Raw genomic sequence first — 72089 nt, 5'->3', positions numbered from 1 at the left:
CCGTAAATTCAACTAAATACCTAGGTATTACAATTACGAACAACTTAAATTGGAAAGAACACATGGAAATGTTGTGGGGAAGGCTAACCCAACACTGCGTTTTATTGGCTGGACACTTAGAAAATGTAACAGACCTACTAAGGAGACTGCCTACACTACGCTTCTCCGTCCTCTTTTAGAATACTGCTGCGCGGTGTGGGATGCTTACCAGATAGGACTGACGGAGTACATCGAAAAAGATCAAAGAAAGGCAGCACGTTTTGTATTATCGCGCAATATGAGAGAGAAGGTCTCAGAAATGATACAGGATTTGGGCTGGAAATCATTGAAAGAAAGGCGTTTTTCGTTGCAACGGAATCTTCTCACGAAATTCTAATCACCAACTTTCTCCTCAGAATGCGAAAACATTTTGTTGACACCGACCTACATATGGAGGAACGATCACCACGATAAAATAAGGGAAATCAGAGCTCGTACGGAAATATATAGGTGTTAATTCCTTCTGCGCGTTATACGAGACTGGAATAATAGAGAATTGTGAAGGTGGTTCGATGAACCCTCTGCCAGGCACTTACAAGTGATTTACAGAGTATCCATTTAGATGTAGATGAATAGTCTAATGACTGGTTTCTGATGTTTTACCTTTAATTTATATGATTCGTGACCTTAAATTAGCTTTGCTGTCTCTCTTAGGACCACTTTGTTTCAGCTGTAACCTAGCTGTACCACAACTGTTCCCTAACTAAAACGTACTCGATATGTGAGCTACAATATTGAAATGGGATTGTGGCCTATAAACTATTCCAGCACAAATGCAAATAATGCACTAATAAAAGTCGGAGAATCTATGAACGTAAACCCCAAGAATTTATCACTTGCGTCTTCAGGTGGATTTAGTGACGTGCCGGAGCTCCACTATCAGAAGTCTAGTTTTATATCTCTCCCGAATAGGCTGATATTGTCTTAATTCGATTTCTTGGTGGTACTGCTATAACTTGAAGCTCATGGTATAGTATGTAAGATTTTAGCTCTTAATACTTTTCCCACACGACTTTTCTAACTCGGCTTGTTGGTGCTGAAGCACTTTCATTGAAATGGTAGTGTCGTATTAAGTCTTTTCTCTTATATTTTTCCAACAATATTTCCAAACTTTTTCAAAATGTAATTCATAAATCTATAATTTGTTTCCCATGATAGTGTTAATTTCAATAGTGAGACAAACTTTACACACTGAAGTTAAGATCAGATTATGACGTGGCCAAGAAAGATGTGAATAAACCAATGGAGGTGCTTAACGTACAAAGGTACACGTGGCATTTCACACAAAATTATCTAAAGGTACAGTACAAAAGCTGAAGTGTGATTCTCTTTTGAGTAAAAGAGCAATAACGTGCGACACTCTGTGATGACGAAATTTAAGCTATAAGCAAATGCCTAAGCTGCGTTTATTATGCAAATGGAATAAGTGGAATGGTGGCCAGAAGGACAACTGATGCTGTCTGTATTGGAAGTTGAAGTATGTACTTTTTGAATGTACGGCAATAACCCAATGTGCATCCTTTTAAGAGCATTTATAGCGTTATACAATGCACGTTCAAAAAAGCGTCTCTTTCAAATACCGTTTGTATATCTTGAGGCAAATCAGCCTATTTACGAAATAGCTCGTACAGTCCTTAGCCTTGGCCTTACAAATGTGGTACGTGTTAAAGTTTTGGTCACTCTGAAAAGGAAAAGAAACACACAAACATATATCTGCTGACCAAGGCGGGGCGGAAACAGTAGAGCAGGTCCGCAGATAGTTTTATCTAGTGGAAATGAAAACCGAAAACTTTTTCTGCGTGAAGTGGAAAACACACAGAAGTAACAAGGTGTAAGGTAGGAATAGCAGGTGGATCTCAACAGCATAGAAAATCGTCTAAGAATGCAATTGAAGTATTCACTATATTGTGATCTTAATTGTACAGAGGCCTAGTTTAGGAAGCACAATACTCGTCTCCCATTATTCCTATTCCGCAGCCTCTGCATCAAGATGAATTTGAAATAAACTCTCATAAATCGAAAAATCTTCAGGAGATGAAGAACTACGTCCCAGCAATTTATCATGAGAATTGTAACAATATGTAGAGTTTCCAGACAGAAGTTACCATGGGTGTGAGAAGAAGACGTGGAGAAAGAAGAGGATGCCGCCAGTGACAGCAATGAGGAGCTTGGAAATGTACAATACAATGACACAGCATCATGGGTCTTGCCAATGAAGCACATTCTTCAAGAGAAACACAGAAGGAAATGATTATGTTTCTATACACACTAATTGTGAGGGAATTATAGAAAGTTGCTATGAACAAACTCCCACGTGTTTTGCAACCACACCAATATACTCTCCTGGAAATGGAAAAAAGAACACATTGACACCGGTGTGTCAGACCCACCATACTTGCTCCGGACACTGCGAGAGGGCTGTACAAGCAATGATCACACGCACGGCACAGCGGACACACCAGGAACCGCGGTTTGGCCGTCGAATGGCGCTAGCTGCGCAGCATTTGTGCACCGCCGCCGTCAGTGTCAGCCAGTTTGCCGTGGCATACGGAGCTCCATCGCAGTCTTTAACACTGGTAGCATGCCGCGACAGCGTGGACGTGAACCGTATGTGCAGTTGACGGACTTTGAGCGAGGGCGTATAGTGGGCATGCAGGAGGCCGGGTGGACGTACCGCCGAATTGCTCAACACGTGGGGCGTGAGGTCTCCACAGTACATCGATGTTGTCGCCAGTGGTCGGCGGAAGGTGCACGTGCCCGTCGACCTGGGACTGGACCGCAGCGACGCACGGATGCACGCCAAGACCGTAGGATCCTACGCAGTGCCGTAGGGGACCGCACCGCCATTTCCCAGCAAATTAGGGACACTGTTGCTCCTGGGGTATCGGCGAGGACCATTCGCAACCGTCTCCCTGAAGCCGGGCTACGGTCCCGCACACCGTTAGGCCGTCTTCCGCTCACGCCCCAACATCGTGCAGCCCGCCTCCAGTGGTGTCGCGACAGGCGTGAATGGAGGGACGAATGGAGACGTGCCGTCTTCAGCGATGAGAGTCGCTTCTGCCTTGGTGCCAATGATGGTCGTATGCGTGTTTGGCGCCGTGCAGGTGAGCGCCACAATCAGGACTGCATACGACCGAGGCACACAGGGCCAACACCCGGCATCATGGTGTGGGGAGCGATCTCCTACACTGGCCGTACACCACTGGTGATCGTCGAGGGGACACTGAATAGTGCACGGTACATCCAAACCGTCATCGAACCCATCGTTCTACCATTCCTAGACCGGCAAGGGAACTTGCTGTTCCAACAGGACAATGCACGTCCGCATGTATCCCGTGCCACCCAACGTGCTCTAGAAGGTGTAAATCAACTACCCTGGTCAGCAAGATCTCCGGATCTGTCCCCCATTGAGCATGTTTGGGACTGGATGAAGCGTCGTCTCACGCGGTCTGCACGTCCAGCACGAACGCTGGTCCAACTGAGGCGCCAGGTGGAAATGGCATGGCAAGCCGTTCCACAGGACTACATCCAGCATCTCTACGATCGTCTCCATGGGAGAATAGCAGCCTGCATTGCTGCGAAAGGTGGATATACACTGTACTAGTGCCGACATTGTGCATGCTCTGTTGCCTGTGTCTATGTGCCTGTGGTTCTGTCAGTGTGATCATGTGATGTATCTGACCCCAGGAATGTGTCAATAAAGTTTCCCCTTCCTGGGACAATGAATTCACGGTGTTCTTATTTCAATTTCCAGGACTGTATTTCGATTCTCATATTTTATTTTTATTTTCTACAGACCTGTTCTGTTTCAGCTTATTGTATTAGTTTCGCTTTAATTACTCATGTACCTTTCTTTTATTGTGGAATTGTATTGTACCATGTATATCATACGTGTTGCACCAAAAAATTTACAAATTGTAGCACACTAAATAAAAAGTACTCGTATATATTAGTAAGGTACTAGACGTCATAGTCTCACTTGAAGTACTAACGTATACAGACGTCCAGTTCATCTTTGGTTCAACAGCTAAGTAATAATCTGCTGTGTGGTCGGAATACGCCTAATGCCTTTGTTTGTAATGTTAATGTTGATTTCGATCACAGCGCCTACCACAGGTTTTTTCCAATCGATGTATACCTGCCCTGTGTCTTTTAGTGTTGTAACTGTTTGTGATTAGGACATGACAGCAAACTATGCAGTAGTAACTTAAGATGTGCGCGATGTGCAGGTCCACACGGAGGCGATGTCTGTGGAAAGGCCAACCAACCGTCATGTATGCAGTGTGTGGTGATCACAACGACCTATGTCGAACCTACTAAATGTATCTAAAACAAAATAAATTTTACGATATTATGTGTCTCAATAATAAATAAGTAATATCACTTTTCAGGAGTCAGCAGATGTGTTTGAAACTGGGCTTTGAGGGAAATCAGTGACTTCTCACCCAAACATTCCGAGACAGGGTAAAGAAATTCCGACTCAACAGCTGCTCAATGCCATTATCAGCATCACCATTTACTAACTATTGAAACCAGCCCTTACTATGACCACACTTCCACAGACGCTAGGAACGGTGGAGTGGATTCTCTGCCGATAACACTGCCCCCTCATCTATTACAACATGACCCACTACACCGCCAGCAACGGGCAAATTCTATACTACACAGAGGTCACCAACGAACCGCCGTACCCAAAATGCGTGAAAATGTAATCACATGTCAGTTCCAGTATAATGTATTTCTCCAATGAATACCCGTGAATCATCTGCATTTCTTCTTGTTGTAGCAATTTTAATGACCATTGCTGGAGGATGGAATCAGAAATGATCCCGGCTGTTGTTCTGCATATTGCGCTGCGTTCCACGCATACTTGATCAAATTCGTAAAGCGTGGCGAAGAAAACTGGTAATGTACAAATAACTGGAGCTTAAGAATACTGTTCTGCTGACAAACCTGAAATTAGAGAAAGGTACCTGAAATTATGATGGCCGCATCTCGTTGTCGTGCGGTAGCGTTCTCGCTTCCCACGCCCGAGTTCCCGGGTTCGATTCCCGGCGGGGTCAGGGATTTTCTCTGCCTCGTGATGGCTGGGTGTTGTGTGATGTCCTTAGATTAGTTACGTTTAAGTAGTTCTAAGTTCTAGGGGACTGATGACCATAGATGTTAAGTTCCATAGTGCTCAGAGCCATTTTGAAAGCAGGCCAAGTAGCAGCTTACTATTACTCAGTACTGATGCAGTCGAGGTCTGCGACATAAACGGGCCGACCAGAGATGGGTGGCTGGTTAAGTCAGCTTTGACTGTGGGATGCTAAACTCTCTCTGCCTGCCTGAAAGTGTGGTGCGGCCCGCTCTTTCCATTAGCGAACAGATCAGCGCCTTCTCGTGGTGCTGCGCTGGTCGGTGTGCAGTCATTGCTGTAGGACTGCAAATTATGGAAATGATACGGGATACGTTAGATTCGGATCACCTGCCGCATGAATTCATAATAAATGCAGAGCCTAGGAAGAGTAAGAGACATGCTCTCAGCTGGAAACGCAACATGAAAACCACCAACTGAAACTTACACGAAATGCCACTGGCAGAAAAACTGGAATGGATCATCAAAAACTGAGGATCCCGAAAGAGACTAGTTGTCGTTTTATTGCTTATCAACGAAGCAGCAGAAAGCTCAATACCTAAAAAAAAGGACATAAGTGGGCTGATCATAGGCCATCACCCTGTTTTTGGATTTCATAATCTCACAGAATCCTCAAGGAACGAAATGAAGTATTATTCTGAAAATAGAAAACACTGTCTAATGGTACAATCATTATGGCGGTCAAGAAAGCAGAAGCTACGGTCAAGAAAATATTCAAGTACAAATAAAGACAATCGTGGGAATGTGTTCATAATTCCGTCTGTAAGGAATCACAACTAACCAGGGTCCGAAGTATAATAAGCAACATAAATAACGGTCTGACAAATGGACAAGCCGACAGCCTCCACCATCAGACGTACTCCAAGCATCTTTCTTGCGTATGATAGCTCTGATGTAGTGGACAAGGAAGACGGTGCAGAATATGGAAACACTGTAATTACACAACAACTACCGCTGGAAGACCTGCAGATTGCGCTTTCCGAAGCGAAGGGTAATGCGTCGGTACAGATTATACTGATTAGTCCCATGCTAAGGCACATCCTGCACACAGGGAAACTACTGCTGCTGCTCAGTGTTTACGATAGCATGTGGACTCTGAAGATGAAGAAAAGAACGTGTCGTATCGTCCCCATCCACATACTGGGAAAAAGGTGTGATTAATCCGACTTCACTACCGCGTTCGGAGAAGGTAATGGAAAGGATTATTAACCTGTGCCTTAAATGGTGGTGTGAAAAAAAGAAAATAATGAGGGCAAAACAAATGGGTTTCAAAAAGGAAAACAGGTAACTGATATTTTTCTAAAGTTATGGGTAACGACTGACAGCATTTTCTCGTAGTAATTATGTCATACATGCGTTGATATTGACTAAAGATTTGGACACTGTCGTCTTGTAAGTCTTTGGGAAAAAAACTGGAGGAACTTGAGAGTCCCAAATTACTCGTCCCTAACGTTGTAATCTTCCTGAGCAAGAAGAATACAGTCATTTTGCAGCACAGAACTACACTTGGACGGATAAAACCTAACAGAGGACTCAAACGGATTGTTGTTGGCTCCCTTCTTAATCAATCTCTATAGTAAAGATTGAGATTACAGGGATATCAGTGATAAGATTCACTGATGACCCTAGTATCCTAAGGAATTACATGGATTTCTAGGGAGCAAATAAAAAAAAAAATTTAGAATTAGCAGATGTGGCATTTCATTTAGCGCAAAAATATTTTGATAGTGAGTTTCTTCGTGATATTAATAAAACTGATGTTTTAATTACAAGCAAAAGACGAATACACATACATATCTGGTCATCGATGTTCAAAGCAACCAGATAGAGAAGGATAAGTGTTTGCTCAGTGAAAGTGAAGAAGAATTACAGGTTCTGCTAAATGAAATAAGAAATCTAATGAGTGTAGAGTATGGATGGTGAGTAAAACCAAGAAAGATGGAAGTATTAAGAAGTAGTGAGAAACAGGATTTGTGATCACGAAGTAAATGAAGTTAAGGATTTCTGCTGCCTAGGTAGAAAAATAGCCCATTATGGATGGAAAAATGAGGACATAACAAGCAGCTTAGCACTGGAAAAAGGGCATTCCTGGCCAAGAGATTTCTGCCAGCGTCAAATACAGGCCATAATTTAAGGAAGGAATTTCTGAGTATGTTTGCAGTGCTGCATTGCATGCTAGTGAAGCATGAACGGTGGGAAAACAGGCAAGAAAGAGAATCGAAGCATTTGAGAAGAGGTGTTACACAAGAATGTTGAAAATTATGTGGTCTGATAAGGTAGAGAATAAGGAGGTCCTCTGGAGAATCGACGAGGAAGGAAATATGTTGAAACAAGTCTGACAAGAAGAAGGGAAAGTGTGGTAGCACATATTTTAAGACAACATGGAGTAACTTGCATGGTGCTAGACGGAGCAGTAGAGGACGAAAACAGTAGAAGGTAACTGAGGTCGTAGATTGAGAGAGCTACTTTGAGATGAAGAGGTTGGCATAGGAGAAGAATTCGTGGCAGGCCGAATCAAACCATTCAGAAAACTGATGACGTAAAGAAAACGTACTTCTGATCTTCACAATCTCTTTGCCACTGTTTGTCAATGATATACATATCTTACAATACTCAGACGACGAATTCACATATTAGAAAGATAGTACTTTTAAGTCCTGCCATATGAAAATTCATACCCCTCTTCAACATTTGAATGAATGATGTAGAATAAGTGGCATCGCTATCTCTTACAGCAAGTCTACTCTAACGATCTTTGCTTGCCAAAGTATTTCACTACTCTTTAACAATGCAGCTGTGACTAAATAATTTTACAATTGCGAAAGAAAAACACAATATCTGGCGTTCATTATCGATGATAAACTGTGATGCTTTCATCACACTGATCATATCATTAGTAGGTCCTGCAACGAACCTGTAAGGGAAGAAAGGCTGGAAATGTAGTTGTGCAAACTTATCGCATCTTCCTTTGATTTACCTGGAAAATATTCTATTTTCTTTCTTGTACGTCAGCTGTCTTTGTCGACATATTTCACACCTTAACAATTTTCTGCTATGAATAGAACATTTTACCGGGTTTGGTATACGTATACCTCTGCTTCCAAGTGCCCTTGAGTTAGGTAACGAGAAAGCTTCTCTCGACTTCGTTGTAACACAGCAATACCTGGAAAAGAAGCTTGTAATCACTTCATAAATTATTTGCTTGTTAGCATATTATCTACTCTGGACACCCTGCATATCAAATGAATCGCTAACGTCAGACGCGGCTCTTATCCCGCGACGGTGAGACCGCCAACCATAGACCAATGGCGGAGAGTGGTATTGTGAACTTACACGCAGATCAGATTAGGTTACATTAGATTAATACTTGTTCCATAGATCATGAGTACGACACTTCGTAATGATGTGGAACGTGTCAGATTAATAAAAGATGTCTGTCCAAGATATTACATTACACAAAATATTGCATGACACTAATGTTTAAGTTTTTTTCCCTTAATTTATATCTAAAACTTCAGCCAATGAGTAGAAGGAGTTGTCATCTAGAAATTCTTTTAATTTATTTTTAAATGTTAGTTGGCTATCTGTCAGGCTTTTGATGCTGTTTGGTAGGTGACCAAAGACTTCTGTGGCAGCATAATTTACCCCTTCTTACATCATACGAAACACCACAGGTATAACGAATACATAACATTATGAAACCGGAGTGAATAAAAGGTTCAGTAGTGCTCTCTATGAACAACAGAGACATTACCGCACATAGTAGTAAGGAAATCATCGGCTCTTGTAGTGGTACAAGAAAGTAACGAAACAGCTAGTGTTTCACACCAAAACTTCCATTGACTAAGAGCTTAAATGGCACCATTGGTACATTCAAAAGAGAAGTTCCCGTGAACTATCATCAGTACGACCAATTTTGTCATACAGTATCGGGCCAAATATGTGGCTCTCAAGTTACACCTCCTGAACGGTCACACTGACAAATACGCCGATGATTTTACTGACCCCACCTTCCTTGTACAAGGACTGAATATGGTAGTTACAGAACTCTTGATTATATCAGTAGCAAAGCCTGTTCTGACCACCGCGACGACGGAAGAGACATATTACAGCAAAAAATACATAGATACAAATAACAGGAGGCATTGATGTATGCCACTAATTTTCAGTTGGCGGAACGAACACAAGAAGAAGACTCATGGAGGTTCGCTGAAGCTCCCTCCACCTAAACCTCAATCTATCTCGTAACCTCCTTAGCTCGTAGGAACTTCATTATTACGGGAATCCGCCGGCCTGGGTGGCCGAGCGGTTCTAGGCGCTACAGTCTGGAACCGCGCGACCGCTATGGTCACAGGTTCGAATCCTGCCTCGGACATGGATGTGTGTGATGTCCTTAGATTAGTTAGGTTTAAGTAGTTCTAAGTTCTAGAGGACTGATGACCTCAGAAGTTAAGTCCCATAGTGGTCAGAAACATTAGAACCATTACGGGAATCCTCTACAAAAATAGCAGTACGTTAACGCCATTGTGAAAATGACATGCAAGGCGTCATGACTTCAATTTCGTCGTCCCATTTAATTTACATGCCCTTAGATTTTTATGACGAGCAACTAGATACTTACTACACCACTTGTACGTCTGATAATTAATACACGAAGCACACAACATGCTACAACATACCATAATAACAATAGAAATATATCCCAACCACAAATATAACACTTATGGTTTATTGTTGAAATTCTGATACAAGTTGTTAATTCCATTTTGGAACGGCTTTTCTAAGGGGACGAAAGAGTAGAAGAAATTTAATGGCTACCTCTTTCATACCGTGTTGTAATGTTCCCTGAAACAGTGGATAACACTAATCAACAGTGGTTTTGCTACAGACACATAAAATTTAATTCTGTATTGTAATGTGACATAAAAGGTGAAGTCAGGCAGTGTCCACCACGTCAGGACTAAAAGTTATGACCCGCAAGTTATATAACATAGTTTAATTTACTGTATGATTTTTAAGTGATTTGCGTTTGAAAGGAGTGTGATAAAAGTTAGTGCAGTGACCTTTTTTTGCTCTTAGCTTTAATGTGAACTACTTTTTAAATGTAATATGTAACATTAGTGTATTTTCAATTTATTTAAACCCTCCAGTCACATACATTTGCTGACTCTTCCTTCTATCCTCCTATATTATCTCATGTCTTTGAATTTTTCCTTTTCTTTCTCAGCAAGTGATCTGGCTAAGTTCAGTGGATAGAGAAGTGTTTTGTAAGCATTGTAAATACAAAATGAAAAACTCAAAACGTGGATCTGTAATCCATCCCGATTCATTTTGTTGTATATGTAGTGATTTTACAGTAAGGAAACAAAGACGATCACTTTCTAACCTACTGAAGACGTCGTATCATTTATACTTCAAATGCCAACTGGGAGATCAGGGTAAAAAATGGGCACCCCACATAACTTGCACTAGATGCAATTCTAAACTAACACAATGGCTGAAAGGAAATAGAGAGCACATACCATTTGGAATGCTAATGATCTGGCGAGTGCCTCAAAATCATGTTGATAATATCTACGTCTGTTTCACTAATGTAACTGGTTTTTCATCAAAGAATAAGAAGAATATTAAAGACCCCAACCTGCCTTCAGCAATTAGGCCTGATCCCAAGGTGAAGACCTGGCAGTTCCAACTCCCCCACTAGTGGGGGAAGAAGTTCTTAATTCTGATCATGAATCTACAAACACTGTGGAAGCACAATATCAATCAAGTGAAGAGAAGCACTTTCCAGAACAAAGACCACATTTAATTACACAAGATGACTTGAATGACCTAGTCCGTGATTTATACTTATATAAGGGGCATGCAGAAATTTTATCCTCACGTCTTATGGAATGGAACTTACTTCATGAAGAAACTAGAATTACTTACTTTAGGCAACGTAATAAAGATGTGATGACATATTACCGTATGGTGGGATACGTTAGTGCTTGTAGTGCTGTAGCAGGATTAATGAAACAGTTAAACATACCATACGATGCTGCTGAGTGGCACTGGTTTGTTGACGCTTCCCAGACAAGGGTGAAGCCTGTACTATTGAATAATGGTAATATGTTTCCATCTGTACCTGTAGGTTACTCTGTGACTATTAAAGAGAACTATGTAAATCTGTCAGAGATACTGGAAGCTATTAAGTGTAAGGAAGAAAATTGGAAAATAAGTGGTGATCGTAAGGTGACTGGTTTACTAACTGGTCTCCAAAGTGGTTTCACAAAGTATTGCTGTTTTCTTTATCTCTGGGACAGCCGTGCAAAAGATAAACATTATACAGTTAAACAGAAGCCGCCACGAGGGAAATTGGCTCCAGAGAGAGATAATGTGTAATATGTACCTTTGGTGGATTCTCAAAATGTATTCCTTCCCCAATGCATATTAACCTCGGCCTTATGAAGAATTTTGTCAAGGGAATGGACAAAAATGCTGATAGTTTCATGCATCACGCACGGTAAGACAAGGAAAAGTAAAAGTGTGGTGCAAAACGGACAAAGATTTGTGGTCCGACGTATAACGATCAAATTCAACTCCAGCAAAATAGCCCTCAGGGGCTCAGCATTAGTTTATTGAGTACGGGCATGGCAACTCCAGGGTTCCTGAGCTGGGGACTGTTAGGTGCCGCTAGTCCTCTGTCGCTATAAGCTCTGGGCATGCTTCAGAGACCACCGTTCGGCGCGGCGGTGGAGCGTTGTGTGTCACAGGGGACGGGGATCTTGGCTTGACCGCCCAGATCGCGAGGATGGTAAAAACCTTAAGATGTGCTTCGCACTTATGGGATACTTGACTGGTGAGGCAGAACAGTTATAAGGGGCGACCTCTGGGACACCTGCTGCACCCCAGTTGCAAAGACTTAGCCAACCAAGTGCGTCTCTGTCTGGGTGGAAATCTGTTCCCTAGCTGCTATCTGGACGACCATGGGGCCTCTTAATTCTTTAAAAAATGCTCCCAATCGATCGGGTGGGCCTCTGGTGAGCAGTGTTACCCATCCCAGAAAGAGAAGCCGTGAGGGTACGTCTCCAGAGCATACTCCTAAGAAATGCAGAATCAGTATAGGGCACAGGTGTGTCAGAAAGTTTTGCTAAGGTGTCCCCATTCTGCATCCAGCAAGGTTTAGATGGTATTACGAGTTGTCTGAAAGTTAAACGACTTCGTAATGGTGCATTGTTGATTCATCTGGCCACTTCTGGGCAAGTCCAGAGACTTCTAAAAGTAACTGCACTGAGTGAATATCCTATTACTGTAGAACTGCTTAAAATCTTAAATACCAGCCGTGGAATGATAACGTGTGAAGACCCCCTGGAAGAGGACATCAGTGTCTTACAACTGGAAAGGGCAGACGACAGTGTTGTGGAAGTCCAAGATGTGAAGAAGAGAGTGAATAGGCAGCTTGAACCAACACCTACATTCATTCTAACTTGTATATACACAAAAACTACCCAGCCACATTGTGGCACGTCTCTAATACTTACCGGTTCGCCATTTTTTTCTGAATTCCAACCGATGTTTCAGATGTCAACGTTTTGGTCACACAAACTTTGCATTTAATGTTCGTGCTACCTGTGGGAACTGTAGTGAAGCGGCTCATGAACAAGATGTGGAATTTTCATCTCCATCAGCGTGTGTTAATTCCTCTAACTCACATCTAGTCAGGACTAGAGAATGCCTCATCAATAGGGACGAAAAGAAATTTCAAGAACTTAAAGTTACACGTCGCGTATCTTACGTCGAAAAAAAGAAAATTTTAAAATCAATGCAACTCCCATCACTCGCTACCTCATTTGCATCAACTGTGAATCAACCCATTGTTATGTTTTCACAAACCGAAGTGCCGATTGCTACTAACAAGGCGTGCTCCTGTTGCTGCACATGCCAACAGACAGCTCTGGTAACACTGGGCTTGCCAGAGACTCAGTTACACAAACTACTTAGACTGACAATGTGGAGCCAGTGCCCCCAACAGCAACCATCGCCCCCAGCAACAACTGTCCCACCGGCGCCGACTGGTACACTCATTCAGGGGTCTTCCCTTATTTCAGCTCAACAAGGGAAAGCCGCCACAGAGGCTAAATCCAACTCAAGTGCAACAGTTCCTAAAGCACCGGTAGTGAAACCGACTGCTGCTGCTGCTACTGACGATTTGGCAATGGATGTGGCTCCAATCGGCGAACCACCTTGTCCTACTAGTCCAGCACCTCTGACCTGGCGTTCCCCACCAAGGTGCAAAGAGAAAGGATAGACAGATTTTCCCAATAGATAATGGACATCCTGCAGTAGAATTTAAATAGCTTCAGAGCTCGCGTGGATGAACTAAAGTTCCCCAGCCAGATCAGACCAGTGTGTATGTGTCTTCAGCACACACATTTCCAGCAATCCGACGATACTGTGTTTAGGAGCTACCATCTATATCACAAAGATGATCTTCGTGGCGACAGAGATTATGGAGGGGTGGCAATGTTCTCAGGTGACACACTTTACTCCTCTCCTGTAACCCTACAACCACACTACAGGCAGATGTTGTCACTGTGCACGTTGTGTCCTTTCAGGTAACCATCTGTTCTCCTTAACATCCGCCACACGCGCCACTGGATGGCGAAGCACTTCTCCGAGCTGATCGACTGTTTGTGCTCTTAGGGGATTTTAATGTGCATAATATTCTCTGGGGTAATCTCTCCACCTGCCCTAGGGGACGAGTGGTTGAAGGTGTTTTACGGCCTCACACCATGTGTTTCCTGAATACGTGCTCCATGACACATTTATAACCGCGCGAGGTAGCCGCGCGATCTAAAGCGTCTTGTCAGGGTCCACGCGGCTCCCCCAGTTGGGGGTTCGATTTCTCCCTCGGTCATGGGTGTATGTGTCATCCTTAGCATAAGTAAGTTAGATTAAACAGTGTGTAAGCTTAGGGACCGATGGCCTCAGCAGTTTGGTCCGACAAGACCTTACCGTGAACTTCCACACATTTTTACCCAGCAACAGGAACATTCTGTGCCATTGATTTGATGGTTTTCTCCCCTGCTCTAGCAGACTCTATCGAATGGGAGGTGGCACACCCCATCCACTCCTGTGACCACTTTCCTATTACTGTCCGGCTTTTACAACAAATGGAGCCAGAGGGAACACCACCCAAGTGGCTGTTATCCAAGGCGAACTGAACGCTATATAGCCAGCTGGCTGTGCTCGAGCACAGGCTCAGCATCCACATTACCAATGTAACTCATGCTGCCGCTGATACATCTATACTTAAATCTTCAGTCTGTCACAAAGGGCCACCTCTTCCTTGGTGGAACGTTCAGTGTCGTTGCGCTATATGGCACAGGCGGGCAGCGCTGCGCAGGTTCTGGCATAGTCTAGCTGCAGAAAACCTGCGAGCCTTTCGGTTAGCGAGAGGCAAAGCCGGACGGACAGTGATGGGGAGCAAGAAGAAATCCCTGGCACAGTTTCTGAAGTTATTAATCTATCAGCTTCCGCCACTGCAGTACGGGAATCCGTAAAGAAGATATCTGGGAAAAGGATGTCATATCCATTAGGTGCCATAAAGGCATTGGGGTCCTGCAAGTAACGGCCGCGACATCGCTAACACCATGGCGCGGTACTTTTACGATGTAGCATCGTGTATGAGCTCAGTTCTGGTTTCCACGCCTGTCGCGAAGTTCGTGAGAGGAGACGTCCGGCTTTCACCTCCAACAATGACGAGACCTTTAATCTCCCGATCTCTATGTGGGAACTAGACACAGCGTTAGCTGTAGCTCGCGAGATCATTCCCAGGCAATATACATTATGGTATGCTATGGCAACTTATCGCTTCCTCTTTAATAAACTATGGAGAGATTGGGAATATCCTGTCCCTTGGAGAGAATCCACAATGGTCCGCGTTCTTAAACTAGGGAGGGACCACACACACCGGGGCAGCTATCGCAGTGTCGCTCTTGCCAGCTGAGTAGGAAAGACGCTAGAGCGTGTGATCATGATCAACTCTCATCTAGTGTGGGGCTATGGAATCTAGAAATCTCCTCATTCATTTCCAGATTGGATTTAGAAGGCATAGTTCCACTCTTGATAACCTCATCCTCCTTCTGGAGGCGGCTATACAGGAGGCATTCCTACGGAAACAGCATTTAATATCCATCTTTTTTGACACTGAAAAGGCATACAACATTACTTGGAGACACAACATTCTTGATCAGCTACATGAACGAGGCATTCGTGGCTACCCCCCCCCCCCCATTTTTCTGCGCTCCCTTTTCGCTGAATTTTACTTTGGAATATTTTTTTCCGATAGATTTCCTGAAGTTCATGGTATCCCACGGGGGAGCATTTTAATCGTGACTTTGTTCGCAGTTGTTATCAATGGCATACAGTCCGCAGTGAGGACTCCTGTGCAGTGCTCCTTGTTTGTGAATGATATTTCTATTTTCTGTGCCACTTATAGTCCCGTATCTTCGTCTCGTCAGTCACGGTTGACACTTAAGCTACTGGAAGAATGGTCTCCTCGGATTGGATTTAATTTCTCCCCAGAAAAAACAGTATGTATTGACATTAATCATTTACACTTTCCGACTTAATACTATGGGATACTGTTTTACATTTTAAGGAGGCGGTTAGGTTTCTAGGTCTCTTATTTGACAGCAGACTTACTTGACTGCCACATCTCAAGATCTCAAGGAGCTCAAACACGAGCCCTTAAAGCGCTGGATATCATGAAGTGCTTGAATGGAAAGAACTGGGGGTTCGATAGATCCTGCTTGCTGCTATAAGGGTTCCGTGCGATTCCATCTTGATTGTGGTTGTATGGTCTATGGCTCAGCATGACCAACACATTTAAAGGCGCTGCACTCAGCCCAGCACTAGGGCTTCAGATTGGCCACGGGAGCCTATCGGACGAGCCCTATACCGAGCTTGTGTGCAGAGGCAGGGGATCGGCCACTAGCTGCTCGGACGCGTTTCCTTGTGGCTTAACAGGCGCACCAGTTCCGGTCGTTTCCGACTTCACTGGCTTTCCCTAGAGCTATTAATAATCCACATCCTTAGGAAAACTCTATCGCACTCCTCCACGAGGGACGAAACCATTCGCTGCAAGGGAAAAGCTGTTGTTCTAGGATCTGGGAGTGTCTCCGCCAATACTCATCGGGAGGGTTGGTGCAAACCTCCGCCCTGGTTGTTATGAAACCTGGAATGATTTCAGATTTGACAGAGGGCAACAAACTGTTCACTCCAGACTACGTTTTAAAGCTTCAATTTCTTGCTATTTTAAATGAGCAGCAGGACTGTAACGTGCTATACACAGATGGGTCCAAAGAGGGGTATGCTGTCGCTTGTTATGTCATTTTCTCGCATCTGTCTTTAGGTACAGTCTGCCTTGTGTGTTTACTGTCTTTGACGCCCAACTTCATGCGATTTTTAAAGCTGTGGACCAAATGAAACGTGAAAAAAAATGATTCAAATGGCTCTGAGCACTTTGGGACTTAACGTCTGAGGTCATCAGTCCCCTACAACTTAGAACTACTTAACCCTAACTAACCTAAGAACAACACCAACATCCATGCCCGAGGGAGGATTCGAACCTGCTACCATAGCGGTCGCCCGGTACCAGACTGAGGCGCCTAGAACCCTTCGGCCACACCGGCCGGCTGAAACGTGAACGTGGATCTCAATTCCTCATCTCCTCTGACTCGCTTAGTGCGCAGCACACAGTTCAGTCTATGTACCCAGCAGCAGAACTGCCCAGAACATACACGACGCTACCACTTGCAACGGCAAGGAAAGGATGTCTCATTCTGTTGGGTTCCAGGAAACATGGGTATCTGTGGAAACTATCTGGCCGATACTGCGGCTAAGGAGGCATGTATCTTTCTCCATGTAACTGACTGCACTATCCCTCTGCGCGCTGCGCTCTGTCATTGATGCGAAGGTCTGTCATGCCTCTATGGGAACTAGAGTGGCTGGGCGCTATAGAAAATAAGTTGTGAGCAATAAAAGCGACTTTGAGGCCATGATGCACCTCCTTCCGGCCAGTTCACGTTCATGAAGTCTGTTTACCGCGACTTCGGATAGGACACAGCCCTCTGACCCATTGCTTCCTTCTCAGACGTGAGGAACATCCTACATGTAGTGCATGGGGTATGCTACTTACGGTTCGCCACATTTTAACCGACTGTATTTTGTATCATAACGAGAGGTTTCAAGCTTGTTTACCGACAGAACTGCCTTCAATTTTAGGTGATAATGAACTGAATATGGCACGTGTTCTACGATTCTATGATTGGTCATCACTTCTACCTAAGCTGTTAGGACGCCGCTTTTAGTATGTTACGGGAAGAATTGCTCATCCGGTTGCTCGTATTTTTATGACCCACCAGACTTCTTTCCTCGACTTGTCTCTTACAAGGAGACGGCACGACTATGGAGTTGGGGATTTGTCCGAAATTTTGTGTGGTGAAAGAGGACCTCTAACTCCTCACGTGGTTAAAGTATTAGGACGCACTACTCGGAAAATCCCGAGAATAATCGATCCAAAGTTTCTTAGGTGCCATATGAGTATAAAATGTTCGTCAACTGCCAAGCCGCCGTCTGTCCTAGATGTTTAGGGCTCGAACTATTACGCCAGAGGTCTCGAGTTCGATTCCTCCTTTGGCACCTTTTTTTTTCTTCTGTTTCATTTTCTTTTGTTATTCCTCCAATTATTCAGAAAGTTTCCAAAACCTACATTATCTTTAACAAATTAGTCACACTATTGAATAAAAATTATTTTCTTTATGTCCAACAACACAATTCATGGCGGTGGGGTTTCCATTTTTCATTGTAAAGTATATGAGGAAAACACATTGGGTTTTTAATCAGAATAACAAAGTCGATTGGGAAACATTCAAATTTTATACATATAATAATTATAAACAAGAACTGCAGTGGGAATCATCGTAAAAACAAACAAAGCAACAATTTTTGCGACATCTTGCGCAACATATAAAAGCGGATTTTTTACCATCACAGGGCGTTTGCTATAAATCTGTGCAAAAACATGCCCCATTAACATTTACGAAAATGTTTTCAGTTTCTGATAATTTTGAGGCAAACCAGGAATATTGAATCATGTTTCGGAATGTTAGTGACGGTAATTGATGGTGAATTATAGAATGAATTTTTATAGAGTCTTCCCGGGAATTAATTTCACGATTCTCCTGTAACAATGCGCTGCAATTTTGCAAGCAACAGAACAAAAACAAAGTGCGGGAGGAGAAATCGAACCCGAGACCTCTGGCGTAAGGAGCGCTAACCATGTAGACCAAACGGCGACTCGGGAATGGACAAACATTTTACACTCATAGGGCGTCTTTGATTCATAATCGAAACGTCTTCGGTCCCGGGTTCGATCCCCGTCACTGCCTAAATTTTGATAAATGATCAGCATTGGCGGCCGAAGACTTCCGGCGTAAGAAGTCAGCCTCATTCTGCCAACGGCCTTGTCAAAGAAGGCGGAGGAGCGGATAGAGGTTCAGGGCACTCTCTTGTCCTAGGGGTGGGAAATAGCCCCTAAAGGCGGAAGAATCAGCAATGATCAACGACATGAGGATGCAGAAGGCAATGGAAACCACTGCATTAAAGACACGTAACGTGTATCCACAGGACATGTGGCCTGTAATTGAAGAAGTGTCACGATGATCTCTCCATTGGCAAAAGATTCCGGAATAGTCCCCCATTCGGATCTCCGGGAGGGGACTGCCAAGGGGGAGGTTACCATGAGAAAAAGACTGAATAATCAACGAAAGGATAACGTTCTACGAGTCGGGGCATGGAATGTCAGAAGCTTGAACGTGGTAGGGAAACTAGAGAATCTAAAAAGGGAAATGCAAAGGCTCAATCTAGATATAGTGGGGGTCAGTGAAGTGAAGTGGAAGGAAGACAAGGATTTCTGGTCAAATGAGTATCGGGTAATATCAACAGCAGCAGAAAATGGTATAACAGGTGTAGGATTCGTTATGAATAGGAAGGTAGGGCAGAGGGTGTGTTACTGTGAACAGTTCAGTGACCGGGTTGTTCTAATCAGAATCGACAGCAGACCAACACTGACAACGATGATTCAGGTATACATGCCGACGTCGCAAGCTGAAGATGAACAGATAGAGAAAGTGTATGAGGATATTGAAAGGGTAATGCAGTATGTAAAGGAGGACGAAAATCTAATAGTCATTGGCGACTGGAATGCAGTTGTAGGGGAAGAAGTAGAAGAAAAGGTTACAGGAGAATATGGGCTTGGGACCAGGAATGAAAGAGGAGAAAGACTAATTGAGTTCTGTAACAAGTCTCAGCTAGTAATAGCGAATCCCCTGTTCAAGATTCACAAGAGGAGGAGGTATACTTGGAAAAGGCCGGGAGATATGGGAAGATTTCAATTAGATTACATCATGGTCAGACAGAGATTCCGAAATCAGATACTGGATTGTAAGGCGTACCCAGGAGCAGATATAGACTCAGATCAGAATATACTAGTGATGAAGAGTAGGCTGAAGTTCAAGACATTAGCGGAAAAATGCGTGGATTTCGTCCTCCTCTTGGACGTGGTTGAAGCAGCAGACTCGTGTCGGCGTGTCCTGGCTAGTCGCTGTACTGCGTTATCCTCCAAAATAACTCATACCGATTTAACCGCAGTATTTACGGTTTCGTCATAAGCTGATCACAGTCAATATATAATACTAAAGTATGTGTATAGTGTGAGTGCATCTAAAACTCCGAAACGAGTCCCGGTACAATCAAGAGCGTTTTATGATGTGGTAGCCCTCGATCCCCATCCAATAAGAACGTTCTGGTTTTTACCTGAAGGGCGTGCACCTGTCGATAAAAGGGCTAGGAAGTTTCGCCCTCTAAAAATTTCTAGAATATTCCAGAACATTCGAGAGAATTCGAGAACATTTCAGAACATGAGAGAGTATTCGAGAGCATTTCATAACATTTGACAAACCTTCCGCAATTTTCCACAACGACCCGGGATTTTCTGGAATGTTCGGGAATAGTCTGAAACATTCAGGAAGGTTCCACAATGTTGGGGAACGTCCCGGAACATCCCAGATCTTTGTGGAACATACCAGAACTCTCTAGAATGTTTTGGAATGTTATGGAACATTTTGGTATGTTTGACTATTCACCACTATCGGTGGTACCAATTGGTAGGGTATACAGTGTGTTTCACAAGTGATGGTCAATATACAAGGATATTTCAAGAATAATCATTGGAAACATAAAAGCCAAGTAAACATACCTTAAGAGCTATGAGCAATTCTTGATCTTCAATACTGTGAAACCAATCTCTTCTACTGCAAGCTCTTTGCTTTCCATATTGTGGGAAGTGGTAGCATGGAGTAAAAGAAGAAAGAAAAGACAAAAAAATGGGCCTTAAAACGCATAACTTAATAGCTGTGAGCACTTGTTCATCTTCGCTATTTTGAAACACAACTCTTCTAATGAACAAGTGCTCATAACTTTTAAGGCATGCATTTTCGAACACATGTTTACTGGGCATTTTTCCTTCGTTTGCTCCATACTACCACTTCCCAAAATATGGAAAGCAACGAGCTTGAAGTAGAAGAGATTTGTTTCAGAGTATCGAAAATCAAGAATTGATCATAGCGCTTAAGGTATGCGTTTTATACCCCGTATGTACTTGACTTTTTTTGTTTCGAATGATCATACCTATTATATCCCTGAATATTGACCACCACTTCTGATACATCCTGTATAAAGCAAGATCCGTCGTGAGTTATGTGTCGGAAGGAGGAACCAAAAAACCAGAGCAGTGCGTAAATAAAAACAAACAGTGAAATGTGAGAAGTTAAAGTGTTACTGTGAACGAATATAAATCCAAAATAAAGGTTTGAGAATGGGACTTGGAAGCTTAGAAGTAATAGAGAAGTGTATGACAAAATTGAGAAAGTGGGAGATACTATGAGGAAGAGAAGAGTAAGCTTTTACGCCCATTTGAAAAGAATGAATGATGAAAGGTTGACAAAGAAAATATTCATGTTTTTTGACAAGAACCCCAGAACCCAAATTACCTGGTTCAAAGAAGTCATAGCAGACTTAGAGGAGATGGGTATAGGAGAAGATGATATAACCAACAGAGACTTAATGAGAGACAAAATTCAACATTTTGAAGGATTTGAAGTGAAGAAGAGAAGAACTGGAGGAACAGTGTGGACAGAAGACCGAAGGGAGCAGCACAGAGAGAGGATGAAGACATATTGGCAGAAGAGAAAAGAGGAGGAGCGCAATAGGAGAAATGTACATTGAAAAATAGTTGTTTAACGCGGTCCCTAGACGGCCAAAATCGGAAATGAAAAAAAAAGTGTGAAATGTGTGTAAACTGTATTTGTTAATAGAAACTTGATTCCATTTATATATTACACAATGTCCAAATGTAAGTGAGACGAAGATCTTGCCATTTCTGAATGAAAAAGGCGTAAAAAGACGAAAAAGGTAAAAAAAAAAACGGACGAAGAGCGCGAAGCACGTTTAACTTCTCAATGAAGTATAGTGACCACCGTGAGAACGAAGAACAACGAAATGAACGGATTGAAGAACACAAAATTGTGCCCTAACCTTATTATAAAAGACGATAAACTCAAGACAGGAGAATGCGGACGAGGAGAAGTAAACAGTACAACCTAACAAATGAAGCATTCCACGATGACCTGACGAAACAATATAATCAACAAAAACACGTCGTGATCGGAAGAATGGATAACATCTGCCAATTTAGCAACGTGAAACTATTGAGTAGAGAAACGCCAGGATTCTGTTGCATGAATTGAAAAATTCGATTACCACCACTGGAATCACCTCCGCAGGAATTCTTACATCACATGACTGGCGAAACTCCGTAAGCAAAACAGTTTCTTCAAAATATAAAAGAGTATAACGCCTGGTTCCACATGACTTCTTTCCGTGTCACTTCGACCAACACCAACAGAAATTAAATCGACTCTGTTTTTCCCATCCACGGGCAGATCTATCACAACATTGGATCATTACTACCACCACCCAACGAAGACCGTAAGTTTGTGCAAGTAGATTTTATCAAAAATAAGAATAATAAATTTATCAACATCACACAGATATCACTGGATTAAGACTAGAAGTTCTCCGAGATATACTGAGGATATTAGACAAATACAGTCAACTGGTTCGCATATTCAAAACAGCACTAGACCGAAAGATTTCTGATGACCATAAAGTGATAATTCAAGCCAAGGAAATATCACCTCGAGAACACGAACGTCGTTTTAATGCACCTCAGATAGACGACGTCGCCATCCTAATTGTAGACATGAAACCAAGTGGTCACATAATTGTTCAACGAGGAAGAGAAGGACTCCAACGCACTGCGGAGAGAGACAGTTCAAATGATGCCCTTCGGCATCCATGGATATTTTTGCACTCAGAGGACGGATATCATTTGAATGTGAAACAAATCGAGCCTGAACCAGGCGTAGAAAGAAAACAACAAAAAATCGCTTCAAAATAGTTCTATGCTTATCGGTTAACACAATGAAACGTACACTCACATTCTCAAGACCGGCCTTTTATTCCAACAGTTCCTCGTGGACATGTATTCAAAGATAGAAGTGGAACTGATCTTTGCGTAAGACTGAATCAGAAGAAAGTATGCACGGAAGAATACATCTACCTTCGGGACCCAATCGGAAACATTGACCATATTGGAACAGTGATAATTTCGCCCCCGTAAGTCATAGGAAGTCCGGTACTCATGCACAAATACACTCAAGCTGCCTTGAACTACATAAGAAAACATGGACGACCTGCCCTCTTCACGATATTCACATATGCAACTCGTCGTGGCCGGAAATCAAAGAACAACTAAGATAGAGACAAGCCCCCGTGCATCGATATGACACAATAGTTTGAGTTTCCCGACCAAAACAAATGAGATTTACCGATGTCATCACAAAATATCACATTTTAGCAACCGTTAGGTGCTGGATGTAAACAGCCGAATGCGAAAAATGAGGACAGCCTCACACACACAATCTTACGTGATAGCTACACTCCATAATTCATTCCTCGGATAACGACAAAATCATCTAAACTTAATTTCCCAAACCACAAGAAGATCCAGAACTCTAAGACATAGTAATGAAAAACATGATTCACTGACCATGCGGGTCACTGAACCGGAATTCGCCATGTATGAGTGATGTAAGACTCTCAAAACAATACATAACGAAACACAAATCTGAATAGATGACTATTCCAAATACAGAAGACGATAACCATAAAAGATTGCTTCGGTGCAAACATGCGAATATGACGCAGTGGCGAACCGGAAATCAGTGGTTAGTACCACATAACACAATACTTTACAAAATGTTTCAAGCACAAATGTACGTAGAAGACTTTAATTCAGTGAAATACGTAAAATATGCCTGTAAGTATGTGAACAAAGGCAGTGACCCGGCAGCATTTCTAACATGAAGGACAGAAAACAATAAAACGGAAACGACTCGATCCTCATGTATCAAATGGCAAGGTACAGCAACAGTAACGAAGCAGTGTGGCGGATTTTTGGTTTTCCCATACACGGACGTGAATCAACAGTGCAATATTTAGCGGTACATTTGGAGAATTGACATAGAGTTTACTTCGCGGAAGACAGCGTCAGAAAAATAGCAAGCGAACCACCTGAGGAACACACCATTAACAGCTTTTTACTAACTATGCCTAACAGATCCATTTATGATATGTAGCGTGTTCAGAAACATTCTTAAATGGTTGTGAGAGTGTTGCAGGTGAGGGTGTGCGAAGAAACAATTTCGATACCTTGCTCAATTTACTGTTTTTAAATCTGTTCTTATTTTAGTTGGGCGATTGTTAGTGGGCAGTAAGTGGTCAGGAAATGTGCAACGAAATATTTATTCTTTAGCGCTCTGAGAAGTACTAAATATCCAGTTTCAAGTTCCTACAGGTTTGCCCTATGCATAGTGACTGACATCTTTCGGATGTAATCCGTATATACGTGATCTGCTGAACTTGTCTGTGAGAGCTTCTTCCTGCATTCTCTGTTTTCCTTCGTTGTTGTGTCTATTATTCATTTTGTTTATCGTCTCTGCTCATTCAACGTGTTGCCTGTTACGTGAGCTGTTTTTCTGTTGTACGCGACTACTATTACGTGTACAGGAAGTTCTCAGAAAAATTTATGGTGTTTGCGTCATCATTTCCAGAACAGATAAGCAGGCGGAAGAGAACGGATATTTTGAAACGAACTGTGTGTAACCGCAAAATATAGTTGCGAGATATTTCCGCGCAACGAATGTATGTTACAGATAACTCCTTAACACGTCAACAGAGCTCATGGTAGCATCATTTATATGCAGACGACAAATTATCAACGTAGAACACAGCTAAGATAATTCCTCATTAACTAAATATGTAGAGAAACAAGGTAATTACCGCAACAGACATTAACTATTGTAAGTGTATTGTTGTCAGAATAATTATTTCTTATACTATGTTCACTTTTTAGAGAGCTGAATATAATTACCCTTTGATGATCATACAAAGGTGCTGAAAAACGTTTGCGCATTTGTTAACAACATCTGTCTGCATAAACGGTGTAGCTGAATTCTCATAATGAATAAGAAAAGCAAATTGTCATCCAAGTATCACATCTTGAATTTCGTAATAAAACAAACAAGAGTATTTTTACTCATTAGTGAAAGTGTTTCAGTTACCTAAATCCACTTCATTGTTTAGAAAGCAAATAATGATAATAATAATAATAATAATAATAATAAAAATAGTAAGAATATCTACGACGTCAGATTGCAAGTTCTGCCCAGTGTGAAAAATTTAGTATTTATATATAAATAATGACTGAGTAGTAAGAAAGCACCAAGGGAAAAGCCTTAACTCTGGGAATGTTCATGTACATCTTAGTGTTACCTGAAAAAAATTTGAATTCCACTTTTGTTTTGTTTATCAGACGTTAAAAACTTATGATTTCGCAGTATATCGCATTTAGTAATTGAAATTTGTTAATATATGTGACAGCTACGAATAGAAAGAAAAAATGACTCGCTGTATTTCGTATGTTACTGTACCAGTTATACTTAGTTACTTTCGTAGTACACAGTAAAAGAGAGGAACTCTGGCAGTCCGACTCGCAATTCACGATCATACATTTATCCAGAGTTTACTTCAGCCTCAATGTCTGATGTTGACTAGAATTCTGAAATCGAAAACTACCCTCCGGGATAAAGGAAGGACGTTCCTTGAGATATTGATGCATGAAACATCATATGAGTCTCAAACGAGCAATTGATATTGCAATAGAAAGCTTTGTAGAAGGGGATTTGGCGATATGATGTTTCGTGTCACTATTTAAGTAAGCGAGTTTCTGTCCAGAAAATAAACATCATAGCATTCTGGTTCAAATGAAATCCATTGAAGACGTAGGACTGGTACGTTCACTATGTTTAAGAAATTATATATTTATATCTCAGCGTATCAGAACTTAATGGGAAAATTGTCCGAAATATTTATTTCTGCGTTAACTACAAAAGAAACTTCTGTGCGATATTATATATGTTGGTGGTGTCTCAGGAACGAGCAACATCAATGGTCCGAATATGTTTTGGGTACTCCGTGTCAGTACTGAAATTTGATGTAGCTCTACAGCTTATCAGGTACTAGTTGTTTGTCTCATTTATATTTTATAGGACGTTTACACGTTATTTGTTAGCGGTAGGAATTTGCAATAGAACGTAACGAGAGGAAAAGTTATTTGTTCATGCCAATCTAATGATTCTGATTTAAAAATATGAAACGTATCTGTTCCTATTTCGATGCCTAAACCTTCAACGCTCTTTTCCAAAACCTTAAAACCCCATTCGACACGCTATACATTGGACATGCTGCGGGCTGGTGGGCATGTAGGGCGCAGACCATGGAGTTATTTCTGGACTGCTTCCCTTCATCATTATCCAACGACGACGATGTTCCATTCCGTTTTCTCATCTTCGGTTGCAGTATTAACATTTCGTTTCATCTAGTGACAACACATGCACACATTTTTATAGTTTCCACATCCTTGCAAAATCGTGTGACAAAGTCGTGATCGGCATGAAGTGTATCAATTTGTGAATTACAAACCATGTCTTATCGAGAGGCTAACTGCACCAAACTATAACCATAAACCAGGTGTACCTGACGCGTTAGTCGCCTGCAGTCCTTATTAAAATCCATTTCTTTCTTAAAACGGTCGAATCAACTGTTTTCTTGATGTGTTCTGCTTGTATTTGCGCACAATACATCAAGTAACTGTACAATAAGATAGACATGTCAGTTCTTTTTAGTTCTACTTTAATGTGAACAAAACACTCGGGTGAACAATAGAAAATGATTAACATACCAGCACGGTGACATTATTTCGCTTTCACAACACACATAATATTGAGCATTATTAATTACAAGATGTTTAAAGGTTTATGAAGGCCTTTGTGTGGAAAAAAATATTGAGTTGAGTCACTTTAGAGATTTTGTCAGAGAAAATGCCACTATTTCCGAGCGGGAACTAGAACAGAGAGCATGTCTCGAAATACGAAAGTACAGAAAGCAAAGTAGTATACTAAAAATAAAGTACGACAAATATGCTTACTTTAAGCGTTCGTGGCGGTTTAATGTCGAAGAGCTAAATCAGGCATACAAAACTGTCTCTCAGAAATCTACGTTGCAAGTAGAAACGTGATTATGGGAAACGACATTTGTTTTGAGCTTTTGCACCGCGAACAGTATCAAACGCAATTAGAAGTAATGTGGTGGCCCAGAAGAAATTGATACACAAATAAGCAACTCTTTAGGTCCTTCATTTTCCGGATGCTCATTAGAATCAGCCACAACTCTGATGATTTCTGGAAAAATTTGTTTAGATTAATTTCCTCATTTCTTCATCACTGAATTGCGTCTTGTAAAATACTGTTAATGAACTTCCTGGCAGATTAAAACTATGTGCAGGACCGAGACTCGAACTAGGGATCTTTGCTTTTCGCGGGCAAGTGCTCTACAAACTGAGCTACCCAAGCGCGACTCACGCCCCGTCCTCACAGTTTGGAAGATAGGAGCCGAGGTACTGGCGGAATTAAAGCTGTGAAGGCGGGGCGTGAGTCATGGTTGGGTAGCTCAGTTGGTAGAGCACTTGCCCGCGAAAGGCAAAGGTTCCGAGCTCGAGTCTCGGTCCTGCACATAGTTTTAATCTGCCAGGAAGTTTTATATCAGCGCACGCTCCGCTGTAGAGTGAGAATTTCATTCTACTGCTAATGCTGTTGATAATGTACCTGTAGTCCTCAGAAGGACTTAAGTGGTCCTTCTATGATGCCTTCGGCTAGGTAAATGTCCAGATCACTTCCATTACATTTTCATTACGGTCAAATAACGTCATCCATTTGGGTGTCTTTCATTATTCATATATTTGTCCCTTTCTCTCCTAGTGATGCTCATTATGTGATACCTACTTTTATGCCAAGTCACATTAAGTTTGCTAACTGGTTTTGCTTCAGAAATACATCGTTCGCTACCGTGAATCAATATACTTAACACACAGTTGATGTAATGTTTTATTTATTTATTTATTTTTTACCGGAAGCACCGGGAACGTAGTTTTCCTCACCTTATTTATTGCGCCGTAACAACACACTGCATTATCACTTAAATGTTTATTTAGTCTGCCGCCCACGCAGCAGTTCTTTCAAATGACCCGTGTACAAAGATTCATTAGTAATTTGTGTGATTTTATATGTGATATCTTACTTTTGCGTTACCTGAGTACTGCATTATTTGGTTTTTTGACCTGATTTCAATCGGGCAATGTTACGTTTTTCTACTACTTAAAGTAGTTCGGCAGCAGTAGATGCTGTTAATAGTACAGTTTCCTTAGCAAAACTAAGCTGCATAAGATATGTCCCAGCAACACTCCCTTCGTGTTTCCAATTTCAGAATGCAAAAATTGCTAAGAACTGGTTTCTTCTTACGTGTAATAGTTAAAAATTTTTCACTGTAATCAGGGGTACGAAGTAAGGTGTTCAAGATACCAGTTTTTCCTGGCTGTACTAAAGCTGATTCGATCTATTACCTGTTAATCAAGAATTGATAGAGTACCTTTTTCTCAACCTCAGTCCAAAGATTTGTTTCTGTGAATCCCAGACTAATCTCAGTTTCGTGCTGATTTCTTTCTTTTTTTGCTCTCATACACGTATTACAAATTGTCCATAGATCTATAAACATTTCTACACCCTGTTCAGTCGTTTTCATTACTGTACTATAATGTTTTCCCTCTGTATTTCTGGGGCTGTTTTCATGAACAGCTTATCCAAAATAGAGAGAAGGCAGAGAGGTTTACAGTCATGTGTGTGTGTACTTTCTTGTGAAGTACAAAGACTAAACGTTGGGTTACAATTACCATCTCTAAAAACTGAAACATTCATTTCTATGTATGTCTGGTGACCTGGTAGACATAACCCCGCCACCCCGCTGTAGTATTGTAGCCTTCTGACATAAGATAATGGCACAACGCATTGATAAAGTGAACTATCGTTCGTAAATTCGTTTTCAGCTGTAGAAGAAAAGTGGTGACCGTGTCAGACCAATTCAAATGACACCATGAGCCGCCAGGAGTCGACTGACGCAGTTGCAATATTTACGCTGCTGCTGGAAAAGAGTTACAGGGTGCTGCGCCTTTTCATGAATGGCATGCGACATTTTATTTCGGTTTCACTTGTTGCGTGCAAGGGTACAGTGGCCAACATATGCCAGTGCGCTGCAGGACTGCAGTAATGAGCTTAGAGACAAACGAAAAATTATTTGCGTGACTTTGTTGTCGAAAGACGATAATAAAAACATTATGACTAAATCTCGTAGAATGTTTTAGGCACGATTCCACTTTCCGACAAAGTCCTTCCCAAGCAGATACTTTGTAAACTATGTTCCAAGGTCCTTTTGAGTTTTATCTCCTAGCCCTACTAACATTGTTGTTTAAATTTCACTCTCGTTAACTTTACTTTTACCACAACTAGTACGATTTTGTACACCACTAATCGACTTACAAGGTTACCAGTATTTAAGTTAGTTGTTTGCGTTACCAGTTCATCTCTTGGACGAAAAACGTGTAGCGAAATAGCAAATACTGAAATACATGTTACTGATTTTGCACAGTTCCATTTATTTTAGATGTCTTGGTAAAGCGGTGTCCGGATTTCTAGGCCCATTTCAGACAACTTAAGACGTAAGAAACAGTTTACACAACATCACTGCACGTTTATAGCTGTACTGTACAAAGATTAAAGATATGTGACCATTTTAGGAGGTTGTACCGATTCAAAGAAACCCAATTATATTGAACTACACAGAGAAACTGTGAACAAATGAACCTCATAGCACATTATACTCTCCCCACCTATCTGCTTTTAATCACATATATCATTTATACAGTCCACACAACATAGTGCTCTATGCGAGTACTCGCTAGTGTACCAGCGTTTCCCCTTTGCATTCTTTTATGAGTATTATGTAGTATCAGGTTTATTTATTCATGGAGTTTTCGTCTGTTTCAGTAAGCTTGTGCTTCTCATAGATTGTGCACTTATATAGCTACATAAAACGATCTAATATCTGGAAAAACTGGCGTTGTACTGCCACAAACTCTCACTGGCATTGCGTGGGGGTGGAGAGTGTAGCAGAAAGCGGTTCACAACTAAATCTAAGACAAATATTATTGTGGAACATGAATACTGCGTCTTTCAGATTTTAATATACCCTGTTGTCCGAGAACCGGAAATACACCGTAAATGCGATTTAAAAAGTTCTTGAATAAGATTTTCACTCTGCAGCGGAGTGTGCGCTTATATGAAACTTCCTTGCAGATTAAAACTGTGTCCGTCCGAGACTCTAACTCGAGACCTTTGCCTTTCGTGGGCTAGTGCTCTACCAACTTTTTTTTTAATCTCATTTTGATCTAGATTGTTCGCTGAATTTGTTCGTGGCGGACGTCCGATGACGCCTGTTCAGGTTGATCGTTGGTTCGTTCACTCAGTTTTTTTTTTGTTTTTTTTTTTGTTACAGAGAGTAGCTAATACCATCTGACGGAACACGCTGAGCTACCGTGCCGGCTGCCAACTGAGCTACCGGAGCACGACTCACGCTCGGTCCTCACAGCTTTACTTCTGCCAGTGTCTCGTCTCCTACTTTCCAAACTTTATAGAAGCTCTCCTGCGAACCTTGCAGAACTAGCACTCCTGAAAGAAAGGATACTGCGGAGACGTGGCTTAGCCACAGGAGTGCTAGTTCTGCAAGATTCGCAGGAGAGCGTCTGTAAAGTTTGGAAGGTAGGAGACGAGATACTGGCAGAAGTACAACTGTGAGGACCGAGCGTGAGTCGTGCTTCGGTGGCTCAGTTGGTACAGCACTTGCCCGCGAAAGGAAAAGGTCCCGAGTTCGAGTTGCGGTCGGGCACACAGTTTTAATCTGCCAGGAAGTTTTAAAAAGTTCTTGTTGCTATTGTCCAACATGCTGTCTACTGTTAGTTGCCACGTTAACTGTTGCTATATTTGTTTCTCATAAACAGAACTTTATATATTCCATCCTGCCCTACCTCGAGGATACTGTATTCGGCAAAAAGTAACCAGCCTACCCAAGGCTGAGATGCAAGAAGGGTTCATCACGTTGAATTAACTGATTGATGTCTCTAACCAGTGCATCAGGACTATTACGCAGTGGTGGTCATGTCGCGGCAGCAGTTTTATAGATAGAGGTAACCTTCCTATAGTGGAACACCATTTTCTTACTTTCTACCTCTTTCTGGAGAACTCATTTCAAACTTGCGAGAAGTGAAATCGACTGCCTAAACCGTGTTTACGCCAAGTGTGTGCCACACACCATTCACCGAATTCCGAAGACAGCTACATTCATTTCTCTTTACCTTTCTTCCAGTAGGCAATTAGATCAGAATATCTCTGGACATGTGTCATATCACATACATTTCAACAAAAATGGTGGGATATCAACGACCAGCTGTGACTATGGTGAAATTGGTGTACCGGATCATGTGTCGTGGGACTATCCCTTAGTATCAGAAATAACACATATCGTGCACCTGATGTTGGGAGGGAAAAGAATATGCCATAATTATGGCAAGACATATAACTCTCTGATAAAGCTAGGCGTAACTGTAGTTAACAGTCGCTAGACTGAAATGCGGAGAGCCTGAATCTGAGCTCGGGGAAAGTGAAATAATACTAAGTTCGCTTGTCTCGATAAAGAATTAGTTAATGAGAACAGATTTAATGAAACTGAGAGGAGTATATTACACCAGCTGAAACTGTCATATGTAGTCTGGAAGCTAAGAAACGCCAACAACATCACATACTTGATATAAGAAATCCATAATGGACTTCGTAATAGTTACCGACGTACGAAGTTCAAAGTGGTAAGAGTTGTACTATTAAGAGAACATCTATAGCTTTAATTGCTGTCATGGAAGAATAATAATAGATATAAAATGATTATAAAAGAGTAGATAGAGAGACCTTCAACTTTTAAATAAATATAGTTCATCTCGATTACTTCCATTCTTGATCTGTTTCCGTTTACCTCTGAAAGTTTCATCATTATTCACTTTCGACGCTATTTTACGCATTTGGTACTTTTTTTTCCAGCTCATGCGTTTGATTGCTTATATTTTTCAATTTTTAATTAATCTTCATTTTTTCTGTGCTACAAACTTGTTAAAATTCTCTGTATCTGATCACTCTGCCTTGCTTGTTACATTAAAGTGCGTCCTCCTCTGGTTACTTGAGCGTTCTAAGGTGATAGTAGGCCGCATTTTGTATAACACGTATGAAGTAATGTCTTGCGTATGGTTACCAGATCATGAAAAGATACAGTAACAGTAAGAGATGAAATTTGATATTTGAGTAGCAAAACAAACGACAAGGAATATCATAAATCATAGAGAGAAGACTTGAAGTTACACGACAGTAGAAGCTAAAAACTTTCCGAGACCCATGGGTCTACATACGACCCTTTTGTGAGGTCATTGCAAATATTTGTTCACGAGTAGCCACTGACTCCAATATCAATTATTGTATCAGTTTGAATAAACGAATTTGAAATATAAACTTTCCTATTAAGTGCCCATCTAACTATGCTCAAATATGAACAATGACCTACCTTAACATATGTTAGTACTACAGAATTTTACATATTGCAATTTACTGTACACTCGTATTAAAGATGGGCTTCATGTGTCGTCACTGCGATTGAATGTAATGTAGTGTACGTCTGTGCAGTGAGTTACGAATTCTTTCAAAAGCCCTTGAATCGTATAGTAAATCTTCGCAAGACTGTTCAGTCACCACTTCTTCAGGCAGTGAAGAGATATCCACTTCACTTAGGAGATGAACACTGCCATAAATATTCAGAGTATTCAAGACAGGTGATTCGGACGGCAAGGTACTGCACCTGCTTGATCTATCTTGGACCATATTGGCATTTTATATGTCATTTGACATCAAAAACCGTTACACATGTATAACATTCCCGTGTGTTATGGGTGAAATTTCAGCTAACTTAGATGGACAATTAATCAAAAAGTATACGTGTCCTACACGGTTGCACTAACTATGGGAATAATGCAAACTGACGTGAACAGCAGCTGGTAACCACAAATTTGCAAGTATCTCACAAACTGAGGTATATGAACAAACTCTTACACGAAAGATTTCACTTCACTTACGGTGTAATAGACCCCCTTTTCGGCTTCACTGCGAATAATGGTGCACGTTGTATGATGAAGACTGGCTGTAACTGGTAAGGTTCGTCTCTAAAATAAAAGGAGAGTAATATGCATTAAAACTTCAATGTTTCGTCTCTTCAGAAGTATCTGTCTTACGTGCAGTTTTATATGCCAACTAAAGGGGGCACATATGACACTATAGACCTGACTTGAATAGAAATTTAGAAATTTTGTTTTGCGGAATGTTGCCAGAGCACATTAAAATATTGATGATTTTATTTTGTCTAATCTCCTTAATGAATTGAGTTACCAAGCTATTTCATATTTATGAGAAAGACTAAACTACTTGCGATTTTATTCCGAATTACATTTTCAAGAAAATAACGCTAACAAATAGAGGTATTAAGATTGTAATGAAACAGGTCAGTACAACTTATTTTCCTTCAAGTATAGGGGCACCTGTTACTTTATAATCCAAACCCAAGTGAAGAGATTGAAATTTCTAGTCAAACAGATCCTGTACCTTTGAAGTAGAGATACACTCATGAAGCCTAAAGATGATATATGATAAAGTATTATATGAGAAACATATTTCATTTATTATTTCTAATGTACTTCACAGGTCTCATCGTTTGTGAAGCGTAGAATATTCACATTTAGTGTTATAATGATACTTATTTTTTCACAATTGTTCAAAATGGTAATATCAGTGCAAGACTTTGGTTTCAAGAAATATTGATCAGTTGCAGTTCTTTGGTCAATGACATCGAGTATATCGATCATGTACGTATATTATTGTACTGAAACTGAATCCCTGTTTTTGTTCATATGGACAGAGAACGTGTTTGTTACGTTGTGGTGTAAGATGGTTGGATGTTCGAAGTTCTTGGCAACGAATGTGTTGCTATGGTAAATTGCAAAATATGAAATATGTTAATTTTGAAGTATAATGGCTTTTCTGCTTCGTGATATTACTTATCTAATGTATGGATCAACCAAATCCGGAGAAGGCTGTAGCTTTCGCAAGTGCCAAGAAAAGAACCGACAGTAAACGACGAAAAACGAGTTAAGCCAAAAATTACTTTACTGATTCTGTCGCTCTCTACTTCACGCTACAAACAGCTGAAGATTTGAAATCTGCAATACACACGCAGTTATTAAATAACATAGAATTGATCAACAACATTGTAATTAGCCTTTGGTAGATAGTCAGAATGAACATTTTTTGTTCAAAATAATCATTGTTTTGCTCTCCACTGTCAACTGAGAGTATAAAAATAATTTCTGCTCGGTAGACCAGGAGAAAAAGTTAGATAGAGATACGATTGAAAGGTACACAGGTTACGAGCATACTGTATACTCTGAACGGCATATATTAAAATCGCTAAAGAGGAATTGGAGATGTACGAATGAAATTGCACAATTACAGAGTATGTACTGGTCTCATACAGATATTATTTTACATATATAGGTCGAACAGGGGAGCGAAATTTTGTAACAAGGCTAGGAATCGAATCCGAGTCTCCTGTTTCTTATGCAAGTTCGTTAGGCACTAAGCCTACTCAGCACAGCGGTTCAGACAACGACACGGAGCGGTCGCGTGGTCCCAGACTGTAGCGCCTAGAACCGCTCGGCCACACCGGCCGACTCAGTCTATAAGCAAAACTTCTTACAATATCATGTACACCACATGCCACTGACCTTATGTTATGCAACTAGTATTGATGTATGTTCTGTAGCTTGTAGTGAAATGAAACGTGGTACACTGAATGATAAGTGAGAATCCTCACGTCAGGCACTAAAAAGTTGTGATACGAAGAGTGATACAAGGAAACTGATGTGCACGTCAAATGAAGTATTTAATATCTGGATCGATTTCACTGAGCATAGACTCGAATCATGAATTGGGAACTTATATGAAGGAATGGACCATCTCATCACTCACAGAATCAGTTCGGCAGATGGTAGGTCCGTGAGACACACTAACATATCGTTGCTATGTGGCGGGGAGTTGACAGTCGGCATCTTTCATATTACGCGTTCTGGACCTTGGAGGACATGATGTTAAAAGGTGGCTTTACAACCAGTCCTACCGTCGTCACTCATCACTCAGTGAACAGCTGGCATTTATCCCCCACACGTGGCGCCTTCGACGGAGTCCGGTGCAGTGATGTTGTGTTCACTTTCCTGAGAACTCCTCTCGAAAGTACTTGTGTCATGAAATGATGTAAACGTAATATTTGCAGGCGGTGGTCAGACCAGGAAAAATGTACTGTTTAGCCTGATTTAGACCTAAATACTGGACCGAAATGATTCGTACATGAAACAAGGAGCAAAAATCAATACCTCATTAATTGAAGACGACTGTTGGAATGGAAGTGGGGATCTGACTAAAACTCTTTATACTGAGTCAGCAATAGATTGACAAACTTGCACAGGGCAAACTCATTGCCTCTTTGATCTCCCCCTGACTGTGTCAGTTACCACTTGATTTCCCACTGTCTCACCAACTCTGAGTTTATGCTGATTGCTCAAACTCAAGGCGACCCGAAATTTCCGTGGTATCTGGGATCTCATTGGCGGTTAGAATCTTCAGTTCCAACTACTGGTTGGCCGATGTTTAGTGAGCACGGTTCCAGTCTTCCTGCTGCAGGGTGAACTGTTTCGATTTCGGATGGCTGGCGTGTGACTCGAGAAGTTCAATTTTTTTCTAATACGTTTTATAATGTTGCCGCTCCCACGGTCTGGGTGTAACCTATTCGATGAGTTAGTCAAGCGTTTGGCTGCAGTCGTGGGCTGTCAAGGAAACAGCCGCATGTCAGCAAACTTTTTTGTTTCTAACGGATAGGCCTGCACCCATCAAGGTGTCTGCAAGTGTTCTTGACTTAGCAGCAGCCCTCTTATTGTCCCTCAGATAAAGCTTACTGAGCGACACATTTCAGAAGCCATGTTTTTGTGGGTTTTGGAAATGTCTTACGCACCAGTTTGTGATTTAAAAGTCTTCTTCTGTCCTCAGCGCCCAGCAGTGAAGTGCTACGTTTTCGCTTGCCATGACTCTTAAGATTTTAGTACAGAAGTCTAAGAGCAATGGCAGTGTGGTGCATCTGTTTGCACTTGGCCTGTGGCACACGTCTTGCTGTTTATAAAAAAAATTTAATTTTCCTAAGAAAAAATTGCTCTTCACTTGCACACTTGCGTTCCGTGGAGATGTGACTTTGTCATTTATGACCTATCATGTGAATTCCATTTGGCTATTCAATTTAGATATAAATTTGCCCGTGATCAGTCATTACACTACAAAAACAAAAACACACAGTGGTAAACATAATGTAAATAACAAACCATGAACATAAATTACATTGATCATTGTCATCATGTCAGAAGAAAATGCAAAAAGTTATACACAAGACACATTGAAAACATGCGAAATAAAAATAAGTAATACATAACATTTATATTCATTCAAGCGACATGTGAACTGAAACCAAAAGAATAATGAAGAATAGTAGTTAATGATTACACACGTTACTGGACTATTATGGGCCATAGCAGACAGTACGGAATAGGTAACCAAATAATATTAAGACCTGTAGTGCACCAAACGGTACGTTCAGTCCTGCCACTCACCTGCAACCATACGTCATAAGGTGTGCATCATCCATCATCGGAGTCCTACTTTCCGTCACGAAATGTCATTGTGTTAGCTGTGGACGTCGTGCTAATGGACAGTAATTCAAAAGAATTCTGTGAAAGTTCAGCTTAATGTTGTGTCCTGCTCAATCGTGTAATATGAGGTCCCTAGGAAACCAGCTTTCTCGGATCACTAGACAACAATTCAAGCTTTTGTATATATTATGGCCGCGCGGGATTAGCCGAGTGGTCTTAGGCGCTGCAATCATGGACTGTGCGGATGGTCCCGACGGAGGTTCGAGTCCTCCCTCGGGCATGGGTGTGTGTGTTTGTCCTTAGGATGATTTTGGTTAAGTAGTGTGTAAGCCAAGGGGCTGATGACCTTAGCAGTTAAGTCGCATAAGATTTCACACACACACACAATACATTATGGTACTGAACAATCATCTATGTGTTAGAAATATTTACTATCAAAAACAGTCTTGATCACAATTTATTAATTATGGTGACCGGTTTCGACCACTACTGTGGTCATTTTCAGACCAACGAGTAAGATCTTCCTTCAGCTGGAGAATCACTCTGCAGCGGAAGGAGGTTCTTACTCATTGGTCTGAAGATGACCACAGTAGTGGTCGAAACCGGTCAGCATAATATATAAATTGTGATCAAGACTGTTTCTGATAGTAAACAATTCAAGCAATTCGTATTCATAGAGTTTATTAAAAAAGGAAATGATTACAGTTCTCAAGTTGTGAAATACAGAAATGTGACAACGAATGGGTGACAAACAAATAAGAAGCCTCTTCAGTGTATACAATTCCAAATACAAGTGAAACAATACAGTTGATTTGTCACTGCTGTAGTTTTCGTTGAACGGCTAGACTTAAACTGGGCCGCGACCAGATGGAGCGGCGCCTACGTCCTCTGCGTGTAGATGTTGCTGCTCTCTTGGTGTCGTCCCAGAGAGGGGTCATTCAGCGTACAATTGGCTGTCGTCATCTCACAGCCTTCTCTGCTCGTATGTCTTATCACGTTGTTCCAGCGCTTGACTTTACGCCGGAGCTTTCACCCCCCCCCCCCCCCCCCCCCCTACGCAATTAAAGTCACGGACCGTCGTCGTATAGGGAGCTCGGCAATGGCAGGGGAGGCAGGAGTGTGGATGCTGTGCTGGACCGGAAGCAGTGACTGCAGGGGATGCCAAGCTCCCCGTCGTACCCTCGTACCCCATCAGGCCTTCGCTCTGGACGAAACGTCTCCCTGAAAACGACCAGAAGGATACACGTCTGCAACCTGAGGCCCGTAGCAAGAAGTCGAACGCTTCGGGTGCTGCGGCATGGGCGGTCCCAGCTCCATCGGTAGGACGAGAGGAGGCAGAAGACGCAGGCTCCAAAGGGTCGTTCTGCGGTATCGGGATGACACTGTCTGGCAGCTGCTGTGGCCGCGGTGACCTCGTGATCTGTGAATCTGGGTGGAGAGACACAGAAGGATCACCGTGCACAAGACAGTGGCTAATTTAATTCGGATATCCAATCCGCCAGGGACGGAGGAATGAGATACATGTATGTCCCAAGTCGACGAACGATCTCGCCTCGTGCCCACCCTCTACTGCCGCGTGAGAAACCTGTAAAAGAAAATATCATGCAGCGCGAAGCGATACTTGCAACCTTTCTTCGGCCTCGTATGCTGAGGACGGTGGAGCGGGTGGAGCAGTGAAGCATTTCCGCCAGCGATATTAGATCTCGTGAACGCGAGTGATAGGAGGCGAGAAACAGTTGCCATGCTTGATCGCTGTTGTGTGCAGTGCGAAGTTTGGTCATCTGCTACAAGAAACACACCCTGCTGTATAGCGAGTCTATGTCGACGTGCAAGGTATCAGCGCACAACAGAGTTCATGCAATGCTATGCAATGAATGAGGCCAAGATGTGCGAATGTATTTTAGCTTAGGTTGGCTGCGCAATTTTCCGACAGTTCAGTGGAAAGGTTTGAAACATTTCAGAATCCTGAGCACCTGTCAACAAGATGCACCAGAAGCATCAAAGTCTATACGTGGGAAATCGCAAGAAGTGAAAGTGCATACGCATTACCATGTTTAGCTGTCGGACGATACACAGTCTCGTACTGATATTGAGAGAACAACAAAGCCCATCGTAGCAGATATTGGGCAGTTCACCCAGAAACTACCTACGTCGGATGAAACAAAAATTGCAGCGGCTTGTGATCCGTTACTAAATAGAGTTTTCTGCTATACAAATAGTGGTAGAACTTTGTGACACCATGTATAGTAGCCAACGCCTCTTCCTTAGTTACACCGAGATGCAAACAACAGGTTTGATGATAAAGAAAATGGGCTGCACCTATCACTAATTCTGTGCGAAAACATTGCACCGATTCCGTAAGAGGAAACGTCAACTTGCAACAAACTGGGTTGTCAGGACCAAAATCAACCAAGCATCGATCACTGAGCAATGCATCTTTTGTTTAAAAAAAAAAAAAAAAAGGGAGGGGGGATTCTTGGCACTCCATCTGCCCAAACAAAGTTGACACTCTTGCGACCCAAACGATACAATGGAGCTGCTATTTGTGCAGCATTCAGAATGAACCAGATATAATAGTGCACTTTCCCTAAAACTGACTGCAATTCTGTGACATTGCAAAGAACTGTGTGTGAAATCTTATGGGACTTCACTGCTAAGGTCATCAGTCCCTAAGCTTACACACTACTTAACCTAAATTATCCTAAGGACAAACACACACTCCCATGTCCGAGGGAGGACTCAAACCTCCGCCCGGATCAGCAACAGCGCCCATGACCGCTCGGTTAATCCCGCGCGGCCTGCAAGTACCTGGCAGATCCCATATGGCTAGCCAATGTGACTGAATAGGATGTACGCCTTGACTGTTTGTGACATGACCAAGATACTTTACTTCAGGATTTAAAAAAATCACACTTGTTTGGTCTACACTTTACAGCTGCATCAGATAACACACGAAATAAAGCACGCTAATTTGCATGTGTTCTTCTACTGTACGACCAGCTCCGACAGTATCGTCAAATAGTTTTAACAGTTTGGTACTGGAGCAGACAGCTGTTCCAAATACCATTTGAAAATATCGGGTGTGGAAACACTACCAAAAGGCAAACCTAAATTTAAACATGCATAAATGAGTGTTCACTACACGCACATTGTGAGTTTTTTCATCTAGTGGTATTTGAAGGTATCCATCACAGAAATGCATTTTTGAAAACTAGCTGCCAGCCCCTGATCTGTCCATGAGATCCAGTGTGCGTGGTAATGGGTAAGTATCAAACACAGTTTGTGGTTTGACTGTAGACTTAAAGTCAACACAGAGGCAAATGCGACCTGAATGCATGGGAAGCATAACCAATGGACGAGCTCATTGACTAGCTTCTATGGGCGCAATAGCTAGGCTATCTTGCAATAATATAGGTTCAGCAGTAACTTTGTACTGTAATGCAAGGGAAGAGTTCTAGCCTTTCAAAATTTCGGCTGAGCATTGTCTTTCAGAGTAATATCTGTAAGAAAGTTGTTAGCCTTGCCTAAACCTTCAAAAAAAGAGTTCTAGGAATTCTTTCAGCAAGCTCGCTACACTGTCTATTGCACTGAATGCAGACACTCACAACACATTGTCCTGAATTTTAAAGCAAGACAAGAATCAAGGGCAAATATGTTCTCACAATCGCATGATTGTAGCACAGTGGAAGTTACAGTTCACATATGCAAGCAACACATGGCAGACAAAGGACATTTTCTGAGAACGGGAATGTCTTCTCCATTATAACCCATCAGGTGCATGCTAGTTTTAGACTGGCGTGAAGAGCCTAATAGTTCATATGTGTTATAATTCAGCAATGTAACAGAGGCATCCATGTCCACCTGAAATTTCATGCGTTTTCTGTAAGGAAGCAAATGAACAAAAGCTTGTTGGAATGGTGTAGCACTGAAGATCTGTCTGGTTGCTAGTTTTGCTAATGCTTGTAGCAGGCTTTGAATACAATGCATTAATTACATGGGCCTTGTGACTAGATTTTTGTGAGTGGACAGAATTCGTACATTCGTTCCGTTGCAGAGTAAATTTTGTGTATATGCGAGTGATGGAGATACGTGTAAACGGCGTACAGCTGGTGAGAGGGCTATTTCGGAGTGTATTCGGCCACGTCTCGCAGGTCTCAACCAAGGCCTCAGTGTGTGGTGGGGGATGACTTCATTTACAGTTCGCGAACACATTTGATATTTCTGCAAGGGAAAGTTACCCGTACCAGCCACATTGCACAGGTTGTTATCCCCATTCTAGTGCCTGTTCTTTGACGGGAAAGTGATGTGCTTCTTCAGTAGAACAAAGCGCTTAAACATACGGATGCCCCACGCATCATATTCTGCGCGATATACAACTGCCCTGGCTAGAAAGAGCACCAGGTCTCGCCGAGAGAATACGTGTGGGCCGTGGTGAACTGGAGCCGGATAGATCGACTGCCTAATAGCAACAAAGGATACAAGCTGCTTGGGTCAATCTAGTGCATCATTCTGCATCTTCATTACCTTTTGCATTCGAAAATACTCATCTGTGTTTCCACCAGAGGCACTGCTATTGGTGGAAATAATTACATTTCAATGGGTTTCAATTTGTTATCGAATACTCCTACAATAGTGACTTACCAGCCAAATCACTTTTCCTTAAACTGACTTTCTTCATGTGATTCCTTAGGAGAAGAAGCACATGTAATACTAAAAAGACCTTTACTGTAGACAAAAGGTTCCGGTAAAACTAAGTCACCATCTTTAGATCTTTATAAATATTATAAACATCTTGTACCAGCTACGCACAAAATTCTTCCACTGAATCTCCAAGTACATTAAACATGAAATTAGCGATCCGTTGGCACGTCACAGTTACAATTACTATGTACATCACAATTCGCCAAAACGTCGTTCCAATAACATCACACACAATGTCTGCCAGGGCGCCATGTGGGTGTCTCATTTTCTCCAGCAGTGTATAAACGTCTTGAGGACTACTTTACCAGTAATCTTAACTACCTGACTACCTTTCAGCTGCTCCAAAAACACAAAAAATGACAGGATAAAAGTCATATTTCAAGAATTAGCTCCATTTAACTTACATCCTCGCTAATTATACCAAAATTCATAACACCTACCTGCTCAGCAACAAACTTTTATTATCGTAGTCTATGACAAACTACTTTAGTTTACTCACATAGCTATGAAAGCAAAAGATGAAAGTGTTACACTTGTGACGTTCTTATTTTACCGGATTGTATACGATGTTTGGCTTATGGGGCGCTTAACTGCGCGGTCATCAGGTCCCATGGATTGTATGCGAATGTTTCCCATCAATTTTAATAGTGATCTGAGACAAACTAACAGAACTGTTATACGCTGGTGTCCAAAATTAAATCAAAAATCGCAAATTTTTCAAGGTTGCGTTTGTTTCGCTACAAAACGCTGTAAACAAGTGATACGAGAGTTTCCCACAAACTAATGCACTGCATTTTTTTTCAGGCGAAAACAATGCTACGAATGCGCGTATGTATTATTTGAAATCTCCCGAGTGAGTGTACCATGTTTCTGTCACATCCGACAAGTAGCTTATCTGCAGGACAATTTCAGAATGGCGACGGTAGTTGATGCACGTTACGAGCAACGGGTGCCGTCATTGAATTTCTCACTGTGGAGAAAGAAACTGTGGGGAATATTCACAAGCGCTTGTGCAAAGTCTATGGAGCTTCTACTGTCGACGGAAATACAGTTAGTCGCTGGGCACGGAGGGTGAGGTCATAAAAAGGCGGTTCGGCGGAGCTCCACGATTTGCAGCGGTCTGGGAGACCATCCACGACTGTCATACTTGACATATTGCTGCGAGATGATGTTTGTGCCATTTAAGGATGTCATTCGTGGAAGACATTTTGAGGACAATGAGGAGGAAATTCAACCGGTGAAGCACTGGCTCCGGCATCAGGACAAGGATTGCTACCGACAGGGCATACACACCCTTCTGTCACTGTGGAGTCACAGAATGGGATGGAGACTAGGAGGGAAAATAGGGTGTGTAGATAAAACCTCATTCTTTCTTGCGTGTAATTCTCATTGGGTTAAATAAAGAATCGTTGAAGAAAACAAATGTGGTGCATTACTTTCCGCACAAACCTCGTACAAAACTAAAAGCAATGTAAACATTACAGAACGTAAACGACTACAACATGCATAACGGAAGACAGAGTTTCTTCGCTTTTTCCAACTTAACGGATTTGAACACGGTTAATGTGCTCAATTTGGGTGTGACCACCTCTGGCAGAAATATAGGGCTGACACTGATAGGGCATACTTTGAATTGTGCCTGCAATCTCATGTTGAGTCAATGAGGCCTATTGTTCCCGTAGAGTTGCTAGCAAGTCGTGGAGAGTGGTTGGTGAACGGTGACGTGGTGCAACCTATCTCCCAAATGAATCCCAGATGTCCTCTATGGGATTAAAACTGGGGAAGCGAGAATGTCACGCCATGCGTGCAATATCTTCCGTTTCCAAGAAAAGGGCAAGCACATGTGCTGTATGAAGTCGAGCATTATTGTCCTTTAATGGGAAGTCTGGGCCCACAGCACCTCTCAGTAACCTCACAAGAGGTACCAACATCACTTCAGGAGCCTGACAGCAATTAAACCTTTCCGATTCTCCTGTACAATTTCATGACGATATGTTCGAGTATTCAACGTAATCCTTTCTTACACTATCAGCGATCTTCCTCGATATCGGTCTCTTTACACATTGTTTGTGTTCCGAAATCTTGTTCCATGTTCCCTCAAGACAACAGTTCCTCGTGAATCACTCTCCAGACCATATCGGGACTCACCTGTGAAGAGAACATCGGCCCAATATCCGACCATCCACGTGACATGTGAACGACTCAACTTTAGAAGGTCCCTTCTCCGAAGACGCCTTAGAGGAACACATGGAGCACGTCTTTCACAATGAGCGCCACTCTGACGAAGCCTTTTGTACACCATTTACCTCGATACAATACGTCCACCGGATGCTGGAAGTTCAGATGCCAGCTCCCGCGGAGTACCGTCGTGCTCTTACTGCCAAATAACGGTACTCTCTTTCTGATGTCATAAGTGGTCGGGCCTACCCAGGTCTTTGGAATAAAGTTTCGGTCTCCATAAAGTATCGCCACATCTGAGAAAGAGCAGAACGATTCACAAAAAGCTCTTGGCCCACTTTGCGACTGTTCCGCTTCCATTCTTCCTATGGAAATCTATCGCAGTGAGACTGGTAGGCGTCGTCTCTGTACCATACTGCACCGTCTGTGACTGTGTACGCAGCGACTGTTAATGTAGGACAAAAGGCAAACACTACGCCATTTGATAAGTGCCCTGACATCATCGCTGGTGGGGGCGTTGTCCGTTGACCGGAATGCCGCGATGGAACGGACATCTGTTGACAGTCTGTATGATTTGTCCATTACAATTATCCGGGCTGTTATGCCTAGGTCGGTTGATGAATTCTGTGTCGATTCCCAACGTTTCGTCTCCGACTGCGGGAGACATCTTCAAGAGGGGCCGTAGCTCAATGGAAGGTCCAACACACCCACTGGCTCGCTACTGACTGCCGCTAAACTCCGTGTCTGCGCGATCCCACGCTGCGGCGTGACGTCACGTGTTTTGAAAACGTCAGTGCAATTGGCCGCTGTCCGACGCCGTCGATCGCCGTTGCCATCACCCAGTAGAGGACGGGTGGTACACATCTTCTGTAACTCCGGCATCCATATGCCGTTTAATTTCACACCCTTCTCCTTACGGTTGAAATTATTAGGGTGTTTAGCGATTTCGATTGCCTCCCTGTAGAGCCTTTCGTAATATCCGCTTGTGGCAGCTAGTACTTGCGTCTCCTCGAAACGAATATTGTGGTTCCCTGGCTGGAAAGCATGCTCCGCAACAGCTGATCGTTCCGTTTCTCCTCTTCTGCAATTTCCCTTATGCTCTTCCAAACGTTTAGAAACAGTTCTTTTAGTGGTAACCGCATAAAAATCACCACAGCTGCATGGGATCCTAGACACTCCAGCTTTTTCCAGTGGTTTGCGAGCGTCCTTGGCAGGCTTAAGGTGTTCCTGTATCTTCCTGGTGGGCTTGTAAATTACGGTAATATTCCGCTTCGTCAAGATCCTCCCTATTCTTTCCGTTACATTTTTTACAAACGGCAGGAAAACCTCAGATTTTGCAGTAGCCTGTACGTCAGTATGATTTCTGCGTGGGTGCCTCAACGCACGTTTTATTTCGGCGGACGAATATCCGTTCTTCATTAGTGCATTGTGGAGATGTTCCATCTCAGCGTCGAGCAACTCAGGTTCACAAATATTTCTAGCTCTGTCCGCTAACGTCTTGATAACACCTCGCTTCTGTTGTGGGTGGTGGTTCGAATCCCGGTGCAAATAACGGTCCGTGTGCGTGGGTTTGCGGTATACTGTGTGACCCAAACTACCATTTTCGTTTCTAAAAACAAGCACATCGAGGAAATGTAACTTGCCGTCTACCTCCTCCTCCATTGTAAACTGTATTCCCGAGTTTATACTGTTCAGATGTTCGTGGAACCGGCTTAGTTCCTCCCTACCATGTCTCCACAGCACAAACGTGTCATCCACGTATCGGAACCATACGTTTGGTTTTTTGCTGGCAGTGCCAAAGGCCTGTTCTTCACATTTCTCCATAAAGAAGTTTGCAATTACGGGACTTACGGGGCTTCCCATAGCCACGCCATCCGTTTGCTCATAAAACTGTTCATTCCACTTGAAGTATGTGGTCGTCAGACAACACTTAAACAGTTGTGAAATATCGGCAGAAAAAATTCGATCCAGCTGATCCAGTACATCATTAAGTGGAACCATGGTAAACAGCGATACCACATCGAAGCTGACCAATATGTCCTCCGGCTGGACCACTGCGCCATTCAATCTGTTGATGAAATGTGTCGAATTCTTTATATAAGAGTCCGAACGGCCCACATGAACAGTTTTATGAGCAAACGGATGGCGTGGCTATGGGAAGCCCCCTAAGTCCCGTAATTGCAAACTTCTTTATGGAGAAATTCGAAGAACGGGCCTTAGGCACTGCCAGAAAAATCAAGCGTATGGTTCCGATACGTGGATGATACGTTTGTGCTGTGGAGACAGGGTAGGGAGGAACTAAGCCGGTTCCACGAACACCTGAACAATATAAACTCGGGAATACAGTTTACAATGGAGGAGGAGGTAGACGGCAAGTTACATTTCCTCGATGTGCTTGTTTTTAGAAACGAAAATGGTAGTTTGGGTCACACAGTATACCGCAAACCCACGCACACGGACCGTTATTTGCACCGGGATTCGAACCACCACCCACAACAGAAGCGAGGTGTTATCAAGACTTTAGCGGACAGAGCTAGAAATATTTGTGAACCTGAGTTGCTCGACGCTGAGATGGAACATCTCCACAATGCACTAATGAAGAACGGAAATTCGTCCGCCGAAATAAAACGTGCGTTGAGGCACCCACGCAGAAATCATACTGACGTACAGGCTACTACAAAATCTAAGGTTTTCCTGCCTTTTGTTAAAAATGTAACGGAAAGAATAGGGAGGATCTTGACGAAGCGGAATATTACCGTAATTTACAAGCCCACCAGGAAGATACAGGAACACCTTAAGCCTGCCAAGGACGCTCGCAAACCACTGGAAAAAGCTGGAGTGTCTAGGATCCCATGCAGCTGTGGTGATTTTTATGTGGTTACCACTAAAAGAACTGTTTCTAAACGTTTGGAAGAGCATAAGGGAAATTGCAGAAGAGGAGAAACGGAACGATCAGCTGTTGCGGAGCATGCTTTCCAGCCAGGGAACCACAATATTCGTTTCGAGGAGACGCAAGTACTAGCTGCCACAAGCGGATATTACGAAAGGCTCTGCAGGGAGGCAATCGAAATCGCTAAACACCCTAATAATTTCAACCGTAAGGAGAAGGGTGTGAAATTAAACGGCATATGGATGCCGGAGTTACAGAAGATGTGTACCACCCGTCCACTACTGGGTGATGGCAACGGCGATCGACGGCGACGGACAGCGGCCAATTGCACTGACGTTTTCAAAACACGTGACGTCACGCCGCAGCGTGGGAGCGCGCAGACACGGAGTTTAGCGGCAGTCAGTAGCGAGCCAGTGGGTGTGTTGGACCTTCCATTGAGCTACGGCCCCTCTTGAAGATGTCTCCCGCAGTCGGAGACGAAACGTTGGGAATCGACACAGAATTCATCAACCGACCTAGGCATAACAGCCCGGATAATTATAATGGACATGATATTTCCGGCCGTGAAAGTTTACATTTTAGTAGTCTGTATGATTACATCGTGAATTAGACACAGTAACGGGGAAATAATTGTTTGTTGCTTTAATTCTGGACACCAGTGCAGCTAATACGATATTACATTACAGTACCAGGCTATGCCGAATTACGATGAAAAGTTCCTTGGGAGATGCATACATGTTTGACGACATATGTACATATGTGTCTGACCCTGGTTCGTGAATGGATGGCCAAATACCGCTCGCGATAAACAGGAAAACCGATTTCGTTTCCCATGTTGGCAAAATTGTTACTGTCGTCGTTCGATTATACGGCTAATGGTAGCTCATATTCGCAACTGCGCATACATTTCACGTGTTATAGGTTATAGTAACACGATGTCACTGTCTGTAAATTCCTGATTATTCTTTGCGCTATTGTGATGATTCCCTGGCAACAGATTTGCTGGTTTAGGAATCGGACGTCGCTGTCTCTGCGCAATCCAAGAGTGCAAGGGTTACAGGCCATGTATCTATGCCACACATTAAAAATAAATGAATAATATGTGTGCTTCAAAATTGTTAGCTGTGGGTGCTGCTAATATACTCCACTGTGCGTACCATGTTTTTATCGGGCTCACACACGTACTCGATAAGAAATCTTTATACTCTGTCTTCACAACCGGAATTACATTTCACCCTCTGTCTTCTCTTCGTGCTAGAGAATACCTACATAACGCCACACCTTACAAGAACTCACTACTAGGATCTTTACGACTCAGATACACACTTGACCCTTCATAGCAGTTTGAAGGGAGGCAGTGACCATACACATTCCCTATGTCTTTACTCAGGACAGCAATGCGAGTTTTCTGATCTGCCCATGACGATAATTTCATGAGTAGGGTACTGACGCAAGTAAGTTCCTTAGCTTTCTGCATGTGGATAGTGAACTATCGCGCCGGCCGAAGTGGCCGTGCGGTTAAAGGCGCTGCAGTCTGGAACCGCAAGACCGCTACGGTAGCAGGTTCGAATCCTGCCTCGGGCATGGATGTTTGTGATGTCCTTAGGTTAGTTAGGTTTAACTAGTTCTAAGTTCTAGGGGACTAATGACCTCAGCAGTTGAGTCCCATAGTGCTCAGAGCCATTTGAACCATTTTGAACTATCGCTACATCAAAACAAAGTATTGCATTGCGTGGAGAATGTGAGAATACAAAGCCCTTGTTTCGCACTTCTGGTGTTTAGTAACATCTATGCAAACATGAGCTGGAGATTCTTCCGATATCCAAATATGTAACAGTGCACAGTAGGAAAGTCTTCTTTCTGTCCAGTTTCATCTAAGGATATAGCAAACGCTCTCATTCAATCAGCTGCTATGGGCTCTTTCTTTTTTGTTGGACGCCGTTTGCAAAGAACGAGGGGCGATCAATAAGTATCGCAACACACATTTTACTAGGCCAATTACTTTTGTAAAAAGGCGAAATTTGTTGTGGAATAACGTAGAATATTCCTTCAGCACCTATAATTTCATGAAGTTCTGATCGGCGATATATGAAGACGCGTTCCAAGCAGAAAGTTATCCTTGAGTTTCTGTTGGTGGGAATCCAGAACATCGGAGAACCTTACAGGCGCTTGCGCAATTTCTACGGAGACCTGCAAGTGAACGAAAGCATGGTGAGTTACTGTGTGATAAGTCTGTCACCATCGCAGCAAGATCGTGCAGACCAGTCCAGTCTCCCACATGACAAATGGCCGCTCACAGCTGTTACTTATCCAGTGCTGGAACGTCCGGACACTCTCATTCAAGGTGATCGACGCATCACAATCAAACACTTCGCCGCTCAACTACACGTCTCTGTTGATAATTCTGACACACTAGTCCACCAGTTTGGGTACTCAGAGGTTTGTGACCGCTAGGTTTCTCGCCGACTAACAGAAGACTATAAATGGCAACGAAGGACCATCTCTGCAGAACTGCCACTCGTTATGAGGCTGATCGTGACATTTTTTTGTCGAACATCGTCACAGGAGATGAGACACTGGAAAAACGGTAGCAAAACGTCACTCTATAGAGTGGCACTACAAGACCTCATCTACGATGGCGAAGTCAAAAACCGCACCCTCAGCCAATGAAGTCATGGTGACGGCGTTTAGGGAGTCTGAAGTTCTGTTTGATGCCCTCCCTCATTGTGCAAGGATCAAGTTTGAACCGTATTGTGCCACCCTCCGGTAGAAACGAATTTAACAGGTTCGTTGAAACAAAAATGGAGACGAACCTCTGCTTTCACATGATAAAGTAAGGCCTCACAAAACTTCACTGGAACGTTCTTCTCGTCCACACTTCACCCCGAATCTCGCACCTTCAGGTTCCCATCTATTTGGCCCAATGAAGCATGCTCTCCGAGGGAAGCAGCATAGGAATGATGGTTATTGATACAGCACTATCTTAGCACAACGTCGACCACTAGAGTGATACTATGCGGGCGTACAAGGCATCCCTGTAAAGTGACGTAAGGTCGTCCCGCTGAACGGAGACGGTGATGAAAAACAGGTTTTGAAAAAAAAAAAAAGGAATGTGGTATAATATGTAGTACTGGACTCCTGAATGAAACCGACCCGCTCTAAACAAAATGATGTGTTGCATTCCCTGAACGATCCTCATAACAGCATTTTACGTTGCCGTGATCTGTCGCAGCATTATATTTGATCCTGTACCTGCACGCTGGTATCCCATGGGTAAGGCCTCCAGCTACGCGAGTTTGAACTCGGGTGGCAAGGAGAACAATTCAGAGCAGCCCACATTCTGGTCGTAATATGCAGGCTTTTACTGTCGAAATTTACATCGCGCGCCGCCGTATATTACGTATGGAAACCATTTGAACGCGTTATTCTCTGATACACCCAGGGAAATGATTCTTTTATCATAAAGCTAACACCCAACGACCGCCGTTTATTGGAGACCTTTATAGCAACGGTATTACTCACACTTGTTTAATGACTTAGTTCGATGCCTTGACTACTGGTTATGAATCGTAATGAATACCGTGCTGAACAAAAGTATTTAAAGTAGAGCGCCATTTTCCTGTCTTTGGTACAAATATATCAATAACTTCTTTGAATTATAGAAAAACACACACAAGCATGCAATCCCTAGATTATTCCTTCTGTTTTCTGGAGTAGATCTGTTACCGTATGTGCCTTTGTTCAACACCGGCCAGCATCTTTAGCGACTTGCCGTGAAATTTTAATTCGGGTCCAAAATGGAGACTCCCGTGTCGCCACGCTGGTATTATCTGGTCAATAGGTCAGAAATGTTAGCTGACTTGTCGGAAATTTAAAGTCACACTATATATACTCTCTTTCCGTAGTCCAAGAGGACGTGCTATGTGATTTGCCCGCAGTTCTCTACGTGGGGGAAATCCCCTGTTTTTGGATCGTGTGGAAGGCCTCAATTCCCATACTAACGAGTTTTATTCTGGACACCGTGACCAATACTTTCCTCTCGTGGAACTATTTTTCTCGCTTCCAACACGTAGAAAGAGGAACCACATATGAGCACTTACTAGAAACAACTAACGGCAGTTCCATTCTACGATACAGATTTGGAGCATCAAGAGGCTAAGCACAGACATACATCCAATCTAGGAGGAGCGTTTAATGTCCCGTCGACATCGAGGTCATTAGAGACGGAGTAAAAGCTCGGATTAGGGAGTTTTGTAGAATGAAGCAGCTGACCCATTTCGAGGGAACCATCCCGGCATTTGCCTCAAGCGATTTAGGGAAATTACGGAAAGCCTAAACCTGGATGGCTGGACGCGGGTTTGAAGTGTATTCCTCCCGAACACGAGTCCATTGTGGTAACCACTGCGCTACCCCGCTCGGTCCAATGTAGCAAAGCCCATAATTCTTTGCCTCATGAAAGTGACAGTGAGTATTAGTAGCGTTATTCAGATTGAATGATATTAATGAAGTCTGCCATCTTGCGATCGACAAACGATACTAATGACAACAATAGCGGAAGAAAGGCTCATACCTCTCAGATTACATGCTGCTATATTTCATTCATTGGATTAGAGCCATCAGTGTTGTAAATAGACAGACAGCAGTTGTGCTGAAGTGCCTGCATGTGCACGCGCATCTTTGACGGGAACGGGAATAAAATAGGACGCCAGGGAGTCACTTTCCTGTTTGATTTTCCGCTGTAGCGACTGATGGGACACATGTGAAGCAGCCTCCAACGCACAACACCTCCTGGAGAGATTTCAACGGTCATTCTTAAGAGTGAGAAACTAGCCCGCCAGAATAATCTCGAGTTCGCAAATACACAAGTTATATGCACAGCGAACGACCTGACAATAATTAACAGCACAGAAAGCTAAATACAAGTGACTAATTCAAATTAACAGAATTTTTGGTACAAGCGAAAAAGGTTTGACGTGTGGATGGGAGTTGGTGGTCGCCTATTGTCTGACTTCAGAGTCGAGTGGTTACAGGTAATATGACTGCCAATTTACTCGAAAACCATTATACAGGGTGAAAATTATTTTAACCGACAAACTCTGGGAGATCGTAGGGAACATCAAAACAAATACTTTTCCCTAACGTCATTTTTTTCCTATGAGGTGTATTTAAGCCATTAGACGAAGAATTCTCTGGCGGCAAATTAATTAAACCAACAAACACTTTTCTATTTTTTTATGTCCAAGAGACCACACATTTACACAATCCAATTTCAATAACAGTAGAGTTTCAAAAATGCCTCCATTGACACGTAAACAAAGGTTACACCGTCGGATTATGTTCTGTCTGACATGGACAAAAACCCCAGGAGTGTCCTGAATTGTTCATGCTGCTGCTTCTACTATTGGGACAACCAGATCCTCTTCTGGTGCAACAGGAGTTGCGTAAACAAGGTTGCGCTTCTCTCCCCACACAAAAAAATCCAGAGGGGACATATCTGGGGATCGAGCACGCCATGGTAAAGGACCACCTCTGCCAATCCACGATTCTGGGGACCGTCGGTCCAGGAATCGACGCACACGACGACTGAAATGTGCCGGCGCCCGTCATGTTGCAACCACATGCGTTGTCTTGTAGGGAGCGGGACGTCTTCTAGCAATTCTAGTAGTGCTCTGGCGAGAAAATTGTAATAGTGGCTGTCATTTAATGGCCTAGGCAGCAGATAAGGCCTAATTAAACAGTCCCCAACAACACACTGACGAAGAACCGCACTTGATGAGCGCTAGTAACTGTGTAATGTGGGTTATCCTCACTCCAAACATGTGAGTTGTGCATGTTGAAGACTCCATCACGCCCGAACATTGCTTCATCGGTAAACAACACAGAGGATGGAAATGCAGGATGCATTTCACACTGTTCCAGGTACCACTGCGAGAACTGTGCTCTATGTGGATAATCAACTGGTTACAGGTTGTGGACACGCTGTAAGTGAAATGGACGTAACAAATGCTCTCCAAGGACTGTTCTTACATTCGTGTGATTCGTCCCCAAGTTACGTGCAATTACATGAGTGCTAATTGAAGGATCCCGCTCCACATGCTGCAAGACAGCTTCCTCAAATTGCAACGTTCTTACCGAGTGTAGGCGTCCCTGTGCAGGTAATCTGCTAAATGACCCGATCTCACGCAGACGTTGGTACACAGCAGTAAAGGTCGTATGATGCGGGATACGGTGATTAGGATATTGCTGTTGATAAACCCGCTGTGCAGGTCGTCTGTTGTGGTGCGCTGCGTAGTACGCAGTGTACTCACTCCAGGTGTATCGCTCCATTAGTAAACAGAAACAATGCACTACTACACCGGTGGACAGCAGTAGCCTACAACTGAAGAGCGTAGTATGGTCTCTAACAACTGAAGAGCGTAATACAGCCTCCACCGGTTTAAATAATCCTCATAGGAAAAAATGACATTAGAGAAAAATATTTTTTTTGATGTCCCCTACAACTTCCCAGAGTTTGTCGGTTTAAATACTTTTCACCCTGTATAGTATTTCACTGCGACCGGGGCCTTGAGGCAAAGAGACATATCTCAGGAAGGTCTAACTGCTATGGAGACACGAGTATATCTTCCTTGGAAGTGCGGAGAAGCGTTGGCCACACTGATAGGCTTAACTGTGTATATAATTACTTATACATGGTTCTACGTGTTCGGCTATACTGGAGCTATAATTGAATTTGCTGCGTTCTTACTATAACATGCATATATAAGAGAAGTCTTTCGATCTGTCTTTTACCATTGTCTAGGTGACAGAGCCTAATGGCGATTCTTTGGTCCAATGCACAATCTGCTTGTAGAATTACCTTGCTGAGTTTGCAAATTTCTGAAGACGTTTTTCCAAGTTCGCTATTTATTTTGGGTTACTTAAACTCCACCTTACGCAAAATCTAATTTATTTCTTGTCTGTTGAACCAAGCACGTATCGAATGATGTGTGTAATCTTCTGTCTGTCAAAATAATTCCCATGTAAAGTTACACAAATCTCATGAAGATGAGCGGCTCTGTACGAGGAAAATAATAGTAACCGCACACTGTGATTATACCCCTTTCACCCATTTCACAACTGCGTTTAACTATGTTAGATGGTGTGACGGTTTTATACCTCTTTTTCGGAGATATTATATTCCATTAATATTACCATTTTTTATCATTTTCTTTTGTTCGATCTCTCTTATATTTCTAGGCTGTATCCAGTGTTGTAAGAATTACAGTTTTCCTTTGTTTTAATACTGTCGTAAATTTTTCTTCTCCTTGGTGCACTGCAATATAGATTTGCAACGTTCTCTAAGAAATACTATTTTAAATCTGTTTTGAAGCTTAGACAAAATCTGTGCAATTATCGTTAGTAACACAGTCTATTGACATACACGAGAACAGTAAATAAGGCAAACGAAATAACTGTGTTGGATTTCATACCGTATCACCTGTCGGCCATTCCCTAAGAGTAGAACTTTTTGTTGTATTCAGCAGATGGATATTTAAACGACGACAATTGTTTGCAAGGGCCTAAGGAAATATTTCTACAATGCATCCAACATACTAGTACGTCCCGCAGTAAGTTTCACTCGTCTGCATCAGAGCCACAGGAGTTCGACTCTCATAATTTCATATCTAGTCGATTAGTCAGCTAGTTTCCTGACGACTTGACGTAAAATTTTAACAGTAATGTAGAAGATTCTCACTTCCTGTTTCTGAACTACTGTGATTTACAAATTACTATAGTTGTGTCGTTCGATCAGTGTAGATTCTGAAGGCCTACAGGAGTTTCTCTCGACCGTCTTTAAAAGTTTTTTCTTCTAATTTATGAATGTACGACAGTCTAGGCACTGGGAGATTATATTTGAAGTACTAGAATCTGTTCATTTGTAGCACACCGCCTTACATCTGCCAGTAATACGGTTGTGCGATCTTCTTGCAACATCTTAGTATATACGAGGGCCGTTCAGAAAGTAACCTCCGGTTGATTTAAAAAAATACACCAAGTTAAATAAAAATATTTTAATATATACATCTTACAACTACATCTTCGCACTATTTTTCTACATAGTCTCCATAGCGATTGAGGCACTTATCGTATCTCTTCACAAGCTTTGAAATTCCTTCTGCATAAAAATCACCCGCTTGTGCCTGGAGCCAGCCTGTGACCGCATCTTTGAGCTCTTCGTCGTCATCAAACCGCTGTGACCCGAGCCATTTCTTCAAATGCATGAAGAGGTGATAATCACTTGGCGCCAGGTCTGGGCTGTAAGGTGGATGGTTGATAACGTCCCACTTGAAGGACTCAAGAAGGGCCGTTGTTCTGGGAGCAGAGTGAGGACGGGCGTTATCGTGCGAAGAAACGATACCGGAAGTCAGCATACCACGGCGTTTGTTCTGTATAGCCCGTCGTAGCTTTTTTATTGTTTCACAGTACACGTCTTGATTAATGGTCGTACCACGTTCCATGAATTCAACCAACAACACCCCTTTGGCATCCCAAAACACCGTTGCCATCAGTTTTCTGGCAGAAAAGTCTTGCGAGGCTTTTCTTGGTTTGCTAGGCGAATTTGAATGTGCCCACATGTTTGATTGTTCTTTTGTCTCAGGGTTCACGTACTTAATGCAGGTTTCGTCACCGGTCACGATTCTGTTTAACAATGGTTCTCCTTCGTCCTCATAACGTGACAGAAAGTCTAATGCAGAGGCCATTCTTTGAGTTTTGTGGTGGTCGGTAAGAATTTTGGGCACCCATCGTGCACAGAACTTACGGTAACCCAATCTTGCTGTCACTATCTCGTACAAGAGAGTCTTAGAAATCTGTGGAAAACCAGTAGACAACTCCGACATTGAGAAACGTCGATTTTCACGAACTTTTGCATCAACTGTCTGAACGAGTTCGTCAGTCACCAATGATGGTCTACCACTCCTCTCTTCATCATGAACGTTTTCTCGTCCACTTTTAAATAAACGTACCCATTCACGGACAACTCCTTCACTCATAACTCTTGGTCCGTACACGGCACAAAGCTCACGATGAATAGCTGCTGCAGAATATCCTTTGGCTGTAAAAAACCTTATGACAGCACGCACTTCACATTTGGCGGGGTTTTCTATTGCAGCACACATTTCAAACTGCCACAAAAACTAAACTAGCGCAGGTACGACGTTCGCTCGACCACGGCTTGATGCCGACTGACCTGTTGAGTGCGTGAACGCACAGATGGCGTCGCTACTCCCCCCACAACCCGCACTGTGACCAATCGGAGGTTACTTTCTGAACCGCCCTCGTATCTTACAACTTTTTAGGAAATGAACACAGTGATCTAAAACTCTATTAACGTTCGAAAATTCACTACATCACGCATTTATGTACGTAGACAGGTAAAAGTAAAGACACGTTCTTGAAACGACACAGGAATTAGTGAAAACAAAAGAAGTGCACAGAAACAACAAATGGCGCTTCATATAAGGCAACGCACTGATTAGCTCTACAATTGATTTTTAGTGCAGACGATGTTCTTTACGACGAATGCTTAGAATGTCGGTCGCCTTTTGTCAACAAGACCTGTAGGCGGGGGACAATGTTGTGAACAGCACTGTACAGTGTATCAGGAGGTATAATACGAACTGCCATCGGATATTGTGTTTTAATATCCCTAATGAGGTCGGGCGACGACAATAGACTTGCGATTTTAGGCAACCCCACAACCAATAATCATACGGATAGAGGTCAGAGGACTCGGGACGCCAAACATGACGGAAATGGCGGTTCTGCACGCATTTCTCAGCAAACGATGTTTACAAGAAATCTTTCACTCGTGTAGCAATATGAGCTGAGCGCCGTCCTGCATAAAAATCGTACCTACCACCACGTGTTTATCAGCTAGGCTAGGGACGATACGAGTCTGCAACATATCGATGTACGTCACATCCGTGACGATAATAGTTAGAAAAGCAGCATCCCACATTTCCTCAAAAAAAAAAAAAAGTGTTAAATCGCTATTTGTGTGTTAAATTCACACTTTAACGTGAGTTTGTTGTCATTCAATGGGTTTTCCACGACAGTTCTAGGATTTTCGGTAGCCCAGATTTAGCAGTTGTCGGTGTTCACAGAGCCTGTTGATGTTGTTGTTGTTGTGGTCTTCAGAGAGCGAGTGAGACTTCGTATCTAATCTTTCTTTCAGAACAATTGGTATTATAGTGCTCATCCGATGTCAGCCATGTTTTAATCTGTTATATTCTGTACTAATTCTGTCTGATACCTTCCACTATCTGCAGGATTCTTCCATTTATACAACCTTCTTTCATAATTCTTGAACCAACTGTTAGCTATGATTAAGTTATGCACTCTCCAAAACTAACCCCGCGGCTTCCTCGTCCATTTCTTACACCTCCTGCCACCTAACTTCACTAATACCCACTATATCTAACTGTAACCTAACCATTTCCCTTTTTAAATTTTCTAACCTACCTGCCCGATTAAGGGATCTGACATTCCACGCTCCGATCCGTAGATCGACAGTTTTCTTTCTCCTGATAACGACGTCCTCTTGAGTAGTCCCCGCCCGGAGATCGGAATGAGGGACTATTTTACCTCCGGAATATTTTACCCAAGAGGACGCAATCATCATTTAACCATACAGTAAAGCTGCATGCCATCGGAAAAAATTACAGCTGTAGTTTCTCCTTACTTTCAGCCGTTCGCAGTACCAGCACAGCAAGTGGTTAGTGTTACAAGGCCAGATCGGTCACTCATCCAGACTGTTGCCCCTGCAACTACTGAAAAGGCTGCTGCCGCTCTTCAAGAACCACATGTTTGTCTGGATTCAAAAAATGGTTCAAATGGCTCTGAGCACTATGGGACTCAACTGCTGAGGTGATAAGTCCCCTAGAACTTAGAACTACTTAAACCTAACTAACCTAAGGACAACACACACATCCATGCCCGAGGCAGGATTGGAACCTGCGACCGTAGCGGTCGCGCGGTTCCAGACTGTAGCGCCAGAACCGCTCGGCCACCAGCGGCCGGCGTTTGTCTGGATTCTCAACAGCTACCCCTTCGTTGTGGTTGCACCTACGGTGCGGCTATCTTTATCTCTGAGGCACGCAAGCCTCCCCACCAACGGCAAATTTCATGATTCATAGATTCATGGTCGAGGGGGGGGGGGGGGGCGGGTTCACAGATCCTATGAGAACGAAATGGGCTCTGTCAGTCCAACGTCATCTGTTGGCCGGATTCAGTTTCAATAAATTCCAGTATCATATTAGGCATATGAGTCAAGTTTTTCCTCATTAGCTATATTATTCTGTGACTCGGTGCATTTTCATACGCTAACGGAATTTTGGACTACCCTGTCGATTCGTTCTGGTGGTTTGTGTCTGTGATGATAGAATCATTGTTTCCTACTTTTTGGTTGCATATGTAAGGGTAAATTGGATTTTTGAAGTGTTCAATTTGCCACTGCTCTTTTCAAAACGTTCTAAACAGTGTTCTGCTGCTCCAGCTGTCCATTACATTTTGCACACCGGCTTTTTGGTACTGATTCTTCCTCTGTTGCACATTTAGCAGATCTGAAGATTCGACATCGATCAGACAAGCTTCCTTTATCATGGGGAGTGCTAGTCCTCGGTTTACTTCTTCCACTTGCCCTACGTGACTATGTTCTCGGCGAACATATTATCTGGGTTAAGCACTACCTCTCCACATCATTGCAAGAATGTAATGTGACTTGAATCATTATGTTTCGTATTCCTCCTATCAAAATCTTTCTGCTCTACCTAGGTCTAGTTCGCAATGCCATTAGCTTAAGATGACAGCAGTGGCCCAGGTATTTATTACCTCTGCTAAATTGCTCCCTCTAATAAAGTGAATTAAATAATAAAATTATGTTTGAAATGTTCGACGCTTTGGAAGCACAAGAGGGGGAACATGTGGGTCAAAACAGCCAACTCCGGAAGTGGAAGTGAGACTTCGTATTATATCTTTCTTTCAGAACACTTGGTATTAAAATACATTGCTCATCCGATGTCAGCCATGTTATAATCTGTTATATTCTGTACTAACTCCCACTCCAGTCAGCGTGTCAATACTGTATGAAGTAAACTTCTACGAGCATTCGACGTTTTCTTTTTCCTGTGTAAGTTTTCTAGCACAGGCCCTAATGGTGCTTTCCATCTTGATCCCAGTGCTGATTCCATTGTTGACCCATCTCGCAGCGAGTCATTCTCATGAGCATCCTCATTCAGTACATTTCGGTTTCCTTTGGTCCTACTTCTGCACATTTCGGTCTTGTATGACTGCAATACATTCCTACTTGAACGCCTGGTAGGTGCTGCCGGGTAACCTCGTATGGCAGCCAAGGGCATTAATCTACACTACTGGCCATTAAAATTGCTACACCAAGAAGAAATGCAGATGATAAACGCGTATTCATTGGACGGATATATTATACTTGAACTGACATGTGATTACATTTTCACGCAATGTCGGTGCATAGATCCTGAGAAATCAATACTCAGAACAACCACCTCTGGCCATAATAACGATCTTAATACGCCTGGGTATTGAGTCAAACAGAGCTTGGAAGCCGTGTACAGATACACCTGCCCATGCAGCTTCAACACGATACCATAGTTCATCAAGAGTAGTGACTGGCGTATTGTGACGAGCCACTTGGTCGGCCATCATTGACCAGACGTTTTCATTCGGTGAGTCATCTGGGGAATGTGCTGGCCAGGGCATCAGTCGAGCATTTTCTCTATCCAGAAAGGCCCGTACTGGACCTGCAACATGCGGTCGTGCATTATCCTGCTGAAATGTAGATTTTCGCAGGAATCTGAAATGTAACATCCGGCCGACGTGGCCGTGCGGTTAAAGGCGCTGCAGTCTGGAACCGCAAGACCGCTACGGTCGCAGGTTCGAATCCTGCCTCGGGCGTGGATGTTTGTGATGTCCTTCGGTTAGTTAGGTTTAACTAGTTCTAAGTTCTAGGGGACTAATGACCTCAGCAGTTGAGTCCCATAGTGCTCAGAGCCATTTGAACCATTTTGAAATGTAACGTCTACCGTTAAAAGTGCCGTCAATGCGAACAAGAGGTGACAGAGACGTGTAACCAATGGCAAACCATACCATCACTCCGGGTGGTACGCCAGTATGCCCATGACGAATACACGCTTCCAATGTGCGTTCACCGCGATGTCGCCAAACACGGATGCGACCATCATGATGCTGTAAACAAAACGAACCTGGATTCATCCGAAAAAATGACGTTTTGCCATTCGTGTACCCAGGTTCGTCGTTGAGTACACCACCGCAGGCGCTCCTGTCTGTGATGCAGCGTCAAGGGCAACTGCAGCCATGGTTTCCTAGCTGATAGTCCAAGCTGCTGCAAACGTCGTCGAACTGTTCGTGCAGATGGTTGTTATCTTGCCAACGTCCCATCTGTTGACTCAGGGATCGAAACGTGGCTGCACGATCCGTTACAGCCATGCGGATAAGATGCTTGTCATCTCGACTGCTAGTGATACGAGGCCGTTGAGATCCAGCATGGCGTTCCGTATTACATTCCTGAACCCACCGATTCAATATTATGCTAACAGTCATTGAATCTCGACCAACGCGAGCAGCAGTGTCGCGATACGATAATTCGCAATCGCGATAGGTTACAATCCGACCTTTATCAAAGTCGGAAACATGATGGTACGCATTTATCCTCCTTACACGAGGCATCATAATAACGTTTCACCAGTCAACGCCGGCCAACTGCTGTTAGTGTATGAGAAATCGGTTGGAAACTCTCCTCATGTCAGCACGTTGTAGGTGTCGCCACCTGCGCCAAACTTGTGTGACTGCTTTGAAAAGCTTATCATTTGCCTATCACAGCATCTTCTTCCTGTCGGTTCAATTTCGCGTCTGTAGCGCGTCATCTTCGTGGTGTAGCAATTTTAATGGCCAGTAGTGTACTTTACTCGTGCATAAGGACCGAACCGTTCATCCGCTGAACGTTGGCATTCTCCACTCCCCTGACCACTGACTCAGGTGCGTCAGAGACTGCAGCTCATCATCCATGCCACAGAACATCATAACCCTTGAGATGTTCCAAATCCCTTTTGTTTTATAGAAGCCTCTAGGTTCTGTATGGGTTCCATATTTTTTTCAGTAAAATAATTGCCCTCTGTATACTTCTCTGAGCATACAACTCTATAGACAACACAGAGAGAGTCTATCTCGTCCTTCATATACAATTTAAATGCTTCGCTAAAGTTAAATTTCTGGCTTATGGTTATGCTGCACCTACGTTTATCGTATTACGGTATATACGAAGTTTGATTTGTTGTGGCTGTGGGTCAAAGCCATACAAAACGTCAAAAACTGTTATCATGTACGTTATCAATTGATGGGCTCTGGCTTAGTGATGCTGACGAAACAAAAGTATATATGTTTTATTCTCTCTCTCTCCCTCTCTCTCTTTCTCTCTGTGTGTCTCTATGCCTCCCTCTCTCTGTCTCCCCCTCTCCATATGTAATTGGAGAGAGAGAATTCTGGCTACGTTACGTTAATTTATTTAGGATCGCTCTGACCAATGTAGCGCACACATTTCAGTAATGTATTGCTGTGGATTACATACTTTACCTCGAAAATCTTTTTTCATCGTTATTTCATCTGAAGGCAGTACGTTAAGGTTATTCGACAAAACTAAGGAAATAAAATACAAAACTCTTTCAATTACTGACTGTTAAAATTAGTTGTGGGAAATCTGTAATTAATGCTGTAGTTTCTTAGATTTCTTAGATGTAAAACATCAAAGGGAACTCTGTCAATGCTGTAACTCGTTTGAAAGCAGTATGGAGCTCTTATTTTTATTTGTATTCGGTAACAAAATTTAAGCCATGATGTATTACTGGGCATTGCCCTACGTTTGTGATCAATTATATACAAACGTGCTCTAACATCCGGCTGTAACGAAAAAAAAAATCTCGTCTGGAATACGACTTTGCCACTGTTCTAATTACCGTTTACCTAGTAGAAAAAATTAATTATACTGCTGTCGTCATCGACATTCCCACTAATTACCCAAAGAAAGGCTGACTACAAATGATACATTCGTTTCAATAGCCCTGTACCTTCCGAAGTAATGAGTGTACAGATGAGATTAATGTATCGATAGGAACGTAAACTTATTGAGTTTGGATTGTACCAACCAGTTGGTGTTACGAGCCCAGTGCCTCGACATAATTGCTACAGTGCAAGATAAGACTTTTGGTGTTTGGAATTTCCGATTTGCTCACCTCTTACAACAACGGAGCGTGCATTCAGAAGGAATTATAAAAAAGAAAAGCCATGTAAGCAGAGCACTGTACGTTGGTATCGACAACTTCGGAAGACTGGTCGTATTTGTAAAGAGAAATGTATCGATTGACCAACCGTGCCACATGCAAATCCCGAGAGGTTGGCAAAGTATCGCATGCAGTCCTAAACAAATCCGCTCAAATAACGATATTGGGTCACCAAACCAAACTGTGTGGTGTATTTTGCGAGCGTAGTTACACCTCAGGCCGTACCTTCTACAGCTCGTGGAACAATTACATGCCGAAGATTATGGCCGGTACTGTCGATTTTGCATCATAATGCACCCAGAAGCTCATGTTCGGCGACGATGAAACCTTCCATTTATCTGGAAAACTTCGGCACCTCAGTGAGAGCGCTTGGGGCACTGAACACCCTCACGAAACTGTGGCTCATTAAAGATATTTGCCGAAGAGTAATGTTCCCTTTGCTATGTCACAGCCAATGCTGTGTGACCGTTACAGCTATGGCTGTTTCCACAACTGTCTTCTGATGCCGATAATTCCTTCTTCGAACAAGACGTGGCACCCCCTCATTGGGGCATCGATACTGGTGGCCACAGAAACGAATTTCTGAATTGCTTATTGCTCAACGTGGTGTACATTAGAGCAGATGAGAGAACTTCAGGGCTACTTTGATGATCATTGACAGGGAGTGTTGCTTCATAAGGTATGGAACGAACCGGACTACCGTGTGTGGATGTGTGTAGTCCACGCAACAGTCCTCTTTGTATATGAAATAGTTCGAAAAAAGAGAGCATTAAAAACGAATAAATCATTTATAGAAAACCTGTAAATAACACTTCAGTGCTCAGCAAACGATATTTCTGTTTTTAAACGACAGGAGCTCGTAATAAAGTGATCTTGAATTTTCTGATGCTTCAGGTATTACATATGTAACAGTGCAAACTGACACTAAAATGGTGTCAGTTTGTCAGTTAGCGTACATTCTGTAGGATTCTGATTGATTGTGTTTATAAGGGTATCGACCAGTTACGTATGTCCTGTTAAAGACGAGGATGTAACTCACGTCAGACGTGCCTCTTTGAAATTTTACACCGCTGTTCAACACGAGAACTTATAAACAGCAAAAATTTGAAGATCGCCTTCTTACAATTTCTTCAGATTTTACGCTGAATGTCTTTCTACCAAAAATGGCTGTACAAGATGAATATTTCCTTAGGCAAGTTACTGACAACATGATTTTCAAACCAAATATAAAGTCTAACACAAACACGAAATATCTCAACCATTATGTTGAAGGAAAGAAAACACCAGATGAACGATGCTAGTTTATAAATATTTATATGAATGATATAGCACACTTAAAACCGAACTTAGTTTGTTCTCAAGTAACTACTCAGCTCAGAGCATGAAAAACACTCTCCGCAGATTTCTATTGCACCCAATCGATTCTGTAAGATTAAAACAAATTAAACATTAATCTACAGTGAGGGGACACAGTTTGTTCCCCCGCAAAAGAGATTTTGACATACTAGAGTCGGAAAAAGGAGCTATGGAAAGAGGATCGACTATTCACTGTGTGTGACATTACAGGAACGCTTCTTACGAATTTAAAACCAGCTAAATGCCGGCCGGAGTGGCCAAGCGGTTCTAGTCGCTACAGTCTGGAACCGCGCGACCGCTACGGTCGCAGGTTCGAATCCTGCCTCGGGCATGGATATGTGTGACGTCCTTATGTTAGTTAGGTTTAAGTAGTTCTAAGTTCTAGGGGACTGATGACCTCAGCAGTTAAGTCCCATAGTGCTCAGAGCCATTTGAACAATTTTGAACCAGCTACATTTCTTGTTAAAATTGTTGCTGCTACTGAAAGTCGAGACTTTAAATTGTAGTGGCAGGCGTAATAAAAGAAAAGAAAATTTTGTGAAGAAGTTCTAAGTAATAGAACACAAAGGAAGCTAGGTTCTCCTTCAGCAGATTTTCACATTTTGTTTTTCGTAACACAAGAAATGTTGTATTAGTCTATAAGAATCAATGAGCTGTTGAGTCACACTTTTAATTTGTTCCTCCAGCACGATTCATAAATGCTCCAATAAAGCTAGCTTATCCACCAGGAAACATTACAATTACGTACATTACAATAAAGGAATTCGAAAAAATCCAACTTTTTCCATCTGATGAAGAAGAGTATAGGAGTGGGTGGTAAGGAATGACAGAAGACTAGAGTGAATGAACTGGCAAACACTGATTTTTGTTATAAAATGTTGTATGAATGTTATGAAATGTAGAAGTTTATGTGTTGAATTGCATTCAATAAAGGTAACGTAAATATGAACAGAAAATGTGTATGATTGCATTATCTTTCACACGTATCCTTTTAAGACTACATTATCAGATTACTATAATTTCAGTCTGTTGCTTGACAGTCACACTTGTGTCGTACAACGAAACACCGGCAATAAAAATCACATGTAAAGTTATTTTACAGTTTATTGACTTTCAGTGTTTCCTACAAACATGTGTCGGTTGATCGGTTGCCTGAAGCCCCCTTAAGAGTATGCTATTCAATTAGTGACTTGATGTACAAAAAATGCTTTCACTGAACTCACACGAGAATTAGAGAGAAGTGTCAGAGCTATGAATTTACAAATGTACATTACCAGAGCATAATTGTCAGCTCGGAATCAGCTCCAAGACGGAGCTGAGACAGCGTAATTGCACTTTTGAGACCACTGCAAATGTCAGTTGCTGTCGGCGAACTATGTCGGGGTGGCAGGATGCATATTCTTCGGAATTTTTCTATTCTCTTTCATAGATTTCCTATCCATTTCTTCGTTCTAGCAGCTGAACGTAGCTGACGCTGTGCAGTGCCTCCAGGTTCATACATCATGAATCCACCAACACATTTATTTGAACTTTAAAATATAGTTATAATCGTGATTACCGGTTGGCGATACACAAACACTACATCCTATTTTCCACTGTTCATGACATTCTGTCCTTGAGCTCGAAGATCTGTTCTCAGACTAAAATTTTATTCTTAAACCATATAGGTGCCATTCCCAATTACTCGCTGTCGACGAAGCATACAAGAGGAGGATGAGATTAAACACTCAAGCTACAGCAGCTCATGAAACATCCTACCGATTGTGCAATCGCAACCACTTAGTGTGTCACCCCAGTCAAATCGCAGTAAGATAAGACACAGATTCAGTTTTTTTTTCTTTTTTCCTGATGATAATAAGGAATTAACGTTCAGTATTGCTATATCTTTCAAACTGTGTTATTAAAGTATCTTACCTACATCCAGTATTTCTGTTGTGATTTCTGTGAAGTGGTGACTTTCGGCCTGATTAATGACGGTTGAACGTAGCGCCTAGGAAAAAGGAAAAGTACTACTTCTTATTTATGCTGCATATCTCAGTGCTGTTTCTATTCACCAGCTTTCTGACGAAATGGTAGGGCTGTAGTAACATGCTAAACCGCAAATTATTTTGTCAAATCATTTTTAAAAACGATTTTAAAATTATAAATCATATCGCGCCAAAAACAATCCTTGCGTTCCTCCTTCCATCAGCTTCATCTCTGTAGATTAATTTCTAGTTCTAAATGTAGTCTCACATCCTCTCCATCAAAATTTAGTAATTGTGACTCACTCAAATATTGTGAAGAGGGTAGTCAAAAATTGTGCAGTAAATGCGGTGATATAAAGGAAGGATATTGCCTTAAGCATTTCTGCCTCCTCAAGAAAATCTCCATCGAAATTTCCTCTTGGCACTGGTTTACCAGTTGTAAGAGGAAGCTCTTCAGCTGTAGGGGACACGTCGCACAAAGACTCGGTCCGCTTCCCTAATGGAAAAGCTCGCAGAGAAAAACGTTGTGAAACATAATCTGCTTTACTCTCCACAACGTCTGCTTACAATAGCGTTTGGCTTCTGGCGAAAAAAGATTATCGAGGAGGAACGAATACAGATTACATTCCATTAGATATTCTCGTTCACAGGAAACTGTTTCCGTTTAAGGGAGGGAATAAACCTTTTGCAGTACACAATGGTTTAGTTTACATGGAATAGAAACACCTATCGAAGCTACATTAAGCCTTAATATAACTGTGTCTTCTCTGCCTAGTACATAATTCAGTTGACATTTGAGTTACTCATATTCAAATTGTAAAGTACTGAGATTATTTTAAACAGATAATTCAGTACGTACAACAGGACAAATGTGTTTAGAAGCCGGTGCGTAGTGTCACATTACAGAAGATATAATCTATGTTAATCACTAAGGTTTAGATGAGGTCAGTATTCTGAGTAAAGAGTTAATAGCAGTAGCAATAAATATAATATATTTTACTCTGACTTCAGTTTTTTTAACTGTCATTAACCAACATTGAGCAGTGTGTGTCTCGTGTTCCCGCCGTCACGTATTTACAACCTGTTTATAACGTACTTCTATCTTACTATGTAAATTTAAATTACTACTGTCAACGACGGTAGCAGCGCGTTTCGATATATCCCGTCTCGTTGTATCTTTGCTGGACTGCTATTACTTCCCGGTCGTTGTCTGTCGCGAGTGAGTTCGGGTGGTGAATTCGTGTCTGCCAGTCGGTCGGAACGTGCGAGGAGGAGAGTTCACGGCGGCAGTTCGGGTCGTGAGTTTGGCCCTGGCAATCAGTTGCAACTAGAGATGGGCAAAACTGTTCTTTTCAGAGATTGGATCAGAACTGTTCACTCCCTGAAATGAATTAGCTGTTTTTCATGACTCACCACTCATTTACAAAAGAAAATAAATGAAAGGCACATTGCCCTTTAAACTTGGTTTATTCCAGTACTATACCTGTATTTTGATCTTATTTGATCATATTTTGAAGTAACATAGATAAAGAGTAAGAATTTTGTATTGTTTATTGAAATTTCCACGATATGACAAAGTTTTTGATTATTGATTTATTTTGCACTAGCGTGGTTTTTTGGGTGATCGGAAAATGTTGTAGCTTGAGATTTACATTAACAATATATTTGGCTATAATGTATTAAAATTTCATTAACCTCATACAAATACATCGCAAGCCATATATTTTTCCTTTCGAAGACGCCTAAAATCGCAAAATCCGTACCAGAATAAGAAAAAAAAATATAAATTTGACTGTAAAACGAAAGTGCTGCATATAGCCTTACGCAGAATAAAACAAGGAAAATATTGGTGTATCACATTTTGCGATACGTTTATCGGTTCGCTCGTAATTAAAGCGTAAATTCGAGTGTCCATAATAAAAATCCTATAGTAAGAGTAGTCATCAGGAACCTAATCTAATCAGTTTAAACAAATAAAAATAAAATAAAAACAATTGATGTATACATAACATAATAATGTAATATACATAGCGGTATTACTACGAAGAACAATATCCAGTGGGGACAAACTCCGATGCAGAGGCGCTGAGTCGAGCAGGTCGAGCCACGAGCTGTATTACTGCATGAGCTGAGACCGCAGAGACCAGAGTGACACCAGAGTCGCTTTGCTCGACGCTCTGGCTAGAGTCGAGACGGTGGGGTGAGCGTTGAGCGGGCGAGTTCCGAGGGTGGGGGGAGCTCACCCGCTCCGAGACAAATCGTCCGCTCCCTTGCGAGCAGGTTTTTGCAAGTAGTTCCTATGTTATCCGCTAGGTGGCTGTCTGTCCTGTTGCTGGCATCAACTGCCCAGAGGGCAGGACGTGCGACTGAAACGATCGCCGACAGAGTGCGATGCGAAGTTAAGCTGCGCCAGACACTGCACAGTGCACACGGCAGACGACGCACAGAGACGGCCCGGCATATGTGAAACACAAAATCCAATGGGGCACTGCACAATGCAGGCAGCCAAGGTAGAAGCAGGGCAGAGGCCGGCGCTGGATGTGTTGTGTGGCGTTCACTGTGCTCTGACCAGCAGAGGCGCTGCTGATATGCTCCGTCTCTCTCTCTCTCTCTCTCTCTCTCTCTCTCTCTGCCTGGGAAACGTTTGGAGCTACCGTTCTTTTTTTCTGAATCACTGATTGTTCACTCCTTTGAAAGATTGAACTCTATGAATTAGTTCAAGAGCGGATCCCCCATCTCTAGTTGCAACGCGTCTGGAGCGCAGACCGGGCCAGCCAGTCGCCGGCTCGTAGTAGCAGTGAGCCATGCGTGGACATCGCCCGCCCGACCGTAGCCGCTACGCAACACTTACGCCGGGCCTGAATTTTGGTGAATTGTTGGTCGGTCGGTTGGTCCGAGGACAATTCCTTACGACGTAGTCGACTGAGCCGCTGGCGATTTCTGCGCAGTGTCTGTCTGGAGCTGTCCGATCTGTACGAGCATCTTCGCTCGCCGACCCAGGACGTGAAGATTAAGTGGTTTTGAGCATTACGTTGTTGGTTCCGGCTTTTGCTGTTATAGAGGTTTTCCTGTGAGCAACAACGAGTGATGTGGTCGAGATAGCCGCCGTCAGGTGGAATTGATTAACTCATTAAGTACCAGTATCCTATTTTGAGGACAGAGCACATATTTATTTATAAATACACAATAAATTATTAATTTGCAACTATTACTGTTCTACGTCATTTGTTGATGCTTTTTATAACAAATGTATGCTTATAGTAAATTAAAAGCAATAAATCCTACCATTATTTTATTATTGAATACTACGGCACACTTTTCGTTATTACAGGTATTTACTTTATCGACAAAAAAATGGCTCTGAGCACTATGGGACTCAACTGCTGAGGTCATTAGTCCCCTAGAACTTAGAACTACTTAAACCTAACTAACCTAAGGACATCACAAACATCCATGCCCGAGGCAGGATTCGAACCTGCGACCGTAGCGGTCCTGCGGTTCCAGACTGCAGCGTCTTTAACCGCACGGCCACTTCGGCCGGCCTTTATCGACAATTTAGTAATATCTGAAATATGTGGCAAAGATCTTTTTGTGATTTATTATAGTCAACAATGTGCATTTTAAACTACTTGCATTGTTAGCTCAATTCGAGTTATACTCATTGTTTTCTATTGTTATAAAATTTGGTGTACTCGAAATAGGACACTGGGACTTGGTGTTACCATTTCAGTCATTTGTATTGTTGCACGTTCGAATATAAAACTGTGCTACTGCTGATATATTTTCTTTTTAGAACGTGGCAATTTTACCAGATTTTGTTGCTGAGGTAAGTAACAACCCCTCTTTTATATATATTACAGGATGTGAAGCTCCTTTGAAATTTACAGCGTATTATGTTAGTATATTCATGGATATGTTACCCATTAGTAAACATTACAGTTTCATATGGATAGAGGTATTTACACATTTCCTTTTCTTTAGATTGTGGTAATGTATTATTCTTTCATTTCACTTCATGTTATTACATTTTATTTCGTTTACTTTTATATAGATTATAATGGCCTTCAGACGAGATAGATACCTCACTAACGAAGAAATAGAAGAAATAATAAACAGTGACACATTCTATAATGCGGTTTTAGATGATCAGGACCATATTGATATCACCGTATGTCCTCCTGAAGTAGAGACTATATGACCGACGAAGAAGAAGGTCCATACGATGATACTGGAACCGTGGAAGTCTCAGACGTGGGGCGGGGGCTATTAAATTACATTAGGTTGCATAAGAGAATAACGAAGAAACTGTATATAAAACTTCACTACCAAGTACATCCAAAGTTTCCAGAAGTAAATCGAAGAAGAGACTTCTTACTGATGAGAAAAGCAATTGGAATAAGACACCTCCAGTTTATACAAAGCTGTCTCAAACTAGTGAGCATGACATCAGCACAAAGAGAGAGGAATTGAAGAAACAACTTTCTTCCTCGACTCCGAAGGAGTTGTTTGAAGAACTGATGAACGAAAACATATACGAGTTCATAGTGAAAGAAATTGTGAGATATGCGGTAAATATGAAGAATGCACTGGATTTACTGGATTTCAGACGTGCTCTTACAGTTACATACCTGAAATTTGGGCACTGGAAGACCGAATATTGGACGTCCAATGGAATACCTGTGGGGTCACCGCCAGACACCACACTTGCTAGGTGGTAGCTTAAATCGGCCGCGGTCCATTAGTACATGTCGGACCCGCGTGTCGCCACTGTCAGGATCGCAGAACGAGCGCCACCACAAGGCAGGTCTCGAGAGACGTACTAGCACTCGCCCCAGTTGTACGGACGACATTGCTAGCGACTACACGTATGAAGCCTTTCTCTCATTTGCCGAGAGACAGTTAGAATAGCCTTCAGCTAAGTTAATGGCTACGACCTAGCAAGGCGCCATTTGTACCATTGCATGTATCTCAAGATAGTCTCACTTGTATCATCAAGAATGCTGTATACCAAAGGACGATGTAAAAGTTAAGTGTTCTAGTAGCTACGTTCTTTTCTTTATCACATTCATCACGTATCCTGTTCCAGACTTCGCGCCAGTCGGCGTGTGTGTACGTGTGCCCTTTCGGCTACCCGTCTCTGTGGACTGGCTGCCTTGTCAGTCCACTACAATACCCATCAAGTCAGTGATACTGGACATCAGGTTTGATGGAATTGGTCATATAATTGACAAAAGAAGCACGCAAAGAAGATGTGTAAGAGCTACATGCAACGGGAAACCAAAAACATATTGTGTTAAATGCCTTCTAACACTGTGTGTGAAGTGTTTTGTACCATTTCACAAGAAATAAGTAGTTAAGACTTGAATACAGTTTAGTGTGCTATACGATACTGTTAGATCCCAGCCTCCTATTTTGAGGATACTTCCGGAACCATTCAAAAAATTAAGTAGCATCTGTTGTGGCCCACATTGAGCCCTAATATGGTAAAATTACTGGCTCAGTTCTTGGCAAGTGAGTAGGCAAAGAAGAATCCGATTACCTTCAGAGGTTTCTTAACTTTTAAGCAGGAACAGGAAGCAATGGAAAATTTGTTTGTCTTTTACTTGGGACCACTTCCCCAGACCAGGAGAAGAAATCTTGGTCGTGGTAGACAACTTTAGCAATATTCGTATGTTGCCTAGCAGGGGAATGACTACTATTAATATTATTTCCTGTTTAAGTCCGTCAGAGATGCCGACATGTGATAACACCCCTACATTTACATCTAGGAAGCTCCACAAGTTTTGTATTGGTAGTGCAATATCGCATGTCACCAAGATTCACTATTACCCCCAACCCTTAGTGTGTGGATTTGATCAGTCGTAATTTAAAATCCCTACTTATCATACTCCACAGAAAACGGAACTACTTGCGACAGATTTTTGAAATTAATTCAACGGCTCTTAACGCCCAGAAGACGATTCCAGCGAGGCTGAAGTTCACGTATCCGTTTAATTCTATATTACCATGTAAGAGAAATCCGAATTATACGTTTCTGGAGGTAATTGATGCTGAAATATTAAAGAAAAGTCTTGGGCACTCAGAAACATTCGTTTTAAATACTGAAGAGGGGCTGCACATTATAACCAGACGAGGCACCCTGACTCGGTGAAACTCGAAGATTTATTTTGGATCAAAATTCTTAAGACCAAAGTAAGGCAGCCGAAAAAGTTTCAGGAAAACCTTTGCCTTATAATGCGGTTTTTTATTAAGTTTTCAGTGTCCTTGCACCAGTTTCTCTTTAGGTGTAAAGAACTGCCATGGGAAAGATAAAAATAGTTCATTTTAGACAACTTAAAGACGGAAGTACCTCAGACCTAAAAGGCATCTGTACTAATGGCCTCCCTCAGGCATCGTACTAGGAAGGAGAAGTTGAGTCATGCACTGGCTCCTATCGATAACTGGTGAGAGGAGGTAAAAATTGTGTTGCTGCAGAAGGCACGTTGGTATCCGCCGTGGCTTCATAGGAGGCGCGCCGAGAGGAAAAGCGAGGATTTAATGCTGCACATCAGAGATTGCTTTCCAGAACTCTATTAATGTAATATACGAGGCAACTGGGTATTAGCGTCACATAAACTGAAGATATTTGTGCCTTTGGATTATCAGTTACAGTGTACTGCCTTGCACAGTTTAACTAGTGGTTATTCTTGGCATGCATTTCATGTTTTAGCACGCATGGTATGTTTTTCACTGATTCAAGTGTGTACCTATTACGTAACACCTCATCTCTTTATGCTGTAACTAGCTGGCCCATTGGGGATGGTGGATTTCGTAACTTGCAAGGTACACTTAACGTCTGTTTACTGCCGAACTGGGTGTTCTTACTACAGAGACGCTGTTTACGGATTGGTGTTATCTTTGAAATCTGTAGTCAATCGATTTTACCAGTAGATACGTATTTTAGATA

The sequence above is a fragment of the Schistocerca nitens genome, chromosome 4 (genome assembly GCF_023898315.1).
Source record: "Schistocerca nitens isolate TAMUIC-IGC-003100 chromosome 4, iqSchNite1.1, whole genome shotgun sequence".
NCBI lineage: Eukaryota > Metazoa > Arthropoda > Insecta > Orthoptera > Acrididae > Schistocerca > Schistocerca nitens.
This window is presented reverse-complemented; position numbering follows the sequence as displayed.